The sequence below is a fragment of the Erinaceus europaeus genome, chromosome 1 (assembly GCF_950295315.1).
Source record: "Erinaceus europaeus chromosome 1, mEriEur2.1, whole genome shotgun sequence".
NCBI classification, from domain to species: Eukaryota; Metazoa; Chordata; class Mammalia; order Eulipotyphla; family Erinaceidae; genus Erinaceus; species Erinaceus europaeus.
Genome location: NC_080162.1, coordinates 111,295,230 through 111,367,318, shown reverse-complemented (window position 1 = coordinate 111,367,318; position 72,089 = coordinate 111,295,230).

The following is a 72,089-nucleotide window of genomic DNA, read 5'->3' as shown; positions in this document are numbered from 1 at the left end:
TAGTCATGGTCCAATTATGTCACTTCCATTTTAGTGATATGTCACTTCTTCTGTATTTTTTTTAATTTTTTTCTCAACAGAGCAGTGCTCAGTTCTGGCTTATCCTGGGAACTGAATTTGGAACTCTGAAACCTCAGCCAGGAGAGTCTCTTTGCATAACCATTATGCTGTCTACTCCCTGCCTCTTTTGTATTTTTAAAATGTAGTGATTCAATATAGCTATAGCCCTACAGTTTCTGAACCCTAAGGGAACCAGCTGTGGTCCTTCCCAGCTGTAGTCCCTACATGGATTCTGGATAAGAAGAGGGGAGAGGAAGGGAGAAACCAAGTGTTTCTGGTTTTGTTTTTACTCCATTCCATATGCTAGCCTGTGGAAATAGGCGGCTTTCTCTCAACTCAAGAGGGAAGGGGATTACTCAGGTTTTGACGGCAGCAGGTGTTAGGGACCTGGGGTATCGGCTTTGGCATGAAAGTAAGTACTAATAGGGACATGGGTAGACAATCACAGCTGTCTCCCAGCAATAGAATCATGCCTCCCATAAACACACACATTTATGCCAGGATCCTAGCCAAGATCAGTACTGGAGATTGCGGGGGGGGGGGGGTGTCAATCAACTGAGCTGGATCATTGGCACCCAGGTTGAATGTCTCACAGGCTCAGCAAGCCCAAGTGCAGCAGTCCACAGGTGCTGGGGATTCAGGCAGATGCAAGCACCATCATGTCCTGGGCAGCAGGTTAAACGTTAGCCCACCTGCTGTATTCCTGGGTACAGTATTCCAGGAGAAGTACTGGCCTGGACACTCAGATAAGCAGCACTGAGTCTTTGAGGAGAACATTCTCAGGCACAGTGCTACTGAACAGAAGCTAAATCTGGCATAAATTCACCAGAGAAAGATTATCTCTGGGTGGAAATAACATACAACCCAGTCAATCATGATTTCTACTATTGTACTGTACTGTATTGTATTATACTGTACTGTATTGTATTGATTGCCTCCAGAGTTATCACTGGGGCTTAGTGTCAGCACTATAAATCCACTGCTCCTGGCATCTATTTTTTCCATTTTATTGGATAGAGCAGAAAGAAACTGAGAGGGAGGCCAGGTGGTGGAGCACTTGGTTGAGCACACATGTTATTGTGCACAGGACCTGGGTTCAAGCCCTAGGACCCCACCTGCAAGGGGAATCTTTGCAAGTGGTGAAGCAGTGTTGCAGGTGTCTCTCTGTCTCTCTCCCTGTCTATCACCCTCCCCTCTTGATTTCTGGCTGTCTCCATCCAATAAATAAATATTTTGTTTAGTTTAAAAAGATAGCAAGAAAAATTGAGAGGGAAGGGGAGATAGAGAGGGAAAAAGAAAGACCTCCAGACCTGCTTCACCACTTGTGAAGCTTCCCCATTGCAGTTGGGGGCCATGCAGGTTGAATCCTAGTCCTTGAGCTTAGCACTATGTGCACTTAACCAGATGTACCACTGCCCAGCCCCCCAGAAATCATGCCTTCAGGTTCACAGACAAAGGAAACTAGACAGGGAGGCACTTAGTCACTACTGAAGTCAGGGTCAGCAAGGGTGGAGAGGCTGTTTCTCTTTCAGTTCGTTCATTTGTCTGTCTTTGGTGTAAAGGGAGCTATTTGTTGTGGCTACCCTTTCTTTTTTAATACTTTATTTTTTCAAATTTTATTCATTTATTTTGGATAGAGACAGAGGAATTGTGAGGGAAGGGGAAGACAGAAAAGAAGGAAGAGACACCAGCAGCCTTGCTTCACAAGTTCCCACCTGCATGTGAGGACTTGAACTTTGAACCTGGGACCTTTTGCATACCCTAAAGTATTCATCAACTCTCAGTCCCCAGCAGTTGTCCTCTCTCCTGCTCCTGTTCCCTTTTCCAACCTTCCCACTTCCCTTCTCAGCTATTTTAGGCACTTCTATAAGTTGCTCATAAAACCCTTTCCTCTCTCCTTCCTCCATTCCTCTGAATTCTACCCATCTCTCTGCCTTTCCTGCCATCATCACACACAGGATCTGCCCTGCACAGTTCTAAACTAAAGAAGCACTGAAAGGAAGATCTATTTTCTTTGACTGACAAGAAGGCCCTCTACAATCTTTCCAAGGCACTGTCAAACCTATCTCTCAACATCTACCTTCCCTTCTCCAGACAGCTTCTCTGTACCTGCACCACCATTCCAGACACACTTCTCTGCACTTCATTGGAACAGAACCAAGAGATTGTCTAGAATATCTATGTAGAGTTTGGGGAAGAGAGCATAATGATTCTGCTAAGAGACCCTAATGTCTGAGGCTCCAAAGTCCCAGGTTCAATCCCCCACACCAAAGCTTAGCAGTTCTCTGGTTAAAAAAAAAAAGAAGAGGAGGAAGAGGAAGAGGAGGAAGAGGGGAAGGAGAAGAGAAGGAAGAGGAGGAGGAAGAGGAGGAGGAAGAGGAGGAGGAAGAAGAGGAAGAAGAAGAGGAGGAAGAAGAGGAAGTAGAGGAAGAAGGAGGAGGATGAAGAGGAGGAGGAGGAGGAGGAGGAGGAAAGGCCAGGCAGTAGCACACCTGGTTAAGCACACACATTACAGTGTGCAAGGACCCAGGTTCAAGCTCCCGGTCCCCACCTGTGGGGGGAAGCTTCACGAGTGGTGAAGCAGGGCTGCAAGTGAATCTCTGTCTCTTTCCCTCTCTCTATCTCTCCTCCCCTCTCAATTTCTGTCACATCCAATAATAAATAAATAAAATGAAATAGGAATATAAAATATATACAAGGGCAATGCATGGGTTGGAGGCATGCACCTTCCATGTCAACTACAGTGTTCCTAAATCTTCATGTTCTTGGTTCTTCAAAGCAGACACTCTCTGATTCCACCCTTTGGGGTTTTCATGAAAACCTTATTACATAGGTATAAGTAATTTTATAATTGAATTTCAACAATTGATTAAACCTCCAACCCCCTATCCTTTCCCTGATGGTCAAGGGGTGGAGCTGAAAATTTCAACCTTATAATCTCACATTTGGTTCTCAGGTAACCACCCACCATCCCCAAATTTGGCTGGATCCTAGGGTCACCCTGTTAACACAAGGGACACTTTTATCCTTCTAAATCTTAGAGAATTCCCAGTTATAATATCTATGTCAAAAACTGGGTAGGCCAATAACAAATATATATTGCTAGTCTTGTAATTTATTTGCTGAAAGTTACAGACACTCTTTTTCTCCCCCTTTGCCTTTCTTTTTTATTTACTTTGTTACATTACAGAATTACACATCAACAGGGGTTTGAATCCACACCACCCCCACCACCAGAGTTCTGAATCTTCAGTCTCCCCACTGCAATCCACCACAGTTCCTCTAAGGTTGCAGACATGGGTCATCAACTCTACAAATATCTGTCCACATTTATACATAAGTTGCTCCTTTTTTTCTTTCCTGATTCAATCTTCTCTTGCTCTCCAAGCCACTCATGACATCATAGCTATCTTCATATGTCCCTCTCCTTTTCCTTCTCTCTCTCTGGGTGCTGATGGAGCTGGAGCTCAGAGCCCTCTTATCTTCCTCCTATCACTTCTCCTCTGGGAGTGTGGATCTCGGTTGTTTTGGGGAGCCAGAAGGTAGGAGTTCTGGCTTCTGTAATTGCTTCTCCAGTGAACATGGAAATTGACAGATCGATCCATACCCCCAGCCTGGGTTTTTTTTTTTATCTTAATTTTATTTATTTTTCATTAACTTTATTTATTGGATAAAGAAAGGCAGAAGTCAAGAGGAAGGAGGAGACAGAGAGGGAAAGAGACGGACAGACATCTGCTGCCCTGCTTTACCACTTGCAAAGCTTTCCCCCTGCTGGTGGGGACCGGGGGCTCGAACCTGGCTCCTTGAACACTGCAACATGTGCACTCAACCAGGTGCGCCACCACCTGGCCCCTGCCCATCCTGTTTCTATCTTTCCTTTCTACACTTAAAAATATGTCAATCAGGGGACAGATGGTAACCTGCTTGAGTGCCCATGTTACGATGCTCAAGGACTCGGGTTCAAGCCCCTATCCCCACCTGCAGGGGTAAAGCTTTGTGAGTGGCAAAGGACCGCCCCTCATACACACACACACACACACACACACACACCAGTTGCCCTATAGACTGATAAAATGCAGGTAAATTGGCACCTGGCCTTTTAAAATCTCCCAGTACCTATTTGTTCCAGCAGAAGCATGGAAGGGAGCTATTTCATTTCCCCTTGTCTTTGCACTTCAGAAAAGCCTCCTTTCTTAAGGATTCTTTTTCTTCTTCTTCTTCTTTTTCATGGAAGGGACAGAATCATTAACAACCCTGGGGCCTTTCCAGCACCATGTTAATTAATCTGATTTGGGGTATTTCCCTTCAGTTAGAAATGGTGAGCCAGCTTCAAGCTCTTGAAACTGAAGCCCATGTCACTCATGGCCCATTCAAAGTCCTAAGGTTCCCTGCTGGGATAGGAGACTTAGATTGGCCTTGTTCTTTTACCCAAGCAATTAATAATGCATTTGGATTTAAAAAAATAAATAAATAACAGTGCACAGCTTGTTTGCTGTGCTCCAGAGATAGCCGCCAACAGTCTGTAATTGAGTCCAACCTGCTGGGTTAAGGTGCTTTTTATACAAGATCTGCTGGGTAGGAGCTAAAAGGCCCTTGCCAAAGCTCTGCTCTCTCTGGGAAGGACATTCTGATTGGCTGTTTGCATAACAAGACCAAAGCCCCTGGCACATGCACTGCACCTTGGATTATACGAAGTACTGTTCAGCTGTCAGCACTTCCCTCAGTTAATGGTTACTGGTCACTGTCGGCCGGCCATCTGTTTGCATTTCAAAAAAACAGACAACGAATCTGCCCAATGAATGATAAATTGTTCTCCAGTGGAATCTGATTTCAAATAACATTGGTGAATCAGTTTATAAAACACAGTCCTTCCTGGGGGCTGGGCAATAGTGCACCAGGTTAAGCACACATAGTACAAAGCACAAGGATCTGTGCAAGGATCCTGGTTGGAGCCCCTGGCTCCCCACCTTCAAGAAGCAGATGAAGCATGTCTGCAAGTGTTTATCTTTCTCTCCATCTCTCTATCTACTCTCCCATCTCAATTTCTCTGTCCTACGGAATGATAAAAAAAATCTTTAAAAAACCACCAGGAGCAGTGGATTCATAGTGCCAGCACCAAGCCCTAGCAACTGGAGGCAATAAAATAAAATAATAAAATAAAATAAAAACAAATTACAGTTCTTCCTCATGTAGTCAAGTTTGGTTTCCTCTACCTCGATCCATCCTATATTAAGGCTATGGAACTAGTGATGCTTTTTGTCTTTTTTAATTTATTTTAATTTTATTGTTGATTTAATATTAATTTTAAAACTATAAGATAACAGCAGAATAATTTCACACTGTTCCTACCACCAGAGTTCTGTGTCCCCATTCCATCCATTGGAAACTGCAATAGTTCTCCCAAGATTACAGATATGGGTTGACTATTATTTCAACAACTATCTGTATATATTTGCCCATTTCTTTTCCCATGGTTCCATCTTCTCTTCCTTTATAAATCACACCTGGGGGCTCCCGGAAGATGGCGGACTGAGAAGCTGCTAGTGGCTGAGCTCTGAACACATCTCCTGGAAATGGTAGGATTTTCTGCCTTTAGTAGGCCAGCCAATAAGGGGTCCTAGCGGTGACACCAAGGAGGTGACTATAACTTAATTTGCATTAAGAATTAGAGTAGGAAAAAGGGGGAAAAAAATTTTTTTCTTCCTTTAAATTTCTAAGCATACCTCCTTCCGCGCCCCCCTCCCCCATAACCAGTCCCTGGGGACAAGCTCCTAGCAGGACCCCCTGCTAGGAGCTCCTTTTCTTTATCAAATTCCTGTCCCACCAGGGAGTATCATTAATTCTAAGTCTATACCCCTCTGAAACCTCTGGCCTTTTTTCTTTTTAAGTAGCCAACCCCCCCACCTCACCCCACCTCACAAACCTTTCCTTTCACTGCCCTTTTATGGCTGTTCTTTATCTTATCTTTTTCTTTTCTCTCTCTCTTTTTTTTTTCTTTTTCTCATTCTTGTCATCCTTTCTTCCTTAATCCTACAGCTTCCAAAGTCAGAGCCACCAGCCCTTACACCACCAAACAGTGTGCTTTTTTGAATTCACTGATACACATTTGGGAATTTCCTTTCACTACTCTTTAATAACAGCTCTTTTTCTTATCTTTTCCCTTTTCTCTCTCGTCTCTCTCTCTTTTTTTTTCTTGTCATACACTTCTTCCTTCTTCTTTGCCTTTCTGAATTTGTGAATTATTTTGGGGAAGAAATCTGACTCAGAGTGGACTCTCTATGTGTGTATCTCTGCTCTAGTTCCCTTTCCCCTCTTATTTCCACTAGAATATACAGTGAATAGTAGATTTGCATAACTGTCTATTCTTGCTATCCACTCTTTCTTTTCTCTTTCTTCACTGGGATTTGGTTACTATTTATTCACGAACTAGAGAAATTATTTGGCTAACTGGTAATGATTAAACTGCTTCAATACTTACTTCAGTTGCTACTATAATTCCTGAAGTTGGTGAGTGCAATTGTCATAAAGGTATTTAGTATAGTGTTACTTGTACTCAAGACACAACAGCTGAGGAACAACAGAGCATAAAAAAGAAACACATAAATCAAAAAAATGGGTAGATCAAAAACAAATAAAACTGCTACTCCAATGAATGAAGAGCCCAGAAGAAACTACAAATCAGCCAGAAGTAACCATAGATAAGAAAAGTATGCAAGCAATAATAAACTTATTAATCACAGAAATGAAAACAACATTGGAGGAAAGGAAAGGAATGGCAGTATTAGGGAAACAACAGTTGAGGACTCCCAAGGAAAATACTGATTATCTTGAGGCAATCAGAGAACTGAAAGCTGAAATACCTGTAATGAAGAAAGAAGCTGAGGCAAGGGAAAGCAGACTAACAGAAGCAGAAAACAGAATTAGTCAGACAGAGCATGAGTTAGAGAAAACAAAGAAAGAGGTGAAAGAGCTTAAAAAGAGATTGAGAGACACTGAAAACAACAACAGAGACATATGGGATGATCTCAAAAGAAGTAACATTCGTATAATTGGCCTGCCAGAGGAGGAAAGAGAGGAAGGGGAAGCAAACATTCTAGAGGAAATAATAGAAGAAAACTTCCCAGACCTGAATAACAGAAAGGACATCAAGATTCAAGAGGCCCAGAGAGTACCAAACAGAATCAACCCAGACCTGAAGACACCAAGACACATCATAGTCACAATGAGAAGAAGTAAGGATAAAGAAAGGATCTTAAAGGCTGCAAGAGAGAAACAAAAAGTCACATACAAGGGAAAACCCATAAGATTATCTGCAGACTTCTCCACTCAAACCCTAAAAGCCAGAAGGGAATGGCAAGATATCTATCAAGTACTGAATGAAAAAGGGTTTCAACAAAGGATAATATATCCTGCTATACTTTCATTCAAAATAGATGGAGGGATCAAAACCTTCTTAGATAAACAACAGTTAAAGGAGGCAACCATCACCAAGCCGGCCCTGAAATAGGTTCTGAAAGACCTCTTATAAACAAGAACATCACAATAATACTTGCAATATATCAGAGCAAACAAAAAAACAATTTTTTTTGAACAATGACACTACAATACATTAAATCCATAATATCAATAAACGTCAATGGCTTAAACTCACCCATCAAAAGGCACAGAGTTGGGGGATGGATCAAAAACATAACCCAACCATATGCTGCTTGCAAGAATCCCATCTGTCACAACAAGATAAACACAGACTTAGAATGGAAAACTATCATATAGGCTAACGGACCACAAAAAAGGGAAGGAACAGCCATTCTCATCTCAGACACGATAGATTTTAAATTAAATAAAGTAATAAAAGATAGGCAAGGACATTACATAATGATTAGAGAATCAATCATCCAAGAAGACTTAACAATTATTGACATCTATGCACCCAATGAGGGACCATCTAAATACATCAAGCACCTACTGAAAGAATTTCAAAAATACATCAATAGTAATACAATAATAGTGGGAGACTTCAATACACCACTCTCACACTTAGACAGATCAACAAAGCAGAGAACCAATAAAGATACAAGAGAATTGAATGAAGAGATTGGCAGACTAGACCTCTTGGACATTTTCAAACTCCTTCACCCCAAAAAACTGGAATACACCTTCTTTTCAAATCCACATAACACATACTCAAAGATAGACCACATGTTAGGCCACAAAGACAGCATCAATAAATTCAAGAGCATTGACATCATCCCAAGTATCTTCTCAGACCACAGTGGAGTAAAAATAACATTTAACAACAGAAAATTATTAAAAGTCACAGAATTTGGAAACTAAACAACATACTCCTTAAGTACCACTGGGTCAGAGACTCACTCAAGCCGGAAATTCAAATGTTCCTGGAAACAAATGAAAATGAAGACACAACCTATCAAAATATTTGGGACACAGCTAAAGCAGTACGGAGAGGGAAACTTATAGCCATACAATCACATATTAAACAACAAGGAAAAAGCTCAAATGAAAGACCTTACTGCACACCTCAAGGACTCAGAGGAAGAGGAACAAAGGAACCCTAACGCAACCAGAATGACAGAAATCACTAAAGTTAGAACAGAAATAAACAACATTGAAAATAAGAGAACCATACAAAAGATCAATGAAGCCAAATGTTGGTTCTTTGAAAGATTAAACAAAATTGACAAACCCCGAGCCAGACTCACCAAAAAAAAATAGAGAAGACTCAAATTAATAGAATTGTAAATGATGGAGGAGATACCATAACTGACTCCACAGAAATCCAGAGAATCCTGTGAAACTTCTATAAAGAACTATACGTCACCAAGCTAGAGAATCTGGAAGAAATGGAACAATTCCTAGACACATATGCCCTTCCAAAACTGAACCAAGAAGAACTACAAAATCTAAATACACCAATCACAGACAATGAAATTGAAACCGTTATTAAGAATCTCCCCAACAACAAAAGTCCTGGACCAGATGGCTTCACAAACGAATTCTACAAAACTTTCAGGAAACAGTTAGTACCAATACTTCGTATGCTATTCCGTAAGATTGAAGAAACAGGAATACTCAACTTCCACCTTCTATGAAGCCAACATCACCCTGATATCAAAAGCTGATAGGGACAGAACAAAAAAGGAAAACTACAGACCAATATATCTGATAAACATAGATGTCAAAATATTAAACAAGATCTTGGCCAACCGGATACAGCAACATATCAAAAAGATTGTTCATCATGACCAAGTGGGATTCATCCCAGGAATGCAAGGCTGGTTCAACATCCTTAAGTCAATCAATGTCATTCACCACATCAATAAAAGCAAAGCCAAAAACCACATGATTATCTTAATAGATGCAGAGAAAGCCTTTGACAAAATCCAACAGCCATTCTTGCTCAAAACTCTACAAAAAATGGGAATAGATGGGAAATTCCTCAAGATAGTGGAGTCTATATATAGCAGACCTACAGCCAACATCATACTCAATGGACAGAAGCTGAAAGCATTCCCCCTCAGATCGGGGACTAGACAGGGCTGTCCACTGTCACCGTTACTCTTCAACATAGTATTGGTAGTTCTTGCCATAGCAATCAGGCAAGAGAAAGCAATCAAAGGAATACAGATTGGAAGGGAAGAAGTGAAGCTCTCACTATTTGCAGATGATATGATAGTATACATAGAAAGACCTAAAGAATCCAGCAGAAAATTACTGGAAGTTATTAGGCAATATAGCAAGGTATCAGGCTACAAAATCAATGTACAAAAATCAGTGGCATTTCTTTATGCAAACACTAAATCTGAAGAAGAAGACATACGGAAATCACTCCCATTTACTGTTTCAGCAAAATCAATTAATTATCTAGGAATAAAGTTGACCAAAGAAGTGAAAGACTTGAATGCTGAAAACTATGAGTCACTACTCAAGGAAATAGAAACTGATACCAAGAAATGGAAAGATATCCCATGCTCATGGATTGGAAGAATAAATATCATCAAAATGAATATTCTCCCCAGAGCCATATACAAATTTAATGCAATACCCATCAAAGTTCCACCAAGCTTCTTTAAGAGAATAGAACAAACATTACAATCATTTATCTGGAACCTGAAAACACCTAGAATTGCCAAAACCATCTTGAGGAAAAGAAACAGAAATGGAGGCATCACACTCCCAGACCTTAAACCATATTATAAAGCCATCATCATCAAAACAGCATGGTACTGGAACAATAATAGGCACACAGACCAGTGGAACAGAATTGAAAGCCCAGAAATAAATCCCCACACCTATGGACATCTAATCTTTGATAAGGGGGCCCAGCGGATTAAATGGAAAAAGGAGGCTCTCTTCAATAAATGGTTCTGGGAAAACTGGGTTGTAACATGCAGAAGAATGAAATTGAACCACTTTATCTCACCAGAAACAAAAATCAACTCCAAATGGATCAAAGACCTAGATGTCAGACCAGAAACAATCAAATACTTAGAGGAAAACATTGGTAAAACACTTTCCCACCTAAACCTCAAGGACATCTTTGATGAATCAAACCCAGTTGCAAGGAAGACTAAAGCAGAAACAAAACAATGGGACTACATCAAATTGAAAAGCTTCTGCACATCCAAAGAAACTATTAAACAAAGAGACCCCTCACAGAATTGGAGAAAATCTTCACATGCCATACATCAGACAAGAAACTAATCACCAAAATATATAAAGAGCTCAGCAAACTTAGCACCAAAAAAGCAAATGACCCCACCCAAGAATGGGCAGAGGATATGAACAAAACATTCACTACAGAGATCCAAAAGGCTAACAAACATATGAAAAAGAGGAGATCCAAAAGGCTAACAAACATATGCTCTAGGTCACTGATTGTCAGAGAAATGCAAATTAAGACAACACTAAGATACCACCTCACTCCTGTAAGAATGGCATACATCAAAAAGGACAGCAGCAACAAATGCTGGAGAGCTTGTGGGGACAGAGGAACCCTTTTATATTGCTGGTGGGAATGTAAATTGGTACAGCCTCTGTGGAGAGCAGTCTGGAAAACTCTCACAAGGCTAGACATGGACCTTCCATATGATCCAGTTATTCCTCTCCTGGGGTTATACCCCAAGGACTCCATAACACCCAATCAAAAAGAGGTGTGTACTCCTATGTTCATAGCAGCACAATTCATAATAGCTAAAACCTGGAAGCAACCCAGGTGCCCAACAACAGATGAGTGGCTGAGAAAGCTGTGGTATATATACACAATGGAATACTATGCAGCTATCAAGAACAATGAACCCACCTTCTCTGACCCATCTTGGACAGAGCTAGAAGGAATTATGTTAAGTGAGCTAAGTCAGAAAGATAAAGATGAGTATGGGATGATCCCACTCATCAATAGAAGTTGAGTAAGAAGATCTGAAAGGGAAACTAAAAGCAGAACCTGACCAAATTGTAAGTAGGGCACCAAAGTAAAAACCCTGTGGTGAGGGGTAGACATGCAGCTTCCTGGGCCAGTGGGGGGTGGGAGTGGGTGGGAGGGATGGGTCACAGTCTTTTGGTGGTGGGAATGGTGTTTATGTGCACTCCTAGCAAAAGGTAGACATATAAATCACTAGTTAATTAATACGAGAGGGGAAAATCAATTGTATGTCTCAAAGTTTTTCAAAACACAAACTGAATCTTTTTAATATATAGGCTGTGTATTTGATATGCAGACTCTCTCAAAAGCCTAGACCAAGTAGATTAGAAGCATCCAATAGCACAGCTATATACAAGATACTGGATACTGTACAGCAAACCATAACAAAAGGACTTTTCAAAGTTAACCCAATTACCAAATAATGTAATGATAACATTAACTATTGATTGTCTTTTTGAACCCTAAGACAGCAGGAACCTCACATCTCCACTATAGAGCCTCTACTTCCCCCAGTCCTGGAACCCTTGGATAGGGCCCACTTTCCCGTATGCCTCTCCCAATCCATATCAAATAATATTGCATCTGCCGATCACAACCTAACCAACGCAACGATTGCCACCTCAACATGCTTCACCTCAGACTGTGTCCAGAGACTTCACGTGTGGAATGACAACCCTTCAGCTTCATTACTCAGGTGAGACCTTTCCTACTATAGTACACTCTAATTTCATCTCAGGTGGTTCACTTTCTAACAAAGTCCCAAAACCTAGATATACACCAGTTTCTGTGAGAGACAGCTTATGTTCACACGTATCCATAAACTACTGTAAAATATATACCTGAAAGCAGAAGTACACTAGAGTTTGCAGTGAGTACCTCCCCAACACTTCCTCTCCACTATTCCAAGCTTTGGGTCCATGATTGCTCAACAATTTGTTTGGCTTCGTATGTTAACTCTCTTTTCAATCACCAGGTTCCAGATGCCATCAGGATGCTGGCTAGCCTTCCCTGGATTGAAGACCCCACCAATGTGTCCTGGAGCTCAGCTTCCCCAGAGACACACCCAACTAGGGAAAGAGAGAAGCAGACTGGGAGTATGGACCGACCAGTCAACGCCCATGTTCAGCGGGGAAGCAATTACAGAAGTCAGACCTTCTACCTTCTGCAACCCTCAGTGACCCTGGGTCCATGCTCTCAGAAGGATAGAGAATTGGAAAGCTATCAGAGGAGGGGGTGGGATATGGAGATTGGGCGGTGGTAATTGTGTGGAGTTGTACCCCTCCTACCCTATGGTTTTGTTAATCCTTTCTTAAATAAAAAAATTGTTTTTAAAAATAAATCACACCTATAACTATTACCACATCCAAATATCCCTCCCTTTTTCCTCTTCTCTCTCCAGGTCCTAATGGAATTGGGGTTCAGAGCCTACTGGTCATTTCTCCCCCAACCTCAACATTTCTCCCCTGCTGGAATTATGGACTAAATTTCTTTATGGGGTACAGAAGAAGGAAGGTCTGAATTCTGTAATTGCTTCTTCACTGGACATGAGCACTGGCAAGTGGATCCATACCCCCAGCCTGTTTCTGTCTTTCCCTAGTGGGGTAGGGCTCTGGGGAGGTTTGGTTCTGGGACATATGGGTGAGTTTATCTTCCCAGGGAGCTCAGGATGGAATCATGGTATGTCTGAAACCTCGTGAATTTGATAGAACTAGTGATACTTTGGGGGAACCCTCTCCACTCCCTCCTCGAGAGTCCTTTATTTTGCTGCAAGACTCTACACTTAATACAATTTTCCCTTTCTTTCTTTGTACCTTAAGCTCTATCTATAAATGAAAGCATCCGGTATTTTTTTTGGCTTATCTCACTTCCCATGAATCCTTCAAGATATCCATCCCAGATGAGACAAAGAAGATGAATTCCTCTTTTACAGCTGAGTAGTATTCCATTGTGTAGATGGAATACTATCTTTCTCTCCCTCTCTCTATCTGTACTCCCCTCTCAATTTCTCTGTCCTATCAAATGAAAGAAAAATTTAAAAACTCACCAGAAGTGGTGGATTCAAGCCCCAACAACTGGAGGCAAATTAAAATAAAATAATAAATAAATTATAGTCCTTCCTCAGGTAGTCCAGTTTGGTTTCCTCTACCTCATTCCATCCTATATTAAGGTTTTGAAAATAGTGATGCTTTTTTGTCTACTTCCTTTAGTCACTCATTGGGTTGCTTCCAAGTATGGGTTATTTAAAATTATGCTGCTATGAATACAGGTATACATAAACCTCCTTGCATAGCTGTTTTGTTTCTTTTGGATAAACCCCAAAGAAATGAATTGCTGGGTCATATGGTAGGCCCATTTGCAGTGTTCTAAGTAATCTCTTGACTGATTTCCACAGAGTTTGGATCAATTTACAGTCCAACCAGCTATGTAGAAGGGTTCACACATGCTATTTCTATCCCTTCTAATGTGTGACATTCTCACAGGTATAAAGTTCTCTCTCATCTGCATTTGAATATGCTGATAATCGGTGACTTTGAGCACTTTCTCATGTGTCTGTTGGCCCTCTGGGTCTCTTCTTGATGAAGACTTTGATAAATCTGAAGAGAGCCTTCCAGGTTCACCTCAGTATGTGACTCTGCCTGACAGTTTGGCTGTAGCTCAAACCGTTATGTTGATTAACTGTTATGGTGATTAACTCAGTTATTTTGCCACTGGTTCTTCACTTTCTTCATGATTTTGACTGCTGATCACTTTCAGAGTCTTACATTATTTTGTTTTTACTGTGTTTTTCTTCCATGACTTTCCTTATTTCAACAGCAAAAGTGGGTTAATGTTTTGGGCTCTACCTAACAACTTCTATAGGTGTTATAATGGCTATGAACAAAATGATTAAAAGGAGCTGGGGTAACTGGACTGTGTTTCTCCATTTTTTTACTTCTTTTATTATCATAATTTTTATTTATAAAATGGAAACTCCAATAAGACCACAGGATAAGAGGGATACAATTCCACACAATTCCCACCACCAGAACTCTATCTCATCCCCTCCCCTGATAGCTTTCCTATTCTTTATTCCTCTAGGAATATGGACCCAGGATCATTATGGGGTGCAGAAGGTGGAAGGTTTGGCTTCTGTAATTGCTTATTAGAAGACAAATTCAAACATTCACTAATGCATTATTCTTACTTTTCTCACTCTATCCTGAAAGGAGTGAGGGTAATAAAAGAGTTTATACCACATCAGAAGAAAAGATACAGAAATCAATCCCCTTCACCATGACAGCAAAAATAAATAAATAAATAAAATATGTGGAAATAAAGTTAACAAAGAAGTGAATACACTGAAAACTACGAATCACTCTTCAAGAAAATAGAAAAAAATACAAAGAAGTAAAAAGACATCCCATGCTCATGGATTAGAAGAATTAAACATTGTCAAAATGGCCATCCTGCCTGGAGCCATATACAGATTTAATGTCACCACCACCCCCATCAAGGTACAGACTTCTTTTAAAGGAATAGAACAAAAGCTTCAAAATTGTATCTAGAAACATAAAAACCCAGGATTGCCAAAGCAAGCTTAAGAAAAAAGAACATGACTGGAGGCATTACACTGTCTGACCTCAAGCAATATTACAAAGCTACTATAATCAAAACTGCCTGGTGCTTGAACCAAAATAGACACACAGGCCAGTGGAATAAACCTGAAGTCCCAGAAATAAACCCCCACACCTATTGCCAACTAGTTCCTAACAGGGGGTAAAATGTTAATTGTATCTATACGTCCTTTCAATTTTGAGAGCCACTTTCTGCTCTAATATGGATTTCAAGTTCTATTCTGCACTCTGAAACCATCTTCCCAGATAGTATTCCTAGCCTACCACCATGTTAGCTATCAAATTCATACAAACAATATGAAAGTCCTGTGCTCATAGGAACATACCTCAAATAGACATCCTAGCTTCTTCCCCATTCTCATTCACTATAATCCTACTTGTTGGTTCCTGTTTATTAAACATTTTGTCCTGCTTTATACCTAACTCCCTTTCAGCCACCAAGTTCTAGATGTTAGTATAATTTCATCCCCAGAAACAGCAAGAGTGAGCAAATCAAAAAAAGAGTTAGGAGGGCCAGGCGGTGGCACACTTGGTTAAGCACACATATTACAGTGCGCAAGGACCCAAGTTCAAGCCCCTGGTCCCCCACATGTAGGGGGAAAGCTTCACAAACAGTGAAGCAGGGCTGCAGGTGTCTCTCTCACTCTCTCTCCCCACCTCAACTTCTTTCTATCTCTATCCAATAATCAAAATAAATAAAAATAATTTTTTAAAAAGAAGATTTAGAAATTAGTTTAATTAGTTTAGATAATAAAAATTAAATAAATAAGAACTTCATCTTTATTGAGGTTTTAATGTAGCTTCACTCGGGATTCTCAGTGCTACAGAGAATACTTTTCAGAAGCTAGTCATACAACCTATTACTTTTGGCAGTAGTTGGAATTGCCATTGAGGTGATGTTGGGGATGAGTAGCAAGAAGAATGTTTTGAGGGCTTACTCTAAATTAAAAGGAAAAGGAAGATTTTTCTCAGGATGGAATGTAAGGGAAAGTCAACAATGGAGAAAAAAATGTGTGGTCAGAATGTGTAGGAAGACATATGAGTATCAATTCATCTGGAGTATAGGGTAAAAGGGTAATCCAAAGAAAATTATGTTGACAGGGTATATAAGCTAGCCCCCAGCTCCAATGCCAGTGTGTCAGAATTAAAAGTGGAGCTCTTCCGGCAGATCCCTCTCTCCACCATTATTGGTCATCTCCATTAGGAACACCATCAGGGACCTGTTTGTGGGCCTCTCTGGGAACTTGGCCTCAATATGGAACAAAAATGGTAGGGACTGCCCCACTTTCTGAAGGGAGACTGGGTCAGCATCCTCTGCCACTTGGGAAGACTGACCCTGAAATGAGTTCAGCCTAGAATGTTGCTAGCTATGACCACAGAATGCGAAGTCAGACCTACAAGGACACAGAGGTTACAGAGGCTCCTGTACTGAGTATGGGCCCCAGATCAGATCTATGGTGGTCACAATTAATGGTATTTATATATTTTTTCCCATATTTGGGAGACTCTCTCTGTGATCATCCAGCTCTCTAGTCTTATTGCCAACTATGACACCATTTCCCCAGACAATACCATTAGCACATCTGCATGTTAGCTGTCAGGCTCAGGAAAAAATCAGTAAAGTTATGGGCTCCTTGGAATATGCCTAAAATAGACTTCCCAACTTTTTTCAATGTGAAAACCCCAAATCTTGTCTGCTCTATTCTTACCTTTAGATTCCTGATTATTAAACAATTTGTTCTGCTTTATACCTTAATGCTTTTCAGACGCTTAGTTGCACTTGCTACCATGATGCCAACCTGACTTCTCTGGACAGATGACCTCATCAGTGTGTCCTGGAACCCTACCTCCCCAGGGTCCCACCTCACTAGGGAAACAGAGAGACAGGCTAGGGGTATGGATTGACCTATCAATGCCTATGTCCAGCGGAGAAGCAATTATAGAAGCCAGACCTTCCACCTTCTGCACCCCATAAAGAATTTTGGTTTGTACTCTCAGAGGGATAAAGAATAGGAAAGCTTCCAATGGAAGGGATAGGATACTGAATTCTGGTGGTGGTGATTGTATACAATTGTACCCCTCTTATCCAATGGACTTACTGATCATAATTAAATTTAAAATTTTTTAATAAATAGAGAGGGGTCTCTGTCAGTGTACTAAGTAGATGAGTCCATGTGAATGAGCTCTGGAGTGGAGTCAGTGCCTGAGAGAGTTGTGAGAAATACTGTTTCCCCCTGTGGTAATATAGAGAAAATACAACAACTAAGCCTTGATGGCATCTGCTCTCAGACTTGCAATATCCAGAAATGTAAGAAATAAGTCAGTTGTTTTAACCTTCATTGTCTATGTTCTTTGGTTAATATCAGTCTGAATCAAAAAGCAAAGTCAAGAGGGTAGATGGTAGCACCTGGTTGAGCGTATGTGTTACAATGTGCAAATGCAAGGACCAGGGTTCAAAAGCCCAGTCCCACCTGGAGGGGGAAAGCTTTGCAAGTGGTGAAGCAGGGTTGCAGGTGTCTCTGTCTTTCTCCCTCTCTATCCCCTCCTGCCTCTCAATTTCTCTCTGTCTCTATCCAATAAAAGAATAAAGACTTTAAAAAAAATTTTAAATCATGAACGTAGGTCATTAGGTCATAAATGTAAGGGAAAAATACTCAGCTTGTTTTTGTAACTACATCATAAACACTTGGTGGGGGAGGCATAGATTATGATATGTCAACTAAATACACCAATCATCTTTACAAGGGTCTGGAATAAGTATTCTCTTAACCTTAAGGGCAAGTGAAAATAGCAGACGACATTATATACCTCCTAAGTAGCCAAATGAGCTCTTTAATCTTGTTTTGTCTGCATTGTTAAATGAACAATGCTATGTATATTCTCTCATATAACCAACCTTATATCCCAAGACTAAATGAAAGGTACTCCAAAAGCTGATAATAAAAAATCATCATACACATAAGAATCTTTAGAGTTTCAAAAAAAATAAATAAGCACAGGGCTGGGGAAATAGCATAATGTTTCTGCAAAAGACTCTCATGCCTGAGGCTCTGAGGTACTAGGTTCAATTCTCAGCACCACCATTAGCCAGAGCTCAGCAGGGCTCAGGTAGGCCTCTCTATCTATCATCTATCTCTATCATCTATCTCTTATTATCTATCTCTATCTCTCTTTCATTAAGATAAAATAAAATATTTTTAAAATAAAGTCTTACCAGGCTGGAAATGTGGATCGACCTGTCAATGCTCATATTCAGCGAGGAAGCAATTACAGAAGCCAGATCTTCCACCTTCTGCACCCCATAATGACCTTGGACCCATACTCCCAGAGGGGTAAAGAATAGGAAAGCTATCAGGGGAGGGGATGGGATATAGTTCTGGTGGTGGGAATTGTGTGGAGTTGTACCCCTCTTATCCTATGGTTTAGTCAATGTTTCCTTTTTATAAATAAAAAAATTTTTTTTAAAAAATAGGAACAATGTCTTACAAAAAAAAAAAAAAGGAAAGGAAAATAAGTACATACCCTTTCCAGCAACTCCAAATTCACACATCTGTGTTCTTTGCTTATAATCTTGCTTCTCATTTCCTGTTGAGAAGAGAAACTTCTTCTGTGGTCACCTCAAAATCTACTGGGTCATTTCTATCAGCTAAAGGAGCCTGTAATAAAACCCATTCTTTAAAAAAGTCTATCCCACTGATCCATTTTCCCCTTCAGATACCAATTCTGTTTTGCAGCTTTTTAAAGTGAAGCTCTTCAAAATAATAAGTTATACTCATTCTTAAGATTTTCTCTTCCATCTTTTCTCAAACGTAGAACAATTTCCCCTCATATCTCCATCAGAACATTTCTTCTCAACGTTTCCAAATCTAAAATCAATTTTCAGTCCTTTCTTACCCACGCCTGAGTAACTTCAGACATTGTGGAAAAGAATTAGGAAAAGTACTCACTGTACTCTCACACCATGACAAGGTCACAGTGCTTCTGACTCCCAGAAGGGCAGGGTTTCCAATGCCAAGCAGTTCTGTGATGACAGCCAGGCATCCTATAGTTTAACCCAACTCCAATACTACCCCCACCTGGAGGTAGTCCACAGATGGAGGACTCGGTTTCCCAGGGCTATTCTCACTTCTCAGAAGCTCAGGGTACATCCACACTGTTTGTCTGTGCTTCTGGTTATCTGTGAATAACATCCCTACAGCACATCCTCCCCAGGTTTAATTAATTTATGAGCAGCTTATAGAATTCATAAACACACTTTCTTACATTTACGAGTTTATTTATGATATAACAAAATATACAGAAGAATAGCAGGATGGAGAGATAGAGAGGGTAAAAGTCTCTGTTCTTGTGAAGCTGTTGGGTGTTATTCTCCCAGTCAGTGAATTTCTTCACCAGCCCAAAAGTTCTTCAAACTCGGTACTTTCCGCATATTTATAGCAACATTCTCACACAGACATGAGGATTTCCTGAAAATCCTAAGCATTTATGGTGACCATTTCCCATTGAAGGCCACTCAGCACATTACCCAGAGACCTTAAAGGTTCTGAGCCTGAAACCAGAAACGTGGGGGGAGGGGAAAACAGAGGGGGAGAGGAGGGAGAAGGGGGGAGGGGAGAGGGGAGAGGGGAGGGGGGAAAAGGGGGGAAGAGGGGGGAGAGGGAAGGGGGAAGAGGGGGGAGAGGGAAGGGGGAAGAGGGGGGAGGGAGGGAAAGGGAGAGGGGAGAGAAACCAAGTTACTACTTAGGGGAGGGGGAGAGGAGAAAACGGAGGGAGAGGGGAAGGGGGAGAGGGGAGAGGGAGGAAGAGGGGAGAGGGGAGATGGGAGATGGGAGAGAAACCAAGTTACTACTTACAGGATGGTCTGGGCAGAGAGTGAGGCCTCCCCACAAGACCTGGGGTCTTGCTTTTAAGACCCAGGCCCTGCCTCCACCTTTCCCAGCCTGTAACCACTCCCATTTTCTGGGCAGTACCTCCAGTACCTCAGGTCCTTCAACATTATCAAGCTATTTTGTAAGTGATTTTCGTGTTGGGAAAAAAAGCACCAAAGGGAGAGTACAAGATAACTCCGGAATCAGGCAGACAATGCATCAGTGTTGAAGAAGTTTTCTGATCCCAGATTTCTTGGTGTTTGTTGATAGAAATTCTATTGGTTTTACCTAAAGTCACCATGTTTTAAGCCTGGTTGATTGTTAACAGGTGCAATCTTTAGTCTAAAATTACCAGGAGGCCTAGCCGGTAAGAGAGGCTTCAGGCTCCCTCTCCCTTAGGGTAGAAGAATGAAGAGTGTCCCCCAGAGTTCACTATTAGTGCACAGGCCTAGATAATGCAAAATGCACTTGTCTACAACTCTGACCTCTGGCTCCTTCCCTGAAGAGTCTGGGGATTGTGCAAAATAGAGTGACCTGACTATTTCTTTAGCCTCAGAGAAATGAACCTGACTAATGACATTCAAATAAAGACGACTGTCATCAAGGTTTAACACATTCTTGATGTCTCCTACACCTTGAATGTAATTTGTGCTTTGACAATTGCTCCTGGATTGTGTTTACCTAAAAGCATCTGTGATCTTGATGTGATGTGATTTTACCAGTAAATACTCTGCTGGAGTTCTGATCACTGACACACCTGACATTCTCACATCTTGAGGTGTCTAGATGATGTCCCTCTAGACTCCTAAGCTTAACTTAAGAAGAAGAAGAAGAAGAAGAAGAAGAAGAAGAAGAAGAAGAAGAAGAAGAAGAAGAAGAAGAAGAGGAAGAAGAAGAAAATAGTGTTTTTCAATCCCGAGCCCTTTGATTATTCCTGTCAAAAAAAAGAAAAAACCTATTATATCTCTAGTAAATCTATTGGGATAAATCCTTCTGGGTTCATCACTCTAAAATTCCAGCAACCTGACTACACCCTTCTGTGCTGCTGCCAGTGTAGCCATCCCACTTCCCAGCCTCTAGACTCTTTCCCCTCAGGTCACTACAGGAACTTTCTGGCAAGTGTTCTCTTGTTGCATTTTTTCCCACTGCCCTCCATAGCCTATTCTTCCCAGAACAGCAAGTATGATTCTTGCCATATTTTTTAAAAAGATGTCCAAGAAGTCATGTTACTAATACTAAAATTGAGCAAGACAGATAGAAGAAAAGATTCTCATGCCTGAGTTTCCGAGGTCCCAGGTTCAGTCCCCCACATCACTACAAGCCAGAGTTGAGCATGGCTTTGGTAAATAAATAAATAAATAAATAAGCCTGGCAGATGCTAAAAGCCTTTACCTGTTTCAAAAATGCTACATGTTCTCTTTAGACTCCCCACCTACCACAGTTCTTGTTCACACTATGCCAGAGACCCCAGCCTTTTCAGTCTCAGCCACTATCACACTTAACCCTCTGTGGACTTAGAATTTTCTTCTTCCCAGAATTCCTCTTGCTCCAGACACCCAAATGTTGAGGGAGAGAAAAACCACCCAGAAATGGGAGTGGTTACAATTGTGGCTGGAATGTTGGAGGAAGGACCACTCAGAGATGGGAGTGGTTACAGGTGTGGCTTGAGAGATGTAAGCTGGGTTTTGAGTTTATAACCCAGAAACAGGATGTGTTTGGGCTCCTCTTTGGCCCAGACAGCATCATGTAAATCTTTCTCTACCCTTACTCTCTCTCTTTCCTGGGACTAACATGTGAGCAGTTTTCAGTTTTTAGTCCTGTTTCTTTCTTTTTTTCTCTACCTCTCTCTCTCCCTAACATGTTTTGTTTTCAACGCAAGTTTAATTCACATGAATAATCATGCTTTCTTATCAATTCTTTGCTGGGAAAAGCATGGTAAACTCTCAGAATGGGGGACAGAGGCTGTCCTCCCCTTATCCCTTTAACACAAGTGTCTCCATCCTCATCTGCTTTTGGAAACTCAAGATGTCACCAATCGCCATGCAAGATAGGCCTTTCCTACCACTCCTTCTAAATGGCAAACACTCTCATGGGCACTTGTGCATGAGTGTACATAGACACAGACACACACACAGTACACTCACACACACACAAAGACAGACACACATGCACACACACACACACACCTCATACACAAGACACAATCACACAGAGAAACACGCACAGTTACACACACAGAGACAGTCACACAGGGAGACAGTCACACACACACACAAACACACACACACACACTCCACATACACTCACTGACATATACACACTCACACACACACACATTTTATACCCTGAAATCAGGATAGCAAGGAACTACACAGATATTTTTACATTATTGCCCATGAACCTTAAATAAACCTTTAACACAAGTGAGAAAACTCAGGGTACTCTCTAAGGTTAATATTGTCTTTCTGTCCTACGAATTCTAAATTCTTATTGTTGCTAAGTTTGTTTGCATTGCTTTCAAGAGCAAAATTTTCAAAGTCTTTTCCACTTGTTATAAAGGTAAATTATTGATGCCCTAGCTCAGGGCAAAGGTTCTGTATTGGGGGAAAGGAGGGAATGGCGCTTGTTTCCCCAGCATTTAATGTTTGTTACACATTATCTCAACAAAGGATTGAGGAGAGAGCATGATTTTCAGAAACTTTAAACTGTATTCAGGAAAACTGAGAACATATGTTAGGCTAAGAGAGAGTAAGAGAGGGAGGGGAAAAGCCCCCATAGCTCTCTTACTCACTCACATGTTGATGGGGCACTCAACTAGGGCTGGGAGCCTGACAGAGAAAGAGGGGGGGGAGGGGAGAAAGCCTGAAAAGCAGATAACTCACATGGTAACCTAAGCAGAGAATTCACGTTAGGTTGTGTGTGTGTGTGTGTGTGTGTTTGTGAGAGAGAGAGAGAGAGAGAGAGAGAGAGAGAGAGAGACCCTGCTCCCATCTTGATGGGAGGCTTACTTAGGTAGAGAGAGAAAGACAGAGAGAAAGACAGAAAGTGAGAAAGAGAGAGAAGCCCTTGAGAGCTACTACCACATGTTGAACTGGGCAAAAAGAAAGCAGCCATGCCCACAGGTCTAACTTTATTATTATTATTATCATTATCATTATTTATTTATTTTTTATTTGGGGGATTAGTGTTTACAGTTGACAGTAAATGCAGTAGTTTATACATGCATAACATTTCTCAGTTTTCCACACAACAATACAACCCCCACTAGGTCCCCTGCCATCCTGTTCTGGGACATGAACCCTACCCCCCACACACACACACACCCCAATGTTTTCTACTTTGGTGCAATACACCAACTCCAGTCCAGGTTCTGCTTAGTGTTTTCCCTTCTTATCTTGTTTTTCAACTTCTGCCCACAGTTCTAGCTTTTAACACCCAAGCCCCACCTCCACCTTTCCAAGTCACATGTGGCACCACTCCATTCCCTGGTCGATACCCTTCAGGCACCTCCTGTCCCTCAATACTTCCTCTTTGTCACTGGATCTCTTCCCCTCTCACCCAGGGTACCACTCTATTAGACACTATCTATTAGATGACTCCATCCATCAGCATCCAAATAGGATGTTCTTTCGTCCCCCTCCTATGAAAACCCCTGTGTCCTAATTCCATGTTCTCTTCCAGTACAATCTCTTCACATTGCAACACAAATCCTTGAAAGAATCATCTACATTCATGTTCTCTCCTGCCTCTCCTCTTACTCTAATCTACTTCAATCAAGGCTTTTCCTCCATGACTCTGCCAACACTGAATTTGTCTGTACTGACAATGACTTTGATCAGTTTTCAGTTCCCATCTGACTTATCACAATTACAGGACAGCATTGATCAAATCCCCTTCTTTGATACCATTTCTCCACTTTACTTTCAGATTGACATATATTATTCTCCAATTTAAAAGCCTCTAGAAGGATACTAATATTCTATTCCAGCAAGGACAAAGTGAGTCCCCCATCTTAAAACAACTATGAAGGTTCAAAACAAGCATGCTTTTTCAGAAACTGATAAGTAGTTGAACTGTGATAATTCTAGAAAATACATGGGAGTCGGTCGGTAGCTCAGCGGGTTAAGCTCACATGGCGCAGAGCGCAAGGACCAGCTTAAGGATACTGGTTCCGGCCTCTGGCTCCCCAACTGCAGGGGAGTTGCCTCAGAGGTGGTGAAGCGGGTCTGCAGGTGTCTATCTTTCTCTCCCCCTCTCTGTCTTCCCCTCCTCTCTCCATTTCTCTCTCTGTCCTATCCAACAATGATGACATCAACAATAATAATTAAAACAATAAAAACAACAAGGGCAACAAAAAGGAAATAAATAAATAAACATATTTTTTAAATAAATGGAAATACACATATTGTGCTACTCATGTGTGTTCTGGCTCCATGCATGGGGGCATTTCCCTGAGAGTAGGGCAAGGAAGAAAAGTGCAGAGAAGGAAAAAAATTTTTTAAAAAATCCAAGCTACTGACACATCCAGAAGTTGTAAGGAAAATTACCTGGTAAAGTTAGACAAGTGAAGGACTAGAGTATATATCTGTTATTAACTCCACCACTGGGGGATGAAGAGATTCCATGAGACTTTAAAGAGAATAGACAAACTATTTGGGAGATTCTTTCTGCCCTGATACATTTTTCTAGTCCTCTTCTCAACTCTGACACAGTCTCCCTAGGCAATACTTTCAGTCTACCTGCATGCTAACTGTTAGGATCAGGAAAAAATTAGTAAATTCATGGGCCCCTTAAAATAGACCTAAAATAGACTTCCTAGCTTCTTCCAACATGAAGACCCCAAATCTCATCTGCTCTATTCTTATCTTTAGTTTCCTGATTATTAAAGAGTTTGTGATGCTTTATCTCTTAATGCTTTTTCAGCCATAAAGTTGCAGGTGCTACCATGATGCCAACCTGACTTCCCTGGGCAGACGACCTCACCAATGTGTCCTGGAACCTCTCCAGAGTTCTGCCCCACTAGGGAAAGATAGAAACAGGCTGGGGATGAAGACCCACCTGTCAATGCCCATGTCCAATGGAGAAGCAATTATACAGCCAGAACTTCCACTTCCTGCTCCCCATAAAGAATTTTGTTCCATATTCCAAAGGGATAAAGAATAGGAAAGCTTCCAATGGAGGTTAAGGAACATGGAACTCTGGTGGTATGAATTCTATGGAATTCCACCCTTCATATCCTATGGTCTTGTTGATCATTATTAAATCACAAATAAAAATAAATAAATAAATAAATAATTTTTAAAAGACACTGAAGGGCTGAGAGCTGATGAGAATGTCAAATGGTGTGAGGTGCTGAGATAGATGGGTTTCCTACCCCAGGGGAATGGAAAGCCCTCACCCCCAATCTAAGTCCTTTCCCACAGCCCATCATGGAGGTGAGAGTGCTTTGCAGGCACTCATCATGGAGAGATGAGAAGTTTCACCCATGTGTCAGCAACTGTACTGTAAACCTAATACCCTGCAGTCAAATAAATAGGATGCAAAACCCTTACTGAGCACCTGAGACAGTGAGTTGAGACTCCACACAAAGAACCCTGTCTCTGATTTACAAAAAAAACAACAACATTTAAGTCAAAAAGGGAATAAAATAGGATCAAAAGCACTCACCAGGAATGCAACTGACAGAAATGATTTTAACAAGTTTTCAAGGAAAAACAATAAGCAAGAAAGGAAATTCTAGATCTGAAAAATGTAGCACAGGCAATGAAAAATCAGACTTTAAGGTAGGAATGACGGAATTGTCATTAAACTTTGAAAAATTTAAATGATGTACTTATTTAGGAAAAATAAAATTATAGGGCCAACAAAATAGCTCACCTAGATGGTTAGCTGCTTTGTCGTGTACACACTCCAGGTTCAAGCCCAAGCCCAATGGCACTGAAAGAGGCTTGGGGTGGGGAGGGCAGTGCAGGCTCGCTCTGGAGCTGCCTGTCTCCCTGGCCATTGGGAGATGGAGGTCAAAAGCGGCCCCCATGGGCCCTGGGGCAGCTCAGAGTGTTGAGGGCAACCTGCGCAGGGAGACAGTCAGTCAGCCCTGAGAAAAGTCTCGGAGTTTATTGAGAGAGAAAGCAAGTACATATACCCATTGCCCTTGTAGAAGGTCAAGGTAATCATTAACCCAAGCACAGAGCAACACAATGCATAGCTGCATGTTGACCTATAAACTATTTGATCACAAATGAATTATCATACAAGGTTTGATCACAAGCTTCACAATGCATATTTCCCCGGGGGTAAATTACAGGCACCTCAGGATAAATTACAGGCACTGCAGAGGAAGAGGGAGGAGGAGGGGGCAGTTGAGCAAAAATGTATGTGATGGCTTTCAAGTTAGGCCAAACACAATGTACAGTAATCCGTGGTCTTTGTTTTAAGGAAAGAGGAGAGGCATGTGCAGAAAGGTAGCCCCCATTCCAGAGAAGCCATCCATCATTAGTTCAAGAGGTCAGGGAGACCTGCCCTCATCTTGACCTGAAGGTAGAGTTGGGGGTCAACCTGCTTGGGCCTCATGGAAACAATGGCCTAGACTTCCCAGGACAGTAGACCCTATTCTCCAACAAGGGCAGCAAGTGGTGGTACATTTGGTTAAGCATACTCACTGTAGTGTGTAAGGACCTGAGTTAAAGTCTCTGGACTCCACCTGCAGGGGAGAAGCTTCAGGAGTGGTGAAGCAAGACTGCAGGTGTCTCTCTGTCTCTAACCATATTTGCCCTTCCCTCTGAATTTCTCTGTCTCTATCCAATAATAAGTAGATAAAATTTTAAGAGAAAGAAGTTTTGGTGCTTTGATTTCTCTCTCCCTCTGACTTCTCTGTCTCTATGAATAAGTAAGAAAATAAATTATATTTTCAAGCAGAATAGTGATATAAAGAAAATATTCTGAAAGAGAACAAAAAAAAGCACTGTTGCAACATAAACAATGCTAGGTATCAATCTTGGTACCTCTTGCAAGCAAATCCTGCATTCTACCTCCAGAGCAATATCCCTAGATGCTAATAGCACTGTATTAAATGCATTAAGAACCAAGAAGAGAATTTAAAAAATTAAGAAGCAATGTATCAAGAATTACATCAAGCAAAATTATGTGCATACAATTAAAGTAAAAAAGAAGTTGGAAGCAAAAAAAAAGGAGCAGAAAAAAAAAAGAGAGGAAAGAAAGAAAGAAAGAAAACTGTTGAAGAAATAAAAAAAAATTCCCTAGCTTGATTTTAAAAGCAAATAAAGGTATTGTAATCAAAACTACTGAAAAATAAACACAACATCTTTATAATATTTTCTCATGGATTTTCACTTCCATGATAGTTAAATTGTTTGATGAATATATTTTCTTAGGAATAGCTTTATCTACTTTCAGTACAAGTATTTTGCTGGACTTGCCTCAAATTGTCCAATCTTCCTATATTTTCTGAGTTTTTGTAAGAATATATTAATATTTAATGAAATTCACCAGTATGTCATCAGAACCTATAATTTGCCTCTTGAAAGGATTTAGTGACATGTAATTTTAATAGATACTAGATGATAAAAAAATAAAAAATCCTGATATCCTCTATTTCATTTGGTGTCAGTTTTTGGAAAACTATATTATTTGAAAATGAAATCATTACTAAGTTGTTCAATTTATTGTCATAGGGTTCATAGTAACCTCTTTTTTGGTATATTTAGAAACTGCTAGACCTACCCTTTTTCTGTTTCTAATATTGGTAATAGACTGCTTCATCAATTTTTCTGCATAATTATTGCTGATATTAATCAACTATAAAATGTATTGTTTTTGTTGAAATAGCCCTCTGTAGTCTTTAGTTCTATCATTGTCTGTTTCCCAGTTCAGTAATTACTCTTACCATTATACTTTTGTACACTCAATTGTTAGTTTAGTCTGTTCATCTTCTTTGAGTTTTTTTAAAGTCAATCACTAGATGATTTTTCAAATGTCTTTTCTTTTCTAGAAAAAATTGAATTTGTTCCCATTTTGTCGTTCTGCGCCACGGAGAAGAGAGAGAGGAGGTCCGGAGAGAAGAGGGAACACAAATCTTTATTTGCGCTGGCACCTCAGAGTTGGGTGCTAGAGAAGCAGGTTGGGCCACGTGGAAGTAGCAAAAATGGCCGCCTCACGCAGTAACCTTTCCTGCGTCTGAACACTGAAGTGGAGCGCTGGCAAGAGAGCAAGGTGCGGAAGAAGAAGGGATTTTATAGGAGCAGCTTTCGCAAGAATGGGAAGGGGGAGGAGTAACCATAGCACTCCAGGACAGGATAATAACTCTCGTGAGAATGGGAGGGGGGAGGAGTAACCAAAGCACTCCAAATATCACGGGGAAATAGACAATGCCCTTAGGGCACCACATGGTGGAACAGGCGCTCCGAGAATGTCCCAACTCTCGCAGGAAGTAGAAATAGCCCAAGGGGACAACATGGCAGATGTGACTGCACAATTTCCCAGCATCTCCCCATTTCCTTTTATCTAATGGCCAGGGCAACAGTCTGTAAAGTCTATTAACTACTCAGGGTCAGTCTATGAAAAACCAAAAACGTGAAAGGAAGGAAGCTGCTGTAAAATTGTCTAAAGTGTCCAAAGGATATACCAGCAAGTCCGATAGAAGTCTCAGTCCAAAGTAGGCGACTAGGGGGAGAAATGGCAGGGGATGAAATGTTGCATGAGGAAGTTCAGCCTCTGGAATTCTTCTTTTCTGCAGAGAGTGAGCTGGAACCACCAAAACATGACAGACAAAGCAGAAGCAGGAAAGGCAGACAGACAGTAAAAAAGTTCTCTCCTTGGAGTCTGTGAATCAGGTTCTTCAGATCACGTCAGGTGACATCTAGGGTTTCAGGGGGATGTGCCACTGTAGTCGTGCCATCTAGTGGGTGATGTCAGGGTGTGCAGGGGTCCAGATGGTTTTTTCAGGGATTCCTGTGGAAGAAACACAAACAATCTGCTTCTCGTGGTTAGCAGGGCATCTGATTTGAATGCTTTATAGAAAAAGAGGTTTGGTGCCTTAGCCAACTGAGTATTGGGGATGTGTCTTTCCTATTCATTTATTATTATTATTTTATATTATTTGTCATGGTAGTCAGTCATTATCTGGAAGGTCCTGGGTGATTCATGGGGAAAAAGAACTTATCTTTTAACAAGGACTCTAAGGTGTAGGGAAGTGGGAACTTATCTTTTTTTGTTTTGTATTTTGCCTTTTGTTGCCCTAGTTGTTTTATTGTTGTAATTATATTGTTGTTGTTACTGATATTGTGGTTGTTGGATAAAATAGAGAGAAATGGAGAGAGGAGGGTAAGACAGAGAAGAGGAGAGAAAGAGACACCTTCAGACGTGCTTCACAGCCTGTGAAGTGATTCCCCTGCAGGTGAGGATCCAGGGGCTCAAACTGGGATCCTTTAGCCAGTTCTTGCACTTAGCACCACCTGCACTAAACCTGCTGTGCCACCGCCCAATTCCCAGGAACTATCTTTTAACATAAACTCTATGGCCATGCCAATAGCAACCTTGAGGGCACATGTGGCTCCCCACATGTTCCCCTGTCTTATATCATGTTTTGATGTTTGGGGGACTTTGTTTTGTGGCAGGGTGGACTGTGCCTGTCTTAGGTTGGGGATCAGCCTTCCGTCTTACCCGTCATTGGAACACCTGGTCATTTTTGCCCAGTAGTACCAGGTGCCCTGTCTTAAGTTGACTGGATAGCACTAGTTTCCCCTTACCCATCATTGGCTAGCCAGCCCTCTTCATGGTGGATGTTCTGATGGAAGGGGGCAAATCCTCTGCAGCAACTCCATATTCTGCCATGTCCAGCCTATGATAGTGAGCTTGTATAGGTTGTATCTTTATGGCATTAATCTGTTGCTGCAAAAAAGGCCATGAGCTTATTAAAAATTATAGGACCATGGTCTGGGAGGTGTCGCAGTGGATAAGGCGTTAGACTCTCAAGCATGAGGTCCCAAGTTCGATCCCTGGCAGCAAAAAAAAAAAAAAGAATTATAGGACCTATTGTGAGCAGAAGTAAAACAAGCTAGGGTCCTACAACTAAGGGTAGACAGGTAAGGAAGGGGGAATGTATCCATTGCTATGAAGAGGTAGGATCATATCTCAAGTCTAAGGGAAGCAGTCAGTGGATGTGATGTCCAGGGGAGCAGCCATTTGTCTTTGGGGGTAGTAAGGGATGTCTGTGGCATGGGTGATGTTATAAAGGGAAACATATTTAAATTGTTGGCTGACAAAGGCAGGCCTATGTTAGCAAGACAAGATACACCAGTTAAGTGTACAAGAATATGTGAATGTTGTTAATTCACATAGGTTGGATATGGAGGAACTTCTTACAGTTTAATACCTTACCATATGAACAGATGATTCTTCATATGAAGGCTTGATAGCTGTAATCACTTGTGAGAAAAAAAACTTATAACAAGTTAGAGGTTTACTATAATTGATACCTCGATGATTATAATTGGTTTAAATATTTTGATTTATTTTTTTTTTACCATTTTTGCTTTGGACTATAAACAGACTCAGATTACTTAGAGAGTTAACTCATGTTAGTGACAATGGTTTTAACATTTAGAGTACTCTGAGCAGATGGGTCATACAAAAATTTTTAGTCATTCAACACACTCACTCACAAAACACAACTGGCCAGTCATAACATAAGACATTCAGGGGAGGGGTAGGAGAGAGGGCTCTGTGAGCCAGATTTTGTAGGTTCTGCCATGTCATATTATGGATCCTGGGATGTATTCTGTGGCTAGTCCTCTTGTATTTCTTGTTCTTCAGGGATAACAGTGCCATCATGAGGGTATTGTCGTACATGGCGGGCAGGAACCCAGACAGGATTAGAGTAATTATGTGGGAAAATGCACACAAAACCTCTTCCCATGGTCAATAGAGGGTCAGGCCCTTTCCAAATTTTATCAAGTGGGTCTTTCCATTTGACCTTAATAGATGGGAGAGTAGATGGTGTTTGCCAGTGAAGAATAATAGGAGGTAAGTCCGAGTTATTGTAAATATTAAAGAGATTTAACGTAGTTAAAGCTTTTGCTAGCTGGATATTGGGGGGGTACATTCCTCCTTTATCTTTATTTAATTGAGCCTTAATGGTTTGATGGGCCCTCTCAACAATGCCTTGTCCCTGTGGATTATAGGGAATGCCTGTGGTATGAGTAATGTTCCAGAGGGAACAAAAATCTTTAAATTGTTTGCTGGTAAACGCATGTCCATTGTCAGTTTTCAGTTGAAGATGTAAGCCCATCATAGCAAAACAGGAGAGCATATGGCTTATAAGCTTTTTAGAGCTTTCTCCTGTCTGAGCTGTTGCCCACATAAATTTAGAAAAGGTATCAATTGAGACAAACACATATTTTTGATTGCCAAAGTTTGGTATGTGGGTGACATCAATTTGCCAAATAGCATTAGCTTTTAAGCCTCTGGGTTAACACCAGGAGTCTGAATAGCAGGTGTTTTTATGAGACTTGCACAGGATGAGCATGTAGCTAGGATATGTTTTAACTGTGGTACAGGAGCATCAGGAAATCGAGCTCGAAGGCCTTTAAGATTAACATGGGTTAGAGAATGGAAATCAGCATGATCAGAGACAGAGACTAGGAGAGCTCCTGTGGAGGCAAGGCGGTCAGCTGAAGCATTCCCTTTGGACAGGGAACCAGGAAGAGGGCTGTGGGAATGAAGGTGTTGAATATATAGTGGTAGGGTTCGAGAAGAGAGCATAGAGACGATTTGAATCAAGAGAGGGGAAAGTGGGTTGTCTTCAATTTTCACATAGGAACGAGCAAGCCATGGAAGTACGTTAACAGTATACACACTGTCAGAAAAAAGGCTGAAGGATTCTGGTACAGCTTTTAATGCAAGGAAAACAGCATAAAGTTCTTTGTACTGAAGGGAATTCTCTGGAAGCTCAGTAAAGAGAGGTTTAGGGGGTTGTTTGTCTGGGTAATATATAAGGGCAGCAGCTCCCATTTTTCCACCATCAGTGAAGACTGTAGGAGCAGAAGGAATGGGATCTTGAGAGAAAAGTTTAGGTGCTAGTAGAGGTAAAGAAGCTATTGATTTATTAGAAGAAAAATGGTTATCTATTTGTCCTAGAAACCTCACGAAGCTTATGGAAAGCGGGAATGATAATCAATATGTTTTAACTAAGTTGGTCTAAAACAAACAAACAAAAAAACCTGTGCACACCTAGGGTGTGTCTCCATCTTGAATGGGTGTAACAAAAGTTTAAAAAGACGTTGATATGTAAAAGTCTCAAATTCCTTCTCAATTAGAAATGTTAGGTTGCTATGGTTATGCTAATAATTCTCATGCCTGAGGCTTTTTTCTTTCTATGGTTCATGTTTGCCTTTCCACATTTAATTGTTTGAACTTTAAATAGCCTTGGAATCATGCTGGAAGTGACTTCCAATTGTGATAGAGTTACCAATTGTGGTAAATTTCTAACCTGCTACAAGTTTTGTTTCATAAGTAAGTGAATTGCAGCTGTCAAGTTCTCTACAGAAAAGCAGAATTCTGATGGCTGACATTCCCCATCGAGACAGACGTACAACAGTTCACCCCCTGGCAATTCTTCAGTGGACATCTGCTTTGGACTTCTATTAGACTCACTGGTACACCTCGGACACTTTGCACAAAACTAGCAGTTTCCCCTATGCTGCTGGGTTTCTCAAAGACTGACTGCAGCCATGCCTTGGGACTCTAGGCCTCACCCTCCCCCCATGCTAGAAAATGCCTGTCGAGGCAAGTAACGCTTCCCAGAGGCAGGAAATGTTTTTTTTAAGCTGATAAAGTTTTGCCCAAAGAGGCAAAAAATGCCCCCCTCAGGCCTTCCCTTGGCAGCACACTGGTTCTTGTTACTCGCTTACATGTTTCTCCATGTTTGTGCCAGTCTCTTTTTTGAAAATGCCTGTACGATATAGGTTTCTGTTCACCCCACACCCTGGATATTGTGGTCATTTAGTTAAAAACAGAAGGGGGAATTGTTGGTATGTTTCATATTGGTTTGCTCCCCTTCCCCCCGACCTCTGAGAGAATTGGTTTGGCCCTTGCTAGTTTTGTGCCCTGCTTTCTCCCTGCCCCCTATGCTAAGGACGTCCAGAGTCCCAGCAGCAGCCATGAAGGGATAATGATGGGGAAGCACATGGTGTGGTGATTTGCCCACTCATGAATAAAGATTAAACTGCAGCTTCTCAACCCAGCCGTGTGTCCTCGAGTCTCTGTCTCTGTCTACCGCCACGATGCTAGCCCAGCCTGCTGGAGCCTCCGAACTTTAACAATACCATTTTAATGGGGGATGAGGGGTAATGGTTCACAATACAGTTGTTGACCTACAGCTGCAGTTTCTCCTTTCTCCATTACAGGTGTCTGCAGGACATTCTCACCCCCAGCTTAGGACCTTTTCCACCATCCTACTCCAATACCACAAGATGTTTCTCCCTCTCTCCTGACACCTCCTTCCCTGGAGCCCTTTGCAGTGCTGTAGGACCTCCACCTGGTCAAGTCTGGCTTTGTGTTTTCCATTTCTGCCTTGTTTCTTAGATTCCACATATAAGTGAGATCATCCAGTTTCAGTCCTTCTCTCTTTTTTTTCTTACATAACAGCTTCCAGCTCACTAACTGCTGAGTAGTATTCTGGTATGTACAAATCCCACAACACTGGGCATCTGGATTGCTTCCAAGTGTTGGTTATTGAATTGCTATGAACATAGTTTACTTTGTTGTTGTTGTTGTTGTTGTTATAAACATTTTAGCTCTAGCTCTCTAAGTGCAGTTTCATCTTCATTTAGCAAATTTTAATATGTTGACTTTTTATTTCTTTTGTTTGTTTGATTGTTTTCTTGCTTTCCTCCAGGGTTATTTCTGGGGCTCAATGCCTGCGCCACGAATTCACTGCTTCTGGAGGCTATTTTTTCCCCTTTTGTTGCCTCTGCTGTTGTTTTATCATTGTTGTGGTGGTTATTGTTATTGTTATTATTATTAATGATGTCATTGTTGTTGGATAGGACAGAGAGAAATGTAGAGAGATGGGGAATATAGGAGAGAAAGAGAGACACCTGCAGATCTCCTTCACCACCTGTGAAGCGACTCCCCTGCAGGTGGGGAGTTGAGTTCTCCTTATGCTAGTTCTTGCACTTCTTACCATGTGCATTTAACCCAATGATACTGCCCAGCCCCCAACTTTTCATTTCTATTCAGTGAAAATATTTTGCAACTTCCGATGAGATTTCATTTTTGCCTCCTTGGGATGTTTTAGAAATGTCCTATTTAATGTTTAAATATTTGGCCTACAACTTATTTCTCATAAATCTCATTCTAATTGAGTTCTTGTCAGTCAGCAAACAAGTTCTGTAAAACTACACTCTTTTGAAGCATATGGAGACTTAAACCATATCTAATATGCAAAAGGAACCAATTTTACATCAGATAACTACACTAAGTTCTCCTGTATATATCTCCACAAACGTAATTTAGCTCTACCATATCATTATTTGTTTTCAATTTTTCTCTTAGGTTTTATTTCTTGTACCTTCTCCTTGTCTATTATATAACTTTACATTCAAACTTTCATTTCTCTGTGCCTTTGTAGTCACTTTTAGCAACACTTTAAAGATTGTTCTTAGAATGAAACCATGTATCCTGACATTTTGTCTTTTTATAATTAATATTGTATCTCTGCATAACATATCTATAAAATTAGCATAATGCATGTGGCATGTGCCTATGCTGTACAAGACATATGTATACTTTGTCAGTATTATCTGTCTTTCAAATAAATGAATAAAATGTTTTCTATTTATCCACACACTGCTTCTGTGTTCCCTGTTCCTTCCTGTAGATCCAAGAAAAATTTTACTAGCTGTTGTAAATTGTATCTGCTGGCATCAGATTCTCTAAGCTCTTTTTTTAATGTCTGGGAAAAAAATGTATTTATTTCAAATTTGAAGCTATCTTTCCTTGAATTTAAGATGTTGTTTTTGACCTTTTTCTTGTCTTTCTTTTTTCTTTGTGGATCTAGGACCTCAGAGTGTACAATTCCACTATTCCTAGGTTGATTTTGTCATTCATATAAAAAAACAGCAGGCTGGCACACTCTCAGGTGGTGTTGGGTTGGAACCTAGGCCACACACATGGCTGAAAATGTCCCCTGAAAAGTAGATGTCTCTCCCATTCTTGCAAAGGTCATTTTATAACAAATGTCATCTAATTATTTTCTCACCTCCAATTGTTCATATTGAAAAGTCAGCTGTGATTTGTATTGGCTTTTTTTTTGTCTCTAATGCAGTCTTTTTGTCTCCTCTACTTTAGTTTCATTTGTTCACTATAGGCATAAGTTTACTGTTTATTGTATTTTTCCTGATAGGAGTTTCCTACAATTCTTGAATTTGTAAATTGAACATTTCATCAAATTTAAGAATTATATATTTAAGTACTTTTGTTCTAATCTTGCTCTTTTCTTCTAAGTGAACAACTGTGTTTATTTTAATTCATGTTGTCCATATTTCTCTATCCAAAGCTCATGGTTTGTAAAAATTTGTATTAATCTGCCTTCAAATTAGCAATGGTTGTATGAAATTATCTGTGTTGTCTATCTCTTAATCCTAAATACTTTGTTTTGATACTAGAGCAAGGCATCCTTTCTCCAGAGGTAGATAATTTCAGAGTTGTTGCCTGAAAGGCTGAAGGGCAAAGAGGCATCTTCTCACTCTAATCAAGAACTAAATTATTGCCTGTCCTGTCCTCACATGGGAACACTGAGATCTTGAGCAGGTGGTCTCTGCTAGGTTGCCATCATTCTCGGTGTGTGTTCAGTTCTACCCTTGGTAAAGAATACATGTTCTTGGGACCCCGGCTGTGGCACAGCTGGTTGAGCACACATGTCATAATGTGCAAGGACCCAGGTTTGAGCCCCTGATCCCCACCTGCAGGGGGAGAGCTTTGCAAGTGCTACAGTTTTCTTTCTGTCTCTCTCCCTCTTTACCTCCCCATTCCCTCTTGCTTTCTGGCTGTCTCTATCCAATAAATAAATAAAGATGATTTTAAAAAGTAAAAAAAAAAAAAAAAAGAATACATGTTCTCTCCTCATGTGGATTTATCAGTCTCTGCTCACCTATTTCTACATAGCTCCCTCTCCTCACTATCCTGGTTCATAATTCCCACCAGCCTCAGCATCCTATAGAGGTAATCTTTGAGTGGCCAGTCCAGAGAGAATGCTGCATCATTAGGGACCATCTTCATTGATTTAAGACAAAAAAGAGCCTCCAGATAAAAATGTCAGCAAAAAGGGGGGTGAGGGTAGTATTGCCTTTTGTTTCCTTTGTCTCAAAAATCAGCATCCCTTATTGCCTGTCACCTAGTGTTTGATATATTTTACCTCATTTTATAGTTATTTTTAATGTAATGGAAAGGTCAACACTGGTTACTGCATGATGGGCAGAAGGAGATTAGACTATAATTTTTATATAAATCCACTGCTACTCAAAATTCTACATAGACTCTATTATTTATGTATAAGGACAGCTGAAAGGCATACACTTGTTAGGACTCAGAAAAATACCATGTTATATGTGTTTCCTGGAAGAAAAAAAATCAACCCTCAAAAGTGTATAAAAGACAATAACATTTAATATGTGCAGCAAAGAAATAGTGGGAGCAATAAAATGGATCATTTCTACTTCCTTTCTTAATAAGTATTGATACAATTATGAAATATAATGTAAATTAAATCTCTGAAAGGGAGAATATGATATAAACACACCATTTACTAGATTTGGTTTATATAGCAACCAAAATTTTGCTAGACTTATTTAAGCATATGTAACTTCTATATGATGGAAAAATTCTAGAAACTACTTGAACTCTTGGTGGCCATGTTGGTGCAGCTACCATTGTGGGTCTGCTATGATGTCTGCTTCTGATATTTCATAATATGGCAAAGAATTTCTGATATATATACATAAATATCTATAAATGTGTGTGTGTGTGTGTGTGTGTGTCTGTCTGTCTGTCTTTCATCTCAAAATTTCACTAAAAGGTTATTGTTAAGGCACCAAATATACAGGAAGCCTTTTAGAACCCACACTTTGAGGCAAATATCCTAGTCTCCAGACCTATGGCGTGTGTGTGTGTGTGTGTGTGTGTGTGTGTGTGTGTGTGTGTGTGTGAGGGAGAAGAAAAAAGGAAGAAAACAACAGGAACCGAGAAGAAGGCAGAAGGAGGGCCTAGCGGTGGCATAGCAGGTTAAGCTCAAGCACTTATTCAAGTATCCCAATTCTAGTCTCTGGTTCGCCACCTGCAGGGAGGTTGCCTCACAAGCAATGAAGCAGGGTTGTGGGTGTCTGTCTATCTTTCTCTCCCCTTCTCCATCTTCCCCTTTTTCTATCTTCCCTTCCCCTCTCAATCTCTCTTTATCTTATTCTATTAAAAAAAAATGGCTATACCAGTTTTTTTTTTTTTTTTTCCCCCGAGCCTGAAATCTGAAATGCAGGTGGATCCAAGTGATTGTCTGGGGAGATGATGTCATGGCTGGAAAAAGGACCAGAAAGCAGGATCAGAGAAGAAAGTAGCTCCCAAATATGGGAAAGGGTTATAAATACTGTTGACTGTAAACCCCATCTCTTCGATGTGATCTGGGTCCCATATTCAGCTTAGGAGCCTATGTAACCTCTGCATCCCTGTAGATCTGAGCCTACTTTCTGTGGTCATGAGTAGGAACATTCCAAGCTGCCCCAATATCAGAACCCATCTTCCTCAGGTTTAGCATAGAGTATGTTGTCCAGCCTCCCTTCAGAGGATGGCACATTCTCTACCATTGTTGATCCACATTGAGTGCAAGATCCTATGGGGGCCCACAAAGGGATCTGTTGTATTGTTCCTGATAGATATGACCAGTAACAATGGAGAGAGGGATTTATTTGAGGTCTACACCCATCATGTCTGTTTGGGAATCTCAGAACTTCTCGAATAGGGCCCCAGCTGATAGGATGGCCTGATAGTGACTATAGAGTCATCATTAAAGTATACCAGTTTCTTGCCCTTATTTCAGCTTTTGCAGATCTTGTTTTTATAAGGTTAGCTTTGGAGTAAGTGAGGGAAGTGTAATAGGAAGTAGGTGAGGAGGGTATCTAAGTCTAAGTGGACACTATTTCATCATGAACTTTATACTAACTCACTGCAGACTATTGTGTATTTTTTCTTTCAGGTATATATTTTGCCCTAATTTATGGGTACATGTGAACACATGTTCTATTTTATGGAACCTGGTCTATATCTAGGATTTGGGACTTTGTTAGAAAGTGAACCACCTGGAATAGAATTAGAGAATCCTATGAAAGGAAAGGTCTCACCCGAGTAATAAGGCTGAAGGGTTGACATTGTATACCTGAAGTCTCTGGACACAGTCTGAAGTGAAGCATGCTGAGGTAGTACTCCTTGTGTTGATTAGGTTGGGATCAGCGGATGCAATATCATTTGGTATGAATTGAGAGAAGCATGCAGGAAAGTGATCCCCACCTTAGAGGTTCCAGGACTGAGGGAAATATAGGCTCTATAGAGGAAGTGAGAGGTTCCTGGTGACTAGTATAGCCACAGGCCCTTTGGAATATAACTACAATATGCTTACTAGCTATCTACAAAACAGAGACCCTCCCAATTCTTCATCTGTGCTATTACAGCCTTTAGGTTCATGATTAGTCAACCATTTGTTTGGCTTTAAATGTTAACTCTCTTTTCAGCCACCAAGTTCCAGATGCTAGCATGATGCCAACCAGACTTCCCTTGACAGACAACCCAAACAATGTGTCCTGGAGCCCCACTTCCCCAGAGCCTTGCCCCACTGGGGAAAGAGAGAGGCAGGCTAGGAGTATGGATCAACCTGTCAATGCCTATGTTCAGCGGGGAAGGAATTACAGAAGCCATACCTTCCACCTTCTGCACCCCACAATGACCTTGGGCCCATACTCCCAAAGGGTTAAAGAATAGGAAAGCTGACAGGAGAGGGGATGGGATATGGGGTTCTGATGGTGGGAACTGTGTAGAGTTGTACCCTCTTATCCTATGGTTTTGTTAGTGTTTCCTTTTTATAAATAAATAAATAAATAAAAATAATTCATCATTAACAATGATTAAATTCTTTTAAAATAAAAAACAATGACCTCCAGGAGTACAGGATTCATAGTATTGGCACCAAGCCCCAGCAATAACCCCAAAGGCAAAAAGAAGAAGAAAAAGTAGAAGATGAAGAAGAAGAAGAAGAAGAAGAAGAAGAAGAAGAAGAAGAAGAAGAAAAAGAAGAAGAAGAAAAAGAAGAAGAAGAAAAAGAAGAAAAAGTAGTAGTAGTAGAAGAAGAAGAAGAAGAAGAAGAAGAAGAAGAAGAAGAAGAAGAAGAAGAAGAAGAAGAAGAAGAAGAGGAGGAGGAAGAGGGGAAGAGGAGGAGGAGAAGAAAAAGGAGGAGAGGGGAAGGAGGGGAGGGAGGGGTAGGAGGAGAGGAAGGCTAAGGAGTGAAAAAGAGACAATTTTTACATTTTGATGTGTGAGACATTTCCTCAGGACATAAGAGGCTGCCATATGCTTCTATAGAGATTCAATGGGATTGGTTCTGAACTAAGTGCAGCCTGGACTTTTCCCAGCTTTGAGCACAGACCAGTAGAGGTTACACAGAATGTGGTGCTAAATATATATGCCTTATTTAGGCTTGTCAAGAGCTATACATAATCTATTTTTAGTATTAACTGTTATTTTCTGTTTTATGCTCTTTATTCGGGGGACTAGAAATTGTTGGTTGGGGCCAGGTGTTGGGCTGCGCCACGAAGAAGAGAGAGAGGAGGTCCAGAGCAAATGGGGTACACAAATATTTATTATAGGATGGGGGGGCTTAGGCCATGTGGAGTCAGCCAACAATGGCCGTCCCCACTACCTCACCACTGGGCAAGAAGGAAGGGGCACTGAGAGAGAGAGAGAGCCGAGAGAGAGCCCAGAGAGAGCGCGGGGGGGTAGTGAGAGAGCTTTTATTGGGCAACAACCAGGGGTGACTTGTGGGGCCAGGATTGGTTGAAGGGGGCACTGCTAGGATTTAACGGGGCGTGGTAAAACCTGGGGGCAGAGACTGCATCAGAATAATTCCTCAGCATCATCTCCTCCTTTCCCTTTATATCTAAATGGACACAGTAAAGAAATATGGAATAGAGCAGGCTTAAATATTTTTAAGGAATGCCATGCTCAGGTGGGAAGATGTAGGACTTTCTGTGGAGGAGGGGAGGCTTAAATGGCTGCCAACCTTGTGAGATTTATGTGTCCCCCTGTGCTCAACCCCTCTTTAGAGAGAGAGACTTACCTGGAGGGACTCATCTCATAGGTTTAAGCACAGCCTGCTCAACCATCTCCTCACAATATCTCTACATCTTTTTCTATCTTTCTATCTAGTCATCGCATAAAATGGTTCAAAGTCTGTAAAAGACTATCTATGACAGAGGAATAGTGGTGTAGGGGTGAGCAGAAACCTTTTGGGCATAAACCTAAATGATATAACAAAACAGGAAGGGACAAGTAGGGGAGTAGTAAAAGCCAGTGTGATGTGAAGGGAAGGGTTGGTGTGTAAAGGTACGTTCCCTGTTTGGGGGGGAGGGGCAAGGGTACATAATGAGGGGGAGATGGGAGGGCATGACCCACCAAACAGAGGGGCTATTTGGCATTGTATACTCCTCAAGGCAACAGTCTGTAAAGTCTATGAACTACTCAGGATCAGTCTATGATAAAACAGCAGCTTGAAGGGAAATAAGCTGCTTTAAAATTGTGTAAAGTGGCTATAGGGTATGCCAGCAAGTCCAATACAAGTCTCAGTCCAAAGTAGATGGCTAGGGGAAGAAATGGCAGGGGATGAAATGCTGCATGAGGAAGGTCAGCCGCTGGAATTCTGCTTTTCTGTAGATAGGTAGCTGGAACCGCCAACATGCAACAGGAAAATCAGAAGCAGGAACGGCAAGCAGGCATTAAGAAAGTTCTGTCCTTGGAGTCTGTGTATCAGGTTCTTCAGATCGCGTTAAGTGACATCTAGTGTTTCAGGGGGTGTGCCACTGTAGTCGTGCCGTCTAGTGGGTAACGTCAGGGTGTGCAGGGGTTCAGATGGTTTTTCCCGGGATTCCTGTGAAAGAAACACAATCTGCTTCTCGTGGTTAATTTGAACTTGTAACAAGTTAGAGGTTTACTATAGTTGATACCTCGATGATTATAATTGGTTTAAATATCTTTATGATTTTATTTAAAGGTCATCTAATGTGACCTCCTGTAGCAGTCTCTACAGCAGGATCTTGAGACCAATTTCAGTTAAAATATGTATTTTGAATTTTAACTATTTTTTCTTTGGACTATAAACAGACTCAAATTACTAGAGAGTTAACGCATTTTCATGACAACGATTTTAACATTTACAGTGCCAGATTGATGCCAGGTCTGTTGTGGATTAATTTCCACAAGATATTTTACAGGGCAATTTTGGGGGCCCTCCAAAGGTGTCCTGTATAGAGAATTTATATTTTAGTTTTGGGAATGAATTGTCACGTTAAACATTTAGACTTTTACCTTAAATAGTTAGTTACCTTTAGCAAATTAATTTTACCTTGCCTGGCAATAATGTAGCTGTAAGGTTACACTTTTGACCGTTAAGTTAGTGTTACCAAACTTGAGACATACCCATAAACATTTAGTTATAACACACTGGAGGAAAAAACTTTTGTTATAAAGGAGGAAAAAACTTTTGTTATAAAAACATATCATTTTAAAAACAAATTTATATCTGTCATTAGCCACACAGTTTAAGACTAAACACTTACATATATACCAAAACTATATATAAAAATCAAAAGAGGGAGAAAAACAAAAATTTTGGAATTTTTCTGGATGTCTCCAGAAACTTTGGCTGTGTCCAGCATTTTTATATAATGTCAATTACCTTTTAGAGTACTCTGAGCAGATGGGTCATGCAAAAAAAATTTTGGTCATTATTCAACACACTCACTCACAAAACACAACTGCCCAGTTATAAGACATTCAGGGAAAGGGTAGGATAGAGGTCTCTGTGGCTAGCTCAGTCAGTAGAGCATGAGACTCTTAATCTCAGGGTCATGGGTTCGTGCCCCACGTTGGGTGCCAGGTGTCGGCTGGGGCCAGGTGTCGGGCTGCGCCGCAGAGAAGAGAGAGAGAGGAGGTCCGGAGCAAGTGAGGTACACACTATTACTACATCCAAATATCTATCCCCTTTTCATCCTCTCTCTTTGGGACCTGATGGAGCTGGAGTTCAGAATCCTCTTATCCTCTTCCTCCTATCACTTCTCCCCCACTGGGGGTATGGATCAAAGTTGTTTTGGGGGTTCACAGGATAGTAGTTATGGCTTCTGTAATTGCTTCTCCACTGGGTTTGGGCATTGGCAGGTTGATCTATACCCCCAGCCTATTTCTATCTTTCCCTAGTAGGTCAGGGCTCTGGGGAGGTGAGGTTCCAGGACACACTGTTGAGGCCATCTGCCTAGAGAAGTCAGGGTGGAATCATGGCAGTATCTGCAATTTGGTGTCTGGAAAGTGGCAGAACATAAAATGAGACAAAATCATTAATGAACAGGAACCAGAATATAGGAACTGGGCAGATGAGATTAGGGATCTTAGGGATCTTAAGAAAGCTTGGAAGTCCATTTTAGGCATGCTTCTAGGGGCCCATGACTATGGCAGTTTTTTCTTGAGTTTTATAGCTAGCATAAAGTTGGATAAAAACATTGCCTGAGAAAATGGTGACAGACAATATTGTCATCCAACCTCAGGCTAGCTACCAAACTCAGGCAAAACTGCATGCCCCCAGGAACATACCTAAAATGGTTCAAGTTCAGCTTCAGAAACAATATTAATAAGAAGCTCTTCTTATATGGCTGAGGGCAAAATGTACTGATATCTATCTTGGGGAAATGTGGCAATGTGTTCCCTCGTGTCAACAAAAATCCTGTAATTCAATACTTCCTAATTAAGAGATGCTGGAATGGAAAGGGAAAAAAAAAAAAAGCATTGTGCCAGTCTCTTAATTTATAAGTATTCCATTTTTTTTCCTCTAAAATGTTGACAAGTAATAATTTCTCACAAGGTTTGCGAGAATCTGATAAAATGATATAGTTGGAAATATCTTGTAATCTAGAAATCATCTCACCTAAAGATTTATAACATGATTTTCTAGTCCCCTTAACAAAGAGAATAAAACATAAAATAAGTTAATACAAAAAAATAGATTGTGTATAGCTCTTGAAAAATCTAACAAATAAAATAATGTGGGCTGTTTTGTTCTTGTTCACCCTCTCACCTCCCTCCCATTGACAGCTCACATCCTAAGAAAAGTATGTCATATTTTAAAGCCATGTGACAAGCTAAGAGATGGAGAAATGTGCACATTTTTAAAAGTATTAAAGCTAATAGAACAGCACTTGCTATAAAGTGCAGTTGGAATAACGCCTCTATGTGCCACAAACGTATGAGTCTTCCTCAATCTGCTCTCTTAGATGAATCCATGAATTGCTTTCAATTCTCAGTTCTACTGAGTTAGAGAGGTTCCCACTACTAACTTCAATAGGTAGAGATGATGGAAAAGTCATTTTCTTTAATAAGAACTGGAGAATAGTTTCTCCTCCTACCACATAGAGTAGTTTCTAACATTCATACAAAAAGGGGACTCATGCCTATAATTTGTCCAGACCAAGATATCTTGAGATGACAGATAATGCACAATTTGATTTTTCAGAAATAGAGTTCTATCTTATGTGTTCTGAAGAGGAATAACTGAATCAACATGTGAGAAATCAAAAGAGAAAAAAAAAAACTTTCTGATCTCTCAGCAGTACTGAAAAAAAAAGTGACATATTGAATAACCCCACTCCTGTCCTGGTCATAATTGAAGCTTATTTCAAAGATGATTTATAATTTATTCTGATTTGATTGCTTTTTCAAAGTTTCTTGACAGAAAATTTTGATTCAGGGTCTGACTGTGCTAAAGGAAGTGGTAAGAAATGGTTAAGACCAGCTATACATTTTGCAACACAACATAAAGATTTCTTAAAAATTAATCAGTTAAATTTTTATTTTATAGGATTATAGGTTTATTGCACTTGCAAGAAACAATATAAACACAAACCCTCTTAATTCCATTTACTTTGCAAAAATAATAATATAATATAACAACCAGTATACTAACATTAATATAATCCACTGACTTCAGTTAAATTTTTCCAATTTATGGGGTCTGGGGAGAGGTGCATCTGGTTGACCTCACGTGTTACAATGCACAAGGACCCAGATTCAAGGCTCTGGTCCCCCACCTGCAGAGGGAAAGCCTTGCGAACAGTGAAGCAGTGATGCAGGTGTCTCTCTGTCTCTTTCCCTCTCTATCTCCCTCTTCTCAATTTCTGGCTGTCTCTATCAATTAAATAAAGATAATTTTTCCAGTTTAACTTGCATATGTACATATTTCTATGAAATTTTATTGCATGTGATACATCTAGCAGCACAGCCAAATTTTCTAAGTACTCTGTCATCATAAGAAGTTCTATGGGGAGCCAGGCTGTAGCGCAGTGGGTTAAGCGTACATGGCGCAAAGCACAAGGACTGGAGTAAGGATCCCGGTTCAAGCCCCCGGCTCCCCACCTGCAAGGGTCGCTTCACAGGTGGTGAAGCAGGTCTGCTGATGTCTGTCTTTCTCTCTCCCTCTCTGTCTTCCCCTCCTCTCTCCATTTCTCTCTGTCCTGTCCAACAATGACGACATCAATAATAACTACAACAATAAAGCAACAAAGACAACAAAAGGGAATAAATAAATAAATAATATTTTTTAAAAATTTTAAAAAAGAAGTTCTATGTTTCTCTCTTCTAACCCCCCTCATATCAATATTTACCCCATTGTAACTTTGGGGGACAGTCTTATTTACCACTTAGCAAAATTCCCTTAAAATTTTTTCTAAGAAGTTTCCTAATTAAGTTGTTTTTTTTCCTTTGTATTGTTAAACAACACTGTGTATTTTGGTGGTTTGTTTAACCATTTATCTCTAGAAAAAAATGCCACGTTTAATTCCCAGTTGTACCTATAAAAAAATTAAGTTGTTCCCAAACTTGAAGAAAGTATATAAATACAATTAACTGTAAACACCATTCTTATCACCCAGGGCCCATATCTATTCATATTTATTGTGGGAGTCTGTGTAACCTCTGAGTCCCTGTCAGTCTGACCTCACAGTCCATGGTCACAGCTGGGAACATTCTAGGCTGCTCTCATATCAGGACCAGTCTTCCTCAGGTGGCAGAGTAGGCTGACCCAACCTCCCTTCAAAGAGTGGGAAGTCCTTACCATTGTTGCTCTACAGTGAGGGCAAGATCCTGGAGAGGCTTATAAGAGTATTTATGATGATGTTCCCGATGGAAGTGACCAGTGATGGTGGATAGAGGGATCTACTAGAGTTCTATCACCATCATATCTATGTGGAAATTCAAGGATTCCCTGACCAGAGCTTCAGATAATGGGGTGACCTGGTATTGACCAAAAAGAACATCATTAAAGTGCCCTTATCCAGCTTTTGTAGTCTTTTCTTTATCTGGTGAGGTTAGACTTTCTCCCAGTTGTTAAAATATTGAGCATCATTTATTGTATCCAAACTGGTATTAGTTTGATGGGGTCTGGCCCTAAACCAGTTTTCTAGCCCTACTCTCAACTCTGATACCATCTTCCAAGACAATATTTTTACTCCACATGTATGTTTGCTATCAAGCTCAGGAAAAACTTACTAAAGTGATAGGCCCCTAGAAAAATACCTAAAATAGACTTCCAAGCCTCTTATCACCCTAAAAGCCCTATTCTCATCTGCTCTATTTCTATTTTTTGGTTCCTGTTTTTTTTTTAAGCTTTAAAAAAAATTTTATTTATTAATTTATTTTATGAGGGAGAGAAAGAGAAATACAACCAGAGCCTTTACTCTAGTACATGTCATGCCAGTGATCAAACTCTGGACCTCATACTTAGAAATTAGGAAATATGATTTCCTGTGCACTGGTTCCTGTTTATTAAACAATTTGTCATGCTTTATACCTTACCACTTTTCAGACACCATTTAAGATTCTACTATGATTCCATCCTGACTTCCCTGAGCAGATGACCTCACCAATGTGTCCTAGAATCTCACATCCCCAAGGCCATGCCCCACTAGGAAAAGATAGAAACAGGCTGGGGCTATGGATCCACTTGTCAACACCTATATCCAACAGTGAAGCAGTTGCAGAAGCCAGAACTCCCACTTTCTGCACACCAAAAATAATTTTGGTCCATACTTCCAGAGAGGAAAAATTTTAAGGGAACATAAGCAGAGGGCTCTCAAGTCCAATTCCATCAGGACGGGGAGAGAGAAGAGGAAAAAAAGTAACTGGTGTAGGTGTGATCTAGAAAGAAAGAGAAGGCAGAACCATTGTGTAAAAAAGGGCAAATATATGTAAATATAGATAGCTATAGAAATAATAGTCAATCCATGTCTGCAACCTTGGGAGAACTACTGTAGTGTCCCATGAAGGAAATGGGGACTCAGAACTCTGCTGGTTGGAGCGGTAAGGAATTATACCCATGTTATCTCATAATTTTGTAAATCAAAACATTAAGTCACTAATAAAATTATATATATAATATATGTGAAAGTCACTCCAAAATAATAGTGATAATAATAATATAGCAAAAGGAGTTCATTGAAATATGTTATATAAAGCCAGTTTCTCTTTAATTCTCATATCAGGGAAGAACTATGAAAAAAGAAAACTATATGCATTCTTTCTTAATGCAGCAGATTCCTTTTGTTATCTTATTCCTATGTGAAGAAAATGTTGAGAGCTTTATTAATTACTGTTTTTAAATTGTTTTTCTTTCATTTTCATTTCATTTCATTTTCATTTCATGTTAGTATATCTTGATTTCCTCCTTCATCCCTAAAGAGAAGTTTTGCTGTGTATAGAATTCTAGGTTGACAGTTCTTTTCTTTCACCACTTTAGCAATGGAATATTAATATTTTATTTCTGTTAATGTAACATTTCTCTCTAGTTGCTTTAAGTAAGTTTTAATCTTCAGAGGTTTAATTGAGAGGTTTATTTTAGAGGTTTAATTTACACCAACTGAGAGTTTGGTATAAATTTCTTTGGCTATATTCTATGTAGGCTTTGTTCAGTTTCATAAACTGTGAACTTATGATTTTCATCTAAATTAGAGTATGTTTTAATAATTATTTTTAATATTGTATTAATTTATTTTAATGAGAGAAAGACACACAGAGAGCAATATACACTGCTCACCTCTGGGTGATAGTGGTGCTGGAAATTGAACCTGAAACACTGGAGCCTCAGGCATGAGAGTCTTTTGCATAATCATTATACTATCTCCACAACCCAATAATTATTTTACCTAAGTGCCCTATAAAACATACTCTCTTGGGGGTCGGGCAATAGCATAGAAAGTTAAATGCACATGGCCAAAGTACAAGGACCGGTGCAAAGACCAGCATAAGGATCCTGGTGCAAACCCCTGGTTCCACACCTGCAGGGGGGGTCACTTCACAAGCAGTAAGGGACGTCTGCAGGTGTCTGTCTTTCTCTCCCCATCTCTGTCTTCCCCTCCTCTCTCCATTTCTCTCTGCCCTATACAACAATATCAATGGCAGAAGTAATGATAACAAGGGCAACAAATGGGAAAAAATGGCCTCCAGGAGCAGTGGATTTGTGGTGCAGGCACTGAGCCCCAGCAATAACCCTGGAGGAAAAAAAAATATTCCTTCTTTTATTTTGTAACTCTGATGTTATAAATACTAAATATTTATATTGTTTTTTGGGTCTCTGAGACATTTTTTTCAGCTTTAATATCACAGAATAGATGCTTATTGATTTGCTTTTTATACTGATACTGACCTGCCTAAAACTTTTAAAAAAATTATCAGATAGAGTATTCATAGGTGGCAATTCTTATATTTTAAAACTTTGAATTTGTTATTCCATTCCATTCTTGCCTCTAGGACTGGTGATGAGAAATCTAATGAAACCCTGATGGTCATCTCAGCATGTCAATTTCTTTGTTTCCCTAGCAGTGTGCAATAGTTTTTTCCTTGTCCTTGATTTTAGATAGTTTTACTATGATGTGTCTTGGTGTGCATCATTCTGGAATCAAGACTTAAGGTGTTTATCCAGCTTCTTATATATCTATATTTTGAACACAACCCAGGTATGAAAACAGTTCTACTATAATTTTAATATATACTACTATTAACCTATAGTCTTATAAATCATAATTTAATCCATTTGAGAGGGTAAAAATAGACTGAATATCTTGAGATTTTTAATGCACAAACTTCATTTCTGAATATATATTCCTTCAATCTAAGCACTTAAGTTTTCAAATGAGTAAAGTGATTGAAATTGAATATTGGGTTTAAATTGTTAATGCACTTCTAATAATAATCCTTTTTTTAAATATTAAATCACCTATAAACATAGACCAAGGGGACCAGAAGTAACCAGTCTTGCCAATATATAAGACATAGTTATTTGTAAATAACATTAAATGACACAAGTCATTTTATAATTTTTTAATATGTTCTCTGTTCCTTTCTCCCTCTTTTTTTTTCCCTTTGGGATCCCAGTCATTCATATTCACCTTTCTAATGGAGTCTGCTATTTCATGGAGAATTTTTTAGTTTTTCCTAAATCCTTACTCTCCAACAACTATAAATTCCCAGCATGCAGTAGTTGTGTATTTTCACATTCTCTTCTTCATCTGATTTTGTCTACTTCCTAGGCCTCTTACCTGAGCCTGAATTGTGTTCAAAATGTTCTTTAAACCTTGTAACTGCTTGGAAGTTCTTTCATGTTTTGTTTTATTTTTTCTGTGATTTGTAATTCTTTGGGAAAATCTATGAGCTTATCTCTGAGTTCTGGAATTTGTTTCTATATGTTAAGTTTAGTTTCTTGGATTAATTTCATACTGAGTTTTCTGAACTCTAGTCATTTGTTCCAGATCTGTGTCTGTCTGGTTGTTTGTATTTTCCCTGCATTGCTGTCTCTGTGGTATTCATCAGCTTCTACATTTAGCATGTCTTTTGTGGTTGTGTGGCAGGTGGCACTGTGTCTATGATGTTTGATTTCCTGTTTATATATCATGGTTGAAGGGGAGAGATTCTGTCACCAAGCAGGTTTAATGTCTCTGATGTCAATATAGGGTCTTCCTTGTGTATTTCCAGCCTTTAGGGGGTAACAATATGAGAAAATTTCTGTCTCTTGAGTGTTCAAAGAATAATCACTATTTTCTTAGCCAGGTGCTTCCTATGAATAAATCCCAGGTACAGATGGCTAATGAACTCTATAAGACATTAAAAAAAGAACTAATTCCTATCTTATTCAAACTCTCCCCCCAAAATTAAAGTGGAGGAGACAGCCCCAAGCAAATTATATGAAGATAATATCAATTTTATCCCAAAAGCAAGGGAAAAAATGGAGACTATGAACAAAAAAATACTACAGACCTATATTCTTGATGAAGACTGTTGCAAAGTTTTTCAGCAAAAATTCTGGCAAATCTAATCCAACAACACATAAAGAAAATAATTTGCCAAGAGCAAGTGGGATTAATCCCTGGGAAGCAAGAATAGTTTGAGATGGGCAAAGCAATCAATAGAATACATCCCATCAACAAAAAAAAAAAGTCACATTATACCTATTGATGCAGTAAAAGCATCTGACAAGATCCAAAATCTACTTATGATAAAGACCCTTAGGCATTTGTGAATAGAAAAATGTTTCTCAACATAGGAGCCTATATAACTATACCATAACTAATATCACAATCAATGGAGGAATACTGAGTTCTTTCCTTCTAAAACCTGGAACTAGATAAGGGTGTCCACTATCATCACAACAGTTCAACGTAGTGCTGGAGTTCTTGTCAATGCAATCAGGAAAGAAAGATATCAAAAGAACCCATGCTTAAAAGAAAGAAGTTAAAATATCATCTTTTTGCAGATGACATAATAACGTATACAGAGAACCATAAATACTCTACCAAAAATCTTCTAAAACAACTAATAAATTCATTAAAGTAGGAGGAAAAAATAATACAAATAAGAGGAGATCACCTGAGACCGCAACAAGACAGGACTAGAACAACTTCAGGAACCCACCAAACTACTGGTGAGTGTAAACACATTTGGCTCGTGGACAGGGAGGAGCTTAAGGAGAGATTGAGCAGCTGGTAACAGTCCCGCAGTTTACCAGTTGAAGCACCACCTCCTGTCAGTTTTACCAACAAAAAGACTGCTGAAGGGAGAAGAAGATGACTCCCCTAATACTCACCAAATGCAACTGTGAGTCTCCATTGTTACTACCCTCAGAGGCTGGAGCAGCAGGGGGAAGCAGCACAGCAGGGAGCCCTGTGCTACCATCTGGGAACAGATAACTGACCAGGAAACTCAAGAGATCTATACCTGCATGGCCTGGCAGTGAGGCTGCATACTGGGAGCCTTTCCACATTGTTCTCCTGATAAGAACATGGTGAACAATTGCCTCAGAACCTACAGACTATAAACGGGCCTTGTTTAGAAACACACAGGGCCCAGTAGTGCTGTCTGGTTTGGCCAAGAAGCTGAACTGAGCCCAGAGCTTTGAATCCTTGGGGTGTGAGAGTCGCTTTGCATAACCACTGTGGTATCTCTCCCCCACCCTGCTTTATCTCCTGGCCAAGAGTGAGAGATTAAGCTAAGAAACCTACTTATAGTTTAAAAGCCCTCAGGCTACCATTGTCTACAAGAAAGAAAAAGAACAAAAGAGACTTTAACAGCCACTATGCTCCAACTCAGGCATTGAAATAATATTGAAACAACTGTTAGTTTCCATAGCTCTGAACTCTTTAAGACATTACATAGAAACAAGTAAAATCAGACAAGAGTGGTCAATAATTTGAAAAGTTTTGAGAAAGGGACCTCATAAAATATTATATAGACCAGAACAGTTAAACCAACAAGAAGAAATATTGAAGAAATGAGCCAGGACAAGAGTCCAGCTAAAAGCCCCCCAAAGGGTGAAGCACAAAATAATGAGGTCAACATCCAAATGCTAGTTAAGGAAATAGTTACAGGAGTGAGGAAAGACTTTGAAAGAATTGTCACCAGAAATGCAGAAACAACAAATGAGACTCTGGAAGAAAACATAAATTATCTCAAGGTTATTAGAGAGCTGAAAGCTGAAATAGCTGATCTAAGAACACAACTAGCTGAACAAGCTAAAACAGTATCAGAATGGGGTAACAAAATAGATGTACTACAGAAAACAGAAGAGAGGTGAGAAAATAGAATAAATGAGGTACAAAATAGAATTAGCAAGATCTAGGATGAATTAGAGACAATTAAAAAAGAAGTAAGTGGTCTCAAAAAGAGATTAAGAGATATTGAAAACAACAACAGAGACATATGGAGTAACTTCAAAATAAATAATATACACATTATTGGCTTTTCAGAGGAAGAAAGAACAGGAGGGGAAGAAAGCAGTCTTCAGGACATAATAGTTTAGAACTTCTCTAGTCTAGACAACATCAAAAACATAAATGTTCAAGAAGCACAGAGGGTCCCAAATAGAATTAACCTAGACTTAAAGACACCAAGACATATATTTGGAATGGAAAGGAATAACAATAAATAAAGAATCCTGAAGGATTCAAGAGAAAATTAAAAGAGTCATCTACAGAGGAAAACCCATAAAATTAGCAGCAGACATCTCCACACAAACACTAGAGGCCAGAAGAGAATGGCAAGATAGCTATCGAGTGACAATGAGAAAGTCAACCAAGACTACTGTATCCTGAGAGACTGTTGTTCAGAATGGATGGAGGCATAAAACCCTTCTCAGGCAAACAATAGTTGAAGGAATCAACTATCACCAAACCTTCCCTGAAAGAAGTTCTGAAAGGTCTCCTATAAACAGTCAGACTACCATATATCTATCAGAACACTCTAAAAATCCACAATAATGGCATTAAAATATTTTCAATCTATGATATCAATAAATGTCAATGGCCTGAATTCACCTATAAAAAGGCACAAGGTAGGAAGATGGAGCAGAAAACAAAACCCAACAATATGCTGTCTACAGGAAACACACCTAACTCAATAAGACAAACACAGACTCGAAGTGAAAGGATGGAAAACTATTACACAAGCCATTGGTCAAATTTTTCAAGAGTTCAATAAAAAAGAAGATACAAGCTATCAAAATATTTGGGACACAGCTAAGACAGTTCTGAGAGGGAAGTTCATAGCCATACAAGCATACATTGGGGAGGAAAGCTCAAATAAACAACCTATTTGCACATCTTAAAGATGAAGAAGAAGAAGAAGGAGGAGGAGGAGAAGGAGAAGGAGAAGGAGAAGGAGAAGGAGAAGGAGAAGGAGAAGGAGAAGAAGAAGAAGAAGAAGAAGAAGAAGAAGAAGAAGAAGAAGAAGAAGAAGAAAAAAAAGAAAGAAAGAAAGAAAGAAAGAAAGAAAGAAAGAAAGAAAGAAAGAAAGAAACCCTAAAACAACCAGAAGGACAGAAATAACTAAAGTTAAGGCAGAAAAAAATAATATTGAAAATAAGAAAACCATACAAAACATCAACAAAAGTTCATGTTGGTTCTTCGAAAGCATGAACGAAATCAACGAAACTTTAGCCAGACTCAGAAAACAAAAGTGGGAGAAGACCCAAATAAATCAGATTGTAAATGAAAGAGGAGATATCATAACAGTCATCATAGAAATTCAACATATTATGCGAGGGTTCTATGAATTAAAGGTATACAGATGGGAAGAGAAGAAGTCAAACTCTTCCTACTCGCAGATGGCATGATAGTATACATAGAAAAACCAAAAGAATCCAGCAAGAAGCTTTTGGAAATCCTCAGGCAACACAGTAAGATACAAGCTACAAAATTAGCATATACAAGTCAGTGGCATTCCTCTATGCAAACACTAAGAAGAAGGTGAAATCCAGAAATCAATTCATTTTATTATAGCAACAAAAATCAATAAAATATCTAGGAATAAACCTAACCAAAAAAGTAAAAGACTCGTATACTGAAAATTATGAGTCACTACTCAAGGAAATTGGCAAAAACAAAAAGAAGTGAAAAGATATTCCATGTTCATGGGTTGGAACAATTAACATCATTAGAGCCATATACAAATTTAATGCTATCCCCATCAAGATCCCAACCACATTTCTAGGAGAATAGAACAAATGCTACAAATGTTTATCTGGAACCAGAAAAAACCTAGAATTTCTAAAACAATCTTGAAAAGAAAGAACAGAACTGGAGGCATTACACTCCCAGATCTCAAATTGTATTATAGGGCCATTGTCATCAAAACCACTTGGTACTGGAACATGGATAGACACACTGACCAGTGGAATAGAATTGAGAGCCCAGAAGTAAGCTCCCACACTTATAGAATCTTATCTTTGACAAAGGTTTCCAGACTATTAAATGGGGAAAGCAGAGTCTCTTCAACAAATGGTGTTGGAAAAAATGGGTTGAAACAATGAAACTGAACCACTATATTTCACCAAATACAAAAGTAAATTCCAAGTGGATCAAGGACTTGGATGTTAGACCACAAACTATCAGATACTTATAGGAAAATATTGGCAGAACTCTTTTCCCCCATACATTTTTTAAATTTTTTTTTGTTTAAGAAAGGAGACATTAACAAAACCATAGAATAAGAGGGGTACAATTCTGCCCAATTCCCATAACCCGATCTCCATATCCGCATAAATTTTAAAGACATCTTCAATGAAGTGAATCCAATTACAAAGAAGACTCCAGTAGCATAAACCTATGGGACTACATCAAAATAAACAGCTTCTGCATAGCAAAAGAAACTAATACCCAAAGAGACCACTCACAGAATGGGAGAAGATCTTTACATACCATAGATCAGATAAGAGTTTAATAACCAAAATATATAAAGATCTTGCCAGATCAGAATATTCACCACAGAAGAGATCCAAAAGGCTGAAAAACAGATAAAAATATGCTCCAAGTCTTTGATTGTCAGAGAAATGCAAATAAAGACTACAATGATATACCACTTCACTCCTGTGAGAATGTCATACATCAGAAAAGGTAGCAGCAATAAATACTAGAGATGTTGTGGGGTCTGCACTGCTGGTGGGAATTTACATTTTTCTAGCACCTCTGGAGAGCAGTCTGGAGGATTCTCAGAAAGCTAGAAATGGACTCACCCTATGAACATCCAAATCCTCTACTGGGGATATATCCTAAGGAACCTAACACACCTATCCAAATAGATTTGTGTACACCTAAATTCACAGAAGCAAAATTTGTAATAGGCAAAACCTGGAAGCAACCCATGTGTCCAACAACAGATGAGTGGCTGAGTAAGGTGTGGTATATATACACAATGAAATATTACTCAGCTATTAAAAATAGTGATTTCACCATTTTCAGCCCATCTTGGATGGATCTTGAAGAAATCACGTTAAGTGAAATAAGTCAGAAACAGAGGGATGAATATGGGATGATCTCACTCTCAGGCAGAAGTTGAAAAACAAGATCAGAAGAGAAAATGCAAGTAGAACCTGAACTGGAATCGGAGTATTGCACCAAAGTAAAAAACTTGGGGTGTGTTGGGGGAGAGTACAGGTCCAAAAAGGATGACAGAGGACCTAGTGGGGGTTATATTGTTATGTGGAAAACTGAGGAATGTTATACCGGTACAAACTATTGTGTTTACTGTCACATGTAAAACATTAATCCTCCAATAAAGAATTTTTTTAAAAAATTAAAAAATGAATACAAATAAATCTGTGGCTCTTATATATACAAATGATGTGGTAGAGGAAAGGGAAATGAAGGAATCAATTCCATTTACAACTGAACCTCAAAACATAAAATAACTTGGAAGGGCTGTGCAGTTGTACACCTGGTTAAGCACACATATTACCATACATGAGGACCTGGGTTTGAGCCCCTGCTCCCCACCTACAGGGGGGTAAAGTTCACAAGCAGTAAAGCAGGTCTGCAAGTGCCTCTCTTTCTGTCTTCATACTTATCTCTCCCTCCTCTCTCAATTTCTATATGTCCTATAAAAAAAGAAAATAAAAAAGAAGAAATAGAAATAATGGTACCAGTGGGAGTGGATTCATCATGCAGGCACAGAGCCCAAGTGATAATCTCGGTGGCAATTAAAAAAGAAAAAGAAAAAGAAAATAAATAACTTGGATTGAGTTTAACAAAGTAGGTGAAGAACCTTTAAAATGAAAATCATAGAACACTGTCAAAAGAAATAGAGGGAGACAGAGATAGATATATACATAGATAGATAGATAGATAGATAGATAGAATGAAAGAACAGTCCTTGTTAATGAATTAGAGGAATTAGTATTAGCAAAAATGGCCACCCTACCAAAAGTAATTGAAAAGGACTCAAGGCAATCCCTATCAAAATATCAACGACCTATTTCAAGGAAATAGAACAACTTATATCCAAAGTATGTATGGAACCATAAAAAAAACATTAAAAATCAAAGTGTTCCTGAGGAGAACAAAATAAAAAATGGAAGAATATAGTTATCACATTCCCTGACTTCAGTCTATAATACATATACATACACATACACATACACATACATATACATATACACATTTAGAATGGTGTGGTATTAGAATAAAAACAGGCACTCAGAACAGTAGGACAGAATTGAGAGCCTAAAAATAAACTTAACATATATAGATGCCTAGGGGCACAAACCAATCAGTGAGAAAAAGAAAACCTCTTCAATAAAATGGTGCTGGGAAAACTGGACAATTACATGTAGAAAAATGAAATCAGACCACCGCTTAATAGGACACACCAAAATCAGCTTAAAATGAATCATCCAAAAAGATATGTGTACACCTATGTTCATAGCAACACAATTCATAATAGTTAAACCTGGAAGCAACCCAGGTGCCCAACAACAGATGAATGGCTGAGAAAGCTGTGGTATATATACACAATGAAATACTACACAACTCTTAAGAACAATGAACCCACCTTCTCTGACCCATCTTGGATGGAGCTAGAAGGAATATTAACCTAAGTCAGAAAGACAAAGACAAGTATGGGATGATCCTACTCATAAACAGAAGTTGAGAAAGAAGAACAGAAAGGGAAACTAAAAGCAAGATTTGACTAAATTTGGAGTAGGGCACCAAAGTAAAAATCTCTGGATGGAGGGTGAGGGTGGATGCTCAGCTTCACTGGCGGTGGGGGTGGGGGGTAGACAATGGGATGGGACACAGTCTTTCTGTAGTGGGAATAGTGTTTATGTACACTCCTATTAACTTGTAGTCATAAAAAAATCATTATTTAATCAATATGAGAGGGGAAAATTGATTGAATGTCTCAAACTTTTTAATGCATAGAACATAGCCTGAGTCTTTGAAATGTTGACTCTCCTAAAAGCTTAGACCAGGAGAGCAGAAGCAATACATATATATATATATATTACATTAAAGGACATAAACTATGGTGAAGTCGTATATGATACAGCAAATTCTAACAATGTGATCTTCAAAGTCAACCCAATTGCCAAATAATTTGATTATAGCAATAACTAACACCTTCTTAAACCCTAAGACAGCAGGAAATTCCCACTTCCTCTAGAAAGCCCAAATTTCCCCCAGTCCAGGAACCTCTAGGATGGGGCTCACTTTCCAGCAGGCTTTTCTCAATTCATACCAACTGATACTGCATCTGCTTATCCCAACCTATTCAATGCAATGGTTACCACTTTGGCAAGCTTCACTTCAGAATGTGTCCAGAGACGTCAAGCGTGGAATGTCAACCCTTCAGCCTCATTACTCGGGTGAGACCTTTCTTTTCCCATAGGACTCATTAATTCCATTTTGGGTGATCCAATTCCTAACAAAGCCTCAAAACCTAGATATAGACCAGGTCCCATGAGATAGGGGAGATATACACATGTATCCATAAATTAGGGCAAAATATATACATTAAAACAAAAGTGCATAATAGTTTGCAGTGAGTCAATAAGTGCACCAAGCAAGGAGAAAGACCTAAAAAGACAGCTTAAAGTACCTAATGAAATAGTTTCTACTTAGAGTTAGATACCCTCCTCACCTGCTTCCTATTACACTTCGCTCAGTCACTCCAAAGCTAACCTTAGCAAAGTAAGGACCACAAAAGCTGAATAAGGGCAAGAGACTGGCATACTTTAATGATGACTCTTTAGTCACTACCAGGCCACCCCATCAGCTGGGGTCCTAGTAGGGAAGTAATGGGATTCCCACACAAACACGATGAGCCTAGACCTGGAACAGATACCTCTCTCCATTATCACTGGTCATCTCCATCAGGAACAACAAAATGGACCCCTTTGTGGGCCCCCATAAGACTTTGTCCTCACTGTAGACCAACAATGGTAGAGAATGTTCCACCCACCGAAGAGGGTTGGATAATATACTCTTATCTATCACCTGAAGAAGATGGGCCCTGAAATTGGTGCAACTCAGAATGTTCCTACTCATGACCACAGAATGCAAGTTCAGACCTACAGGGATGGAGAGGTTACATAGGCTCCTATGCTGATCATAGGCCCCAGATCAAACTAGTAGAGTTTACAGTTAACAATATTTATATACCGTTCCCATATTTGGGAACTACTTTCTCCCCTGATACAGCTTTCTAGTCCTTTTCCCAACTATGACACCATCTCCCTAGACAATAACCTGGGTCCACCTGCATATCAGATGTCAGGCTCAGGCAAAAACTAATAAAGTCATGGGCCCATTGGATTATACTTAAAATAGACCTACTAGCTATTTCCAAATCAGAGACCCCAAATCTTCATCTGCAATATTCCAGCCTTTAGGTTAATGATTAATCAACAATTTGTATGGCTTTATATTTTAACTCTTTTTCAGCCACCAGGTTCCTGATGCTAACATGATGCCAAGAAGACTTCCCTGCACAGATGACTCCACCAATGTGTCCTGGAGCTGTCTCCTCAGAGCCCTGCCCCACTAGGGAAAGAGAGAGACAGACTGGGAGTATGGATTGACCTGTCAATGCCCATGCTCAGTAGGGAAGCAATTACAGAAGTCAGACCTTCCGCCTTCTGCACCCCATAATGACCTTGGGTCTATACTCCCAGAGGATTAAAGCATAGGAAAGCTATCAGGGGAAGGGATGGGATACAGAGTTCTGGTGGTGGGAATTGTACCCCTCTTAGCCTATGGTATTGTCATGTTTCCATTTTATAAATAAATTAATTAAAATAATAATTTTTTAAAAAGCATGCTCTCCACAGGGGATGCCACATCCTGGCCCCCATCCTCACTTGGGCCTTTGCACACCTTAATGTGTGTGCTCATCCAGGTGCACCACTGCCTGGCCTGAACACACCTTTGATAAGACTGAAAACAGAGAGATGCTAGGAGGGTCTTGTATAGGAATTGCACAAGTGTCTATTCCAACCCCACATGCTGGTCACTAGCATCTATAAACAAAGTATTCTTACAACTATAAATAATAAAGACAGGAAGTGGAGTCATCTGCTCTAAGCACTTTATGTTGACTCTTGAATTAGTTCATTTCAACAGTCCTTTGTTTTTAAGATGCCAAAATTCCCACTTCTTAATTACTTATAAAGACCTCTTTCTATGCAACAATCACAAAGTCAAAGGAATATAGAGTTATCACTGGCTTCTCATCGCTTAATCTTGAGCAGGAAGAAAGATAAAAAATGACTTATCTCTCAACAAAAGTATTAAAAAAAAAATCAGTGGTTCAGGGGATGGAGTAGTGTATAAAGCATTGGACTCTCAAGCACAAATTTCTGAGTTCAGTTCCCAGCAGCACATGTACCAGAGTGATGTCTGTTGCTTTCTCTCTCTCCTCTGATATTTCTAATTAATAAATAAAATCTTTTAAAAATAATAAATAAGTAAAAATAAATTTTTATAAGTAAAAAAAATGAATCATCCAAGCCTCTGTATTAAGCCTGAAACTAAAATACACAAAAGAAAACATCAAAAAATATTTTAAGAGCTTAAAATAAAGCAGGAACTAAATTTTAAACTGGGGATGTATAGGACAAAGATAAATTGAGATACTATGTTTGTTCCAAACTAAGATTTTGATTGTGTACATTTAGTTGTTAGTTAACAGAAACATTCTGAAATAAGACGTGTTGCCATAAAATTCTGTAGCTCTGGAATTACTGGAGAAATTAGACCCATTTATCGGAATTGGGCAACAGTCCCTTTTCATATCTGGTGTCTGCACCATTTTTCAGGTCTAGCTACTCAGTCTAAATCCTTGAGCCAACAGCATGACTTAATCTATTAATGAACAATCACAACCTTTATAACTACATTTTGCATATGCTCTTTTATAAATTTTCTCACTGCATCTTTACCATAAACTGTCCACTGTGGAATCCCAATTCTAAACCATGGGTCACATTACTATCATTTTCATCCAAGATGATTAAGCTCCAGAGTAATAATAGGACTGACCCAAATCATAGCACTAGCCAGTGGCAGAGTTCAGACTCGCCCTTCATCTTCTGAATACAAGCCTGATGTAGCCTATTTGTTCTTTTGTCAATGTTCCAAAACAATGACAGAAGACATAAGAACATGTTACCATGACACCTGAATATCTTTTTGAGCAGGGACTCATTGATTCCCCTTGCTGTCACTAGTTTTCACATAAGCTATATAATCACTTTGTCAGTACAATTACACAGACAGACAAAATTCTGAATCACAGGGAAGTAAACCTTTGCATGGTTTTTCCAATCAAAGTTTCCAATTAAGTTTCACAGAGATTGCTTTTATGGCTCTGGGGTGGGTAAAAACAAACCACAACATGTGTTCTTCTACCCTTATAGATTTTAAATGTAATCTAAAAGAATAGACCATGACACTGTTAAACTATAAAAAAAAAAAAAACCAAACTATTATATAAGAGAAAATAGTTATATAGATTTGCATGGAGGACTATTAGAATACAGATTAATGTATTCTATATAACAAATAATGAATTGTTCTGTAGGCTCTACTTTCTACAAAAGGATGACCTTTGATAAAATTACTGGGAGAAGGGAAAGAACCAAAGGCATCTTAGAAACACCGTGAGTAAAGCTTCCATGTGAATCATATTTCTGCTGTCACTAAAGCAAATTCAGTCAAGGTACAGGTTTTCCTGAGGGACAGATAAAGAAATAGTCCACTCCCTACAGCAAGAACAAACTAAAAAAATGAGTTCACGTAGACTGAGAGAGACAAGAGAAAAAATAAAGAGAGAGAGATTGAGAGAGAGAACTTCCTGAGTAGTGAAGCAGCCTATTCAAGTTGAATAAAAGGAAAGGGAGTAAGAACAGTGGGTCAAATGCAAAGTCCAAAAGGCATTATGTTTTCTAGCAATGGGCCCCAATTCTGGAACATTTAGACCTCTGTTTCTTCTCCTTCAAGTTAGCAGACTTGCGGCCATTTCACCAAAGGATTATGACAGAAGAAATGGTTTGATTTCCAGTGCCAACTCATGAGACCCAAGCTTAAACAGATGCCCCTGGAGGTCCAGGCTGCACATTGGCTGGGCCTCAGTAGACACAGATAAGCTGAGAATGAGCTTATCTAGCTCATTCTCACTTAGCACTCTAGTTCAGCTGTCAGGCATGAGAGTGGGGGCGTTTATAATCAGTTCAGTCCCAGGCCATTCAGACCACTTGACTGCTCAGCTAAAGACTCAGACATCATTTAGCAGATAGAATGTCCATCATATACATTCCCTGTATAGTCCTGACCAGAAAAAAATCCAACAGAAAATGAAAATGGCTATCATTTTATTCATAAAATTCTATGAAGAACAGTCATAAAACAAGGTAAAAAAAAAAAGCAATGGGAAAAACAAGAAGAGAGGCAAATTTTGGGCTGGGTTGATAATTCAACTTATGCTTTGTTTTTTTTAATAATCAGTATTCACTTTAAAAAAATTTTTATTATATTTATTTATTTATTGGATAGAGACAGAAATCAAGAGGGAAGGAGGAGAGAGAGGAAGAGAAACACCTGCAGCCCTACTTCACCACTGTGATGCTTTCCCCCCCCCCCCCCGCCCATGGGGACCAGGGGCTTGAACCTGCGTCCTTGCACACTGTAATGTGGGTGGTGTGTAAAAAAAAGTCCCTTGTTTCTATTATTCAGTCAACTAACAGATAGGAAGATAGATAAACATAGATAAGCATGTGTATAATTATTTCTATATGACATTGTTTAGATATATGTATTTATATATTTATACAGAGATTATATAAATATAATAAGTAGATTAGTGGAAATAGCACTAAAAATATAAAGACTGTCTTAAGTTACTGAGATATCAGAGCAAGACTTTCAAGTTCACATCTGTCTGGTGGGAGCTGGATTCAGCACAAGGGATAAGTATCTGCCCCTTTTCCGTATGTCTCAGAGCCCAAGTAAGGGCAGAGTCTGTCCCCACCCATCCTCCTCAAGGTTCAGATATCCACAGAAACAGGCTATATAGAAGTGGAAGAGCCTAGTTTCCACAAAACTTTGTTTTCCTCTTTTTCTTGCCAGCTTGTAATTTTGACTGAGGTAACACTGGTTTTCAAGGCTGCATATGCTAGAGGTACAATACCTCTTCCTAGTGTCTGTCACCATACCACACCCTCCAACAAATCACCAAAGTGTATCATCTACTCTCAGACCCTGCAGTCTCTTTCCCTTCCTCCCACTTTGACTGTTCTACGTGTCCGTTTCTTATTCAGAAATAAAATAATTGGGGTTGGATTCAAAGAGCTTGTGCCAAATTCCTTATTTTTTAAACAGACAGGTGGTGCATGTTGACTCCACTTTCAGCCAATATTTATTCGCCAAAGTTATTTATACTATTTATTATGTAATTTTAACAATGCTATTATGCGCCAGTCAGAAAAACGTGGCTTACGCCCCTTTAAACTCTTGGGAAGGCACAGAGTTTCTTTGGAATATACACTATCATTCACTTTTGAAATCTTAACTTATCTCTTAATCGGCCGAAATACATCTTAGAGCAGTTTCAAGGGAGAATAAGAAAATGGCAGACTTTCTAAACCATTGCAACTCTGAGTGTCTTTTATATGGCTTCACACATGAACGGCATTTTAGCTGAGCACAGAATTCATGGTTAATAAGCTACTTCATTTAGGCCCCTGAGGTATTGGCTCTGTGTTGAAAAGAAATCAAAGGTGAACAGATATTTCTTCTTTTGTAGGAATACTGTTCTGTTGAGATGCTTGCAGGATTTTTTTTAAGTCCACTGAATTATGTCATATTCTCTTCTTTTTAAAAATATGTCATTAATTTATTCTTTTTATTTTTTAAATTTATTCTTTTAAAAATATTTTTAATTCATTATTGGCTAGAGAAAGAGGGAAATTGAGAGGGTAGAGGAAAGTAGAGAGGGAGAGAGACACCTGCAGCCCTGCTTCACCACTTGTGAAGCTTTCCTCCTACAGGTGGGGACTGGGGGCATGAACCTTGGTCTTTGTGCACCATAATGTGAGCACTTAACCAGGTTCACTACCTCCTGGCCCCCTTAATTTATTCTTTAATGTAAGAGATACAGAAAGAAAGGTTTAAAAGAAGAGAGAGAACAGAACATTGCTCAGTTCTGGCTGATGGTGATGCTGGGAATTGAACCTGGGACCCTAGAGAGTCAGGTATGGAATTCTACTTATTATCTTTTAGATTTTATTTCTATTGGGGGATTAATGTTTTAGAGTCTACAGTAAATACAATAGTTTGTATTATTATTATTTTGCATCACCACTACGCTGTTTCCTTTTTTATCTTCTGTGGCTCCAAGCAGAGTAGATCTGGAAGCACAGGGACAGCACAGAAAAAAGTGAGGTGTTATGTGGCAATATGAAGGAGCTACAGACTCAAATTATGAGACTTCCATAAGGTGTTTACAGGGGTCTAGTGGTGTTGCACCTGGTTGAGTGTGCACATCACAGTGCACAAGGACCTGGGTTCAAGCCCTGGTCCCCACCTGCATGGTGAAAGCTTTGCAAGTGGTGAAGCAGGGCTACAGAAGTCTCTCTCTCTCTCTCTTTCCCCCTCTCTCCCCAATTTATCTCCAACTCTATCCAATAATAAATAAATAAATAATTTTTTAAAAGTGTTTCCTCCAGGGACAAGGGAGCCTGTGAATAATTTTCACAAAAAATTTACTATGCCAAGTATTAGCAGCAAGCAAACTCAATCATGTGCTCCTGTGCCTTCATTTCCCTTCCACGAATAGAGCTTTATTATAAATCAATAAGGTTTCTACAGCAAGGACAAATGTTACATGTGTGGAATTGAAGAAATAATAAGTTTAACCTTGAAAAAAAATAAGAGAGAGAGAGGGATATTTCTAGCCTGCCCATATTTTTTTCCTCTGGGCTCATTGTCTAAATGCACCATTTTTAACGGTATCCCACTTCCCACTGAGTGTCACCTCTGTCCTCAGATCCCACAGATTCTAGATGCCATGACAGACCTGCTGGCACCCTGGCTAGAGCAACTCAAACTAAAATAACATCTGTTGTCAAAATTCCGAAGGCTCTAGCCGGGTTAGCTTCATGGGCGGGTAACAGAGACGCGGAGACAACAGCTGGGCAGGGAAGCTGTATTTCTTTATTCAAGAACAACGATTCATAAACTAAACCAAACTAATCACCAAACAGAACTCTGCTGTCTCTTTGCGGTGGCGCAAGCACTCTCTCTTACTCGAACTCTCCAACTCTGCCACTCTGGAACTCTGGAGGGTTTCCTAGGGGCAGGGCCAAGCGGGCCCGCGAAATTAACAGGACTGATCTAATTCTCTTGGCGGGGGAGAACTAGAACCCAATGTAAAGCATACAACAAACATCTTAACATAGTGTCTTGTCATGTGTTTGTGACCATAAATCACTGCTCTGTCATACTAGTCCAGGGAGGTGTGCTCCTAAATTTATTGCCCTTTCCAGAAACTAGAAATAAGAAATATTCATAACAAGAATGACGTAGAGAGACAGAAGAGCTCACCCAGCAGGTTGTGTCCCTTACCCTAGTTTGAGCCGATGAACCACCTGGAACCACCATGCACAGCACCCAAGGAGCTCTGTGGTTGGTAGAGCAGTGCTGTAGCATCTGTCTTGTTGGCCCAGGGAAAACTGCCAAGCAGTGGTATTATACAAGTGAAAGACCCCAGTGCCACATTTTTAAAAAACTGAGTCAAGGAGCCAGGAGAGAGCTCACATGGTAGAATAAACACATCAGCATGCACAAGGACCCATGTTCAAGCCTCTAGCTTGAACACGAGAACAGCTGCACAAGGGAAGCTTCACAAAAAGTGGGGGGTACTGTGGTATAACTCTGCCTCTTCATCCTTATCTCTAAAAAATAAAATAAAATAAGTTTTCCAAATAAAGTGGAACAGTGCGCATACAGGGTCCCAGGAAAGGTTCCAATGGCAAAATAATAACTGAAAACCAAGTTATCAAATGAATTCCAGTTGGGGAATCCCATGCTAGATTTGAAAATAAATTGTGTTTTATTTATTTATTTGTTTATTTATTTACATTTGCTTCTGAGGTTATCTCTGTGGCTTATTGCATACACTATGAATCTGCTGTTCCTGGAGGCCTTTTTATCTTTCTTTTTTTTAAATTTCTACTTTATTTGCTAGGACAGAGAGTAATTGAAAGGAAAGGGAGAGAGAGAGAGAGAGAGAGGCCCATAGACCTGCTTCACGGCTCCTGAAGTAGACCCCCTGCAGGCGGGGAGCTGGGGGGGGGGGCTCCAACTCATGTCCTTGCACGCAGTGACATGCATTTAACCAGGTGTGCCACCACCTCGACCCCTGAATATTTGTGTTTTCAAAGCTCTGAGAAAGCCTGCAGTAGATTTTAATTACTGGGCCACAAATAGTTTTTGTCAGTTAACATCTGACAGAACATAGAATGTACTGTGCTAAGGAAACACTCTTGATCAAAGAACTGGTCACACTGCCTTCTGCCCTCTGCAGGGTCTCAGCAGGAAACTAACCAAAAGCAGAGAGTGTTTATTCAACAAGCTGGACTCAGTAGGGTAAAAAAGAGAAAGTAAAATGGCTCTCCCACATCAGGTCTCCTAATCTTCCTAATCACACTTGCCTGTCCCTGATGAAATTTCAGGTGGACCCTGAACTTTCTCACAGTTATGGTCAGGTGCCCTGTCCCTGTATGGTGTCTGTATGTAACCTGCAAAGTGTCCTCATGTCTACAGCCAAAAACATCTATTAATTTGAACTCTATAAAATTTCAGTCTTTCATCTAATCTCTCTTCATAGGCTTGGGAGAGATCTCATAGGCCACAGCGATCTCAGGTTCAACACCCAGCACCACCACAGTCCAGAGCTGAATCTAGTCTCCCTCTCTCTCTCTCTCCCTCTCCCTCTTCCTATCCTTTCTCTTCTTCCTCTCCCCCTCCTCCCTTCCTTAAAAATAAATAATTAAACCCTTTTAAAAAGTAAACTTCTCCCCATAAATGATCACAACAGGAACAAGAGAGAAATTCTACAAATGAAAAAGGAGGGTATTTTTTTTTAACTCTTGTTTTACCTATTTTCTTAAGCATACCCAGACTTGGGGCCAGGTGGTGGTACACCTGATTAAATTCACACATTACAGTGCACAAGGACTAGGATTCAAGCACTGGGTTCCCCCTCTTCAGGGGGAAAGCTTTGCAACTGGTGAAGCAATGTCACAAAACTGACTCTCTCTCTCTCTCTCTTTCTCTCTCTTCTCTACATCACCCTTCCTATTCAATTTCTCTTTATCCTATCTAAATAAAATTGTTATTAATAGAGTTATTAATAATCAAGATGACTGAAGCCAAGGTGAGTGGAGGAAGAAAGGAGCCTTTTATTTACATGTAGGCCAGGAGCTCAGATCTTTCTGATAACTCTGGCCCTGAATAAAAGGATGGTACAGATGTATATAGGGGTGCAGGCCTGAGAGCAAAAAGCATCATCACAGAAGAAGAGGCAGCAAGGTTAAGGGATGGGAGTTGGACCCCTTGTTCAGGATCTTGTTGCTTTAGTTACTGTTATCTTCCTTGCATATCTGTGTCTGGGAAAGTTTAGCCTCGGCTTAAGATACGCCACTGGGGAAGCAGAGTGGAGGGTACCTTTTGGAGGGGCAGAAACTAGCCAGGGTTACAGAAGCTGCCTTCTCAATAAAGGTTCAGTCTGACCTTCATCATCTCTACTTGTTATCACTTGCTCCCAGTGAAAGCCAGCCTGCACTAACCAGCTGCACTGTCTCAGACTTTCTATGCCTTCTTAACCCTTTATTATATTCTCAGTCTCTGTCCTGTACTGAGGACTACTTATAAATGCATCATGAACTGAAGTTGGTATATTGCACCAAAGTAAAAGACTCTGGGATGGGTGGGGAGGAGAGTACAAGTCCTGGAAAAAAATGACAGAGGACCAAGTGGAGGTTGTATTGTTATGTGGAAAACTGAGAAATGTTATTATATTCACTGTCAAATGTAAAAAATTAATACCCTAATAAAGGAAAAAATCCAAAATAAATAAGTATGAAAGAGGAAAAATACATCACAATCAGATTATAAGCATATCCAGGTGATAAAATTTATAAATTTCCTATCAGAATTAAATTTAAATTTAAAAAAATGCACACCCAAGCTTTTTATTACTCTCCTGTGCACTTTGATGTCCTTGGTTCCTTGGACTTGTGCGAATGAGAGAAAGACTATGAGAGAAGCAAGGATTGTCAAAATATTTTATTTGTAAGTGATTTGATTTAGTTTAAATTTTATTTATTATTGGATAAAGACAGAAAGAACTCAAAAGGGGTCATAAACAATCTTGATCTATACTCCCATTGGGGGATAACTGATAGGAGGAGAAGAAGGAAGACTCTGAACTCCAGAACCATCAGAACCTGTAGAGAAAAAAAGAAAGAAAGAAAAAATTTAAAAAAGGACCCTCAGAGAGAGGAAGAAAAAGGGAGGGACATTTGGATGTAATAATAGAGTCATGAGTGGCTTGAAGAAGAAAGAGAGAACTGAACCTGGAAGAAAGGGGGGCAATTACGTACAAATCTAGACAGATTTAGAGATGACAGCCCATGTCTGCAACCCTGGGAGAACCACAGTGGTTTGCAATGGAGGGATCGGAGAGTCAGAACTCTGGTGGTGGGAACAGTTTGGGATCATAACCCTGTTGGTAGGTAACTTTATAAATCAATATTAAATCAATATAAAAGAAGAAAAATAGGAGGGAGGGCGAGGGAGGGGAGAAAGAGCAGGTCTCTCTCTCTTTCTCTCTCCCTACTTCTCCATTTCTATCTCTTCCTCATCTATCAATTTCTTTCTACCCTGTCCAATAAAATAGAAGGGAAAAAATGGCCACCAGGAGCAGTGGATTCATAGTGCCAGTCTCCAGTGATACCCTGGAGGCAAAAAGGCAAAGGACAAATATATATATTTCTATATATGTATATACAAATAGTTACAGAAGTAATAATCAGCCCATATCTTTGACCTTGGGAGAACTACTGCAATTTCTAATGGAGGGGGTAGGAACACAGAACCCTGCTGGTAAAAACTATGTGGAATTATATTTCTGTCAGCTCATAATTTGTAAATTAATATTAAGTCATTAATAAAATTTTAAAAAAGAAAGAAAGAAAGGAATAGACTCCTTGTTGGAAGTTTATGTAAGAACAGGCAGGACTGGGGCTATGAAGCTAACTGAACCCTGGTCCACTAAACAAGGAGTCCTGTCTGTAACTCTGCACTGGGAAACCTGAGGTGTGACCACTGAATTGTATACTTTCAAAGGGTGATGTTTTTTTCGAGTTACTTCTTTTTATTTTTTATTAATTATTTAATAATGATCAACAAGATCATAGGATAACAGGGGTATAATTCTACGTAATTCCCACCACCAGAGTTCCATGTTCCATCCCCTCCATTGCAAGCTTCCCTATTCTTTATCCCTCTGGGAGTATGGACCCAGGATTTTCATGGGGTGCAGAAGGTGGAAGGTCTGGCTTCTGTAATTGCTTCTCCACTGAACATGGGCATTGGTAGGTGAATCCATACTCCCAGCCTGTCCCTGTATTTCCCTAGTGGGGTGGAGCTCTGGAGGAGTGGGATCCAGGACACATTGGTGAGATCATCTGCCCAGGAAAGTCAGATTGGCATTATGGTAGTATCTGCAACTTGGTGGCTGAAAAGCATTAAGATATGAAGCAGAGGGGGTCGGGCGGTGGCGCAGTGGGTTAAGCGCATGTGGTGTAAAGCGCAGGGACCGGCGTAAGGATCCCGGTTTGAGCCCCCGGCTCCCCACCTGCAGGGGAGTCGCTTCACAGGCGGTGAAGCAGGTCTGCAGGTGTCTGTCTTTCTCTCCCCTTCTCTGTCTTCCCCTCCTCTCTCCATTTCTCTCTGTCCTATCCAACAACGAATTGCGTCAACAAGGGCAATAATAATAATAACCACAACGAAGCTACAACAAGGGCAACAAAAGGGGGAAAAAAATGGCCTCCAGGAGCAGTGGATTCATGGTGCAGGCACCGAGCCAGCAATAACCCTGGAGGAGGAAAAAAAAAAAAAAAAAGATATGAAGCAGAACAAAGTGTTTAATAATCAGAAACCTAAAGGTAAGAATAGAGCAGATGATATTTGGGTCTTCATGTTAAAAGGAGCTAGAAAGTCTATTTTAGGAATATTCTAAGGGGCCTGTGACTTTATTAATTTTTGACTGGGCACAACAACTAACATGCAACTGGGCTAGGAGTATTGTCTGGAAGATGGTGTCAGAATTGAGGGTGGGATTGGAAAGTTGGATAAGGGCAGAGAGAAGCTCACAAATATGGGAAAAGTATATAAATACAGTTAACTATAAACCCCATCAATCTGACCTAGGGCCCATGTCTATTCATATTTAGCACAGGAGACTGTAACCTCTGCATCCCTAAGCTCACACTCCACAAAGGATGAATTTGATGGAAGCCCAGGGTGTGGGCTACACTCAGGACAAGGTGGCCCCTGAAGGCAAGGAAACTTCTCAAAGAGGACAGCTAAAGCTAGTATTGCCCACTGCTGGATGAATGCCTTGGATGTCAAGAGGCTGGGGGGGGCGGGGTTAAGGTTGTACACCACAACCTTCCAGAAAGCTTCCACTGTCTGTCAGAGGCAAGGAAGACCTCCTCAGACCTCTTTTCAGAAATGAGCATCAGTTACATGGGGTTACTTTATTGTGTGTTGCAGTTTGCCAAGAAAAGCATCGGGTATTTTTAAGCTGGTCAGTGAGCCATCATGGTCTACCTAGAGGAATTGCCAGTAGAGCATTGGTTTGGTTGTTGTTGTTGTTGTTTTCTGGCTTTGCCTAAGTCTAGCTTATGTCACCATCTAGTGTTAGTTTCCTTAGTCATAAATAAGGCTGACAAAGCTATGCTGGCCACCACTTGATCAAAATGAGACATGCTAGATGTCAAATACAAGACTCAGAGAGATCAGGGCTTCTGTGGATTAGATCGCTCCTTAATCTACAGATTAGATATTAACAGACATGCTGAGCTTTATCTCTTCAGGCTCCATTAGGGTCTGGTGATCCAGACTGCTAAGCACTAACACTAAAAACTTTTGTAGAAACGCTGAAAACCGCACAGCATCAGCTTGAATCTGGAGCACAGAGGGCTGTAAGTCAGAGGCACCAAATGGGGCAGTGACACCACTCCAAGCAGTACAGAATCTGCCTCACAGAGAAGGCTGGGGTCATGACCCAACTGCATCTCTGCCATTACAGAAGATGCCAGGCCTGTAAGTTACTCCCCTGAAGGAATACATTCTACATCTGTGGGACAAACACATTACCACAGGACAGAATTGTCAAAGTATGTCAGTAGAAATGTGTGCACACTTGGTTAAGTACACACATTACAGTGCACAAGGACCTGAGTTCAAGCTCACAGTCCCCACCTGAAGGGGGAAATCTTCACAAGTGCTGAAGCAGGGCTGCAGGTGTCTCTGTCTCTCCCTATCTCCCTCTTCCCTCTAAATTTCTCTATCTTATCAAATACAACAAAATTAAATAAAAAATGAATAAATGAGGTGGGTGGTGGCACACCTAGTTAAGTTCATTTATTGCTATGCACAAGGACCCAGGTTTGTTGTTGTATTGCACCAAAGTAAAAGATTCTGTGGTGGGGGGAGGGTTTAGGTCCTGGAATATGATGGTAGAGGAGGACCTAGTGGGGGTTGAATTGTTATATGGAAAACTTGGAAATGTTACACATGTACAAACTGCTGTATTTTACTATCAACTGTAAGCCATTAATTCCCAATAAAGAAATTTAAAAACAAAAAAGGACCCAGGTTCAAGCCCTCACTACCCACTATAGGAGGGAAGCTTCACAAGTTGTGAAGCAAATATTTGTCTTGCCCTATTTCCCACACCCCCCTCAGTTTCTATTCTATCAAGTAAAATAAAATTTAAAATTAAATTAACCTAAAAAAGTTAAAACCTAAAATTAAATTAACCTAATTTTAAAAAAGAGTTAAATAAGTTCCCCATGATGTCCAAATGCTAGCAAATGGTAGAAAAGTATCCCCAGATTTTGTGATGATTCTGGAAACATCTTACTCCTACTACAACCCTTCTAAATCTAAAGTCAGTTGAGTGAACTCATACAGGATCATTTTAAAGCATTTAGTATTCTTTATTTTTAAATAAAGTTCTTTCCTTTTTTTAGAATTTATTCATGAGAAAGATAGGAGGAGAGAGAGAGAGAAAGAAAGAGCCAGACATCACTCTGGTACATGTACTGCCAGGGATTGAATTTAGGACCTCATGCTTGAGACTCCAGTGTATTATCCACTGTGCCACCTCCTGCACCACACACATTCAATTTTCTAACCCTACATTAATAATGTGGAAAAGTCATGGTCAATGTTCCAGAGAAATTGAATGTCAAGGATGTTGTAGAGTTGACCAGTTATGGCCTGGGGAGACAGCACAATGGTACTGCAAAAAGTCTTTCATACCTGAGGCACCAAAGGTCCCAGGTTCAATTCTCAGCAGCACCATAAACCAGAGCTGAGCACTCACTTCAGGACCAGTCTACCTCAAGTAGCACAGTATGTTGTCCTGAAACGAATGCAGCCTAGAATGTTCCTAGATATGACCATGGAATGAGAGTTCAGATCAACAGGGGTGCAGAGGTTGCATAAGTTCATGGTTTAAATATGAATAGACACAGGCCGTAGGTCAGATGGATGGGGTATACAGTTAACTTTATTTACATATTTTCCCGTATTTGGGAGCTACTCTCTACCCTGATCCAGTTTTCTAGTCCTAGTCTCAACTCTGATACCATCTTCCCAGACAATACTTTCAGCCCACCAGGATGTTAGTCATCAGTCTCACAAAATTAGTAAAGACATGAACCCCTTGGAACATACCTAAAATAGACGTCACAGTTTCTTCCAACATGAAAACTCCAAATATAATCTTCTATATTCTTACCTTTAGTTTCCTGGCTATTAAGCAATTTATTGTGCTTTATATCTTACTGCTTTTCAGTCATCAAGTTGCAGATGCTATCATAATGCCAACCTAACTTTCCTGGGTAGACACCTTCACCAATATGTCCCAGAACCCCATTTCCCCAAAGCCCTACCCCAATAGGAAAACACAGAAACAGGCTGTGGTATGGATCCACCTGCCAACATCCATGCTCGGCACAGAAACAATTACAGAAGCCAGACATCTCACCTTCTACGCCCCATAGAGGTCTTTGGTCCATATTCCCAGAGGGATAAAGAATAGGGAAGCTTCCAATGAAGGGGATGGGATATGCAACTCTGGTGGTGGGAATTGTGTGGAATTGTACCCCTTACCCCACAATCCTAT